Genomic DNA, 72,089 nt, shown 5'->3' with positions numbered 1-72,089 from the left:
AAATCCACAGATAACAGTCCCTAATTTTATTTTCTTCTGTCTTATATCAATGGCTCTTTGATATAATACAGAAATTCTGAATTTTATTTAAATAATATGCTTGAATTTAGAGTAGGAGAGCCAATCCAACTCCAAAGCCTGCTTCAGTTAAATGAATGGGGACTGAAGTATATGAAGAAACAAAGATAAAAGGGTACTATGAAAAACAATACAGAGAGATTTAGACTTTGATACCACACAGTGAGTTATTGTTTGTTTTATGGTCCTAAGGGTAGCTATTCATTCTTCCTCAGGAATCCATATGTCCAGTATTCTTTGCTGAGTTTACCTATAAAGACAAAAAACAAAACACTTCTCTTTCCTTTTAGGAGGTCACTTTACCCATGGTAGAATATGAATTTGTAGATGAGCTGTTATCTTCCTCCTCCTGAGATGTCTTCTGTTCTGATCGAATCTTAATTAATTTTGATGGAACCCAAAGCTTTTCTTCACCTGTGGAAACAAAAGCATAACCCCTTCCCCAACGTAACACATATCCTGGTTTCTAGACTGAGGCCATAACATCCTTAAAACACACTGGTTGGTTCAGTTCAGAAGTCTTCTCTGTAGTCCAGTGTCTTTCTGCTGCAGTTAGTCCTTTTTCATCAGCATTAAGAAAATTCAATGTTAGTAAAGCATTATGTAACCTGTGTTTAGGGGTCTTTGTTCTCCCTGGCTGTTTATGAAGCATTTCTTTTAAGGTTCGGTTAGATCTTTCAATCACTGCTTGTCCTGTGGGATTGTAAGGTATACCAGTTACATGTTTTATATTATAATATTTGAAAAATTGTTCCAATTTACTGGAGACATATGCTGGAGCATTGTCAGTTTTTATTGTTTTAGGTATACCCATAACAGCCATCACCTCTAAGAGGTGTGTAATAACAGAATCAGCTTTTTCAGAGCTGAGGGCAGTAGCCCATTGGAAGCCTGAGAACGTGTCTATGGTATGGTGTACATATTTCGAACTGCCAAATTCTGGGAAGTGAAATACATCCATTTGCAAAAGTTCATTTCTGTGAATACCTTTAGGATTACAGCCTGCTGGTAATGGAGTTTGATTGTAGAATGAGCAACTGGGGCAATTTCTTACTATTTCTTTGGCTTGTTGCCAGGTGATAGAAAAATCCTTCTTTAAACCTTTGCTGTTAACATGGTGTTTCTTATGAAATTTTGAAGCTTCCAACACATTACCTACTAATAAACGATCAATTTCATCATTGCCTTGTGCCAGAGGACCTGGCAGACCTGTATGGGATCTGATGTGTGTTACATATATGTGGGATGAGTCCTGTTTCTGATGGTTTCCTGTAATTATAAAAACAATGAGGTTAATTCTGTACTATCAGGAACAAATTCTGTAGTCTCAATGTGCAAGACAACTCTTTCTGCATACTGAGAATCCGTGACTATATTGAGAGGCTCTGTAAAGTCTTTAAGTACCATGAGAATGGCATATAACTCTGCCTTTTGTACGGAGTTGTAAGGGCTTTGAACTACTTTACTTATATTTCCTGATTTATACCCTGCCTTACCTGATTTGTTTGTATCCGTGTAGAAGGTAAGAACCAGAAATAGGTGTTTGCCTCACAATACGCGGAAGAATCCAAATTGTTTTCTTTATGAATTTCATTCTCTCTGTTTTGGGATAGTTATTACTAATAGTTCCCAAAAAGTCACTGCAAGTTATTTGCCAATACTCATTATCCTTCCATAAGGAAGAAATTTCCTCATTTGTTAAAGGTACAATATTAGGTAATGAGAAGCCTTCCTGCCAGCCTGGTTCCAGAGCTGCATCAGTCCCAAATAAACACACAGGAGGCTATATTAATTATGAAGCTGTTGGACTTGCTTGTTTCTTACTGGCTAGCTCTGACTTAAGTAATTACCCCATAAGTATTCATCTAAGTATTTCTCTTACCGGAGAAGTTTCTGGGCTTCCTACCCCATGGTGTTACATCTCGACTCTCTGTGTTTCTCTACCCAGAGTCCTCCTGGACTTCTAGTCCCGCCTATCTTCCTTCCCTATTGGCCAACAGTGCTTTATTGACATATACACAGGACTTCCCCAACAGACCTGCTTGCACACACCAGAAGAGAACCTTGGTCCCAAGCCCACCAGTAGAGGGAAAGACCCCACCAGTATCCATTGGAAGAAGGGATGGGAAGAAAACAGTATAAGAACACACTCAACAGCAGAAAGATCAATATGACACCACCAGAGTTCAGCAAGACATTAACATTTCAACACAAATACAGCAGAAGAGAATGACCCTAAAAATAACATTATGGAGATGATAGAGACCCTCAAAGAGGTAATGACAAAATCCCTTAAAGAAATGGAAGAAACAAACAAAAAAATCCAAGAAATGGAGGAAATGACAAACCAAAAATTGCAAGAAATAATTCAAACAGTGCAAGGTTTAAAAGCTGAAGTAGAGACAATAAAGAAAATCACAGTCGGAAGGAATGCTGGAAATAGAAAAGCTGGGCAAATGGTCAAGAACTACAAATACAGGCATAACCAACAGAATGCAAGAGACAGAAGAGAGAATCTCAGAAGAGAGATACACTAGGAGGAATAGATTCATCGACCAATGAAAATCTTAAGTAAAACAAATCCCTAATACAAAATATCCAGGAATATGGGACACTGTGAAAAGACCAAACCTAAGAATGATAGATATAGAAGACTGTGAAGAAACCCACCTCGAAGAGGCAGGAAACATATTCAGCAAAATCATAGAAGAATACATTCCCAACCTAAAGAAAGGCATGCCAATGAAAGTATAAGAAACTTACAGAACACCAAATAGAGTGAACCACAAAAGAAGTCCCCTTGCCACATAATAATCAAAACACCAAACATAGAGAACAAAAAAGAAGATTAAGAACAGCAAAGGAAAAAGGCCAAGTAACATATAAAGGCAAACTTATCAGAAATACAACTGACTTCTCCATGGAAACTCTGAAAGCCAGAAGGTCCTGAATAGATGTTCTATAAACACTAAGAGACCACAGATGCCAGCCCAGACTACTATACCCAGCAAAGCTTTCAGTCACTGTAAATGGAGAAAACAAGATATTCTATGACAAAACCAGATTTAAACAATACATATTCACTAATCCAGTCCTACAGAAAGTTCTGGAAGGAAAACTCCAACCCAAGGAAGTTAACTACACCCACAGAAACATAGGCAATAGATAATCCCACTTACCAAATGGCCAAAAGATAAAATGGGGAATACCACCACCAACGATAAATTCAAAACAAACAAGAATTAATGATCAATGGTCATTAATATCCCTCAATATTAGTGGGTTTAACTCACCTATGAAAAGACACAGGCTAACAGAATGAATATGAAGACAGAAGTCGTCCTTCTGCTTCATACAAGAAACACACCTCAACTTCAAAGACAGATGTCACCTCAGAGGTAAGGGTTGGGAAAGGATTTTACCATCAACTGGACCCAAGAAACAAGTAGGTGTAGTAATCCTAATATCTAACAAATTAGAGATTATGAATGTCATTCCAGGTCCATCACAGGAGAAATCTATCAAGATGAAGTCTAAATTCTGAACATCTATGCCCCAAATACAAAGGCATCCACATTCGTAAAAGAAACATTACTAAAACTCAGACCACACATAAAACCTGACACACTAATAGTGGGAGACTTCAACACCCCACTGTCACCACTAGACAGGACCACCAGACAGAAAAGAAGAAGTGAAACTTTCACTATTTGCAAATGATATGATAGTTTACATAAATGACCAGAAAAACTATACACAGAAACTCCTACAGCTGTTAAACACCTTTAGCAAAGTAGCAGGATATAAGATTAACTCAAAAAAATCAGTATCCCTACTATACACAAAGAGTGGACTGAGAAAGAAAACAGAGAAACATCACCCTCTACAATAGCCACAAACAGCATAAATTATCTTGGGGTAACACTAACCAAACAAGTGAAAGACCCATATAACAAGAACTTGGAGTCTTTAAAGAAAGAAACCAAAGAAGATACCAGAAAATAGAAATATCTCCCATGCTGTTGGATAGGTAAGATCTACACAGTAAAAAACAACAATCTTGCCAAAAGCAATCTACAGATTCAATGCAATTCCCATCAAAATCCCAGCACAATTCTTCACAGACCTTGAAAAAACTATACTCCCTTTTATATGGAAAAATAAAAAACCCAGGACAGCCAAAACAACCCTGTACAATAAAAGAACTTCAGGAGACATCACCATCCCTGACTTCAAGGTCTATTAAAGAGCTTTAGTCCTGAAAATGTCTTTGTACTGGCACAAAAATAGACAGGTAGACCAATGGAACCTAATTGAAAACCCTGATATTAACCCACACACCTACAAACACCTGATTTTTGACAAAGAAGCTAAAAATATACAATGGAAAAAGAACGGATCTTCAACAAATGGTGCTGGCCTAACTGGATGCTAGCATGTAGAAGACTGTTATGATGACTCCTCCTACTAGCCTGGTCCCAGTGTTGCATCAGCCCCAAATAACACACAGAGACTCTATTAGTTATAATGCTGTTGGCCAATATATAAGGCTTCTTATTGGCTTGCTCTGTCCTAAGTATTAGCCCATAACTACTAATATATGTAATGCTACAAGGTTTTATCTTACCAAGAACACAAGATTCATGCATCCTCTCCTCCCAGGATCACATGGTGACTTCTTCTTACACCACCATAAAACTGGTTTGGGACTATAAGGCTCGAGACAACTCCAGACTAACTAGCTGAAATGGTGAATCTTCTTTTTACACTCTGGCCAGAGCTTCAGATAAGAACTTCAGTCAAGCATCTCCTGCCATACAGAGACTAGCTACAAATGTTATGACTTCCTCTTGAGACTTTTTGTTGCTCTAATTTTTTTCCTACAGGATCCCATTTCAGCAGAAAGTAATCCTAAGAAAACAAAGTCCCCTTTCCCTACTGTTGGCATTAAGGTACAGTATTCACCTGTATAGGGTTAGTTTTCATTGTTTAGGGTTGGGTAGGGAGGTGATGTCACTCCTTCTGGAGTTCATTCTTTCCTCAGCTAATGGCCTCTTGGGCAAAGAACTGCCCCCACTCAACTGCTGACTTTGAACATGCTGTCCTACTGTGCTTGCAGGAGATAAACTTAGAAGACTGCTGAATCTTGCCAAGTCAGGATAAGACAAATCAGTCAGATATTCCAAGCCTTAGCCAAAGCTGGTTGACCCTACACTGCTATCAGACTTTGGGTGACTCTCTGGGTATAGCCTGCTGTTTCTGTCTTAGCTGAACCTTTTTGATGTTGCTCACTTGCACTTCCTGCCTACCCTACTATCGTAAGACTTCTCGGGTCTTTGATGAGGTTGAAGAATAGACTGTCACAATTATTGTTCTCTCTTCCTAGATCGAAATATTAGGTACAAGACTTAAACTTTCTGGCTTAGGACAACTCTGTAGCAGCCTCTGTTATGCCTTTACCCTAGGATTGGATATATAGTTCTTGCCTTTTGTTCTAGATGCTTCATTCGCGATAGGTCTTAAGTGTGTGTTTTTTTTACTTTTCCTTCTCCTAAAGCATACTTGATATTTGCTATCTTCGTATATAGTTTTGTATCAAGCGTAAATCTTTTTCTTTAGAATAAAAAGGGAAATTGTAGTGAGATATTCACCCCACCCACACCTGTAGTGCTGAACACGCGCGTTTTGGCATGGTCTCAGGTGAGGACTTGACAAGGAGTGAGTTTAGGTCTGGGGTCAGGGCAGGTGGCTCCATCTTGCATCCAGTAGGCTCACAGAAAGCAGCCTTGCAGATTCTTAGAGCGGGAACTGGCAGCATCCATTTGCTTCTTATGTAAGTGACTTCTCCAAGAAATAAATTACATTTAACATACATTTGAAACCTAGTACCATGTATCATTATCCATGACTCCACAGAAGACTGCAGATAGATCCATATCTATCACCATTTACAAAACTTAAGTCCAAATGGATCAAAGACCTCAACATAAATCCAGCCACACTGAACCTCTTAGAAGAGAAAGTGCAAGGTACCCTTGAACGAATTGGTACAGAAGAATGCTTCCTGAAGGTAACACCAGTAGCACAGACACTGAGAGCAACAATAAGTGGGACCTCCTGAAACTGAGAAGTTTCTGTAAGGTGAAGGTCACAGTAAACAAGACAAAACGGCAGCCCACAGAATGGGAAAAGATCTTCACCAACACCACATCTGACAGAGGGCTGATTTCCAAAATACACAAAGAACTCAAGAAGATAGTCTCCAAAACACCAAAGGATCCAATTAAAAAGTGGAATACAGAACTAAATAGAGAATTCTCAATAGAGGAGTCTAAAATGACTGAAAGACACTTAAGAAAGTGCTCAACATCCTTAGCCATCAGGGAAATGCAAATCAAAACAACTCTGAGAGACCATCCTGTCAGATGGCTAAAATCAAAAAACACCAATGACAGTTTATGCTAGAGAGGATGTGGAGAAAGGGGAACAGCCCTCCACTGCTGGTGGGAGTGCCAACTCGTACAGGCACTTTGGAAATCAGTTTGGAAGTTCCTCAGAAAAATGGGAACCAACATACCATGAGATCCAGCTATTCCACTCTTAGGCATATACCCAAAAGATGCACATTCATATAACAAGGACATCTGTTCAACTATGTTCATAGCAGCATTATTTGTAATAGCCAGAACCTGGAAGCAACCTAGATGCCCCTCAACTGAAGAATGGATAAAGAAAATGTGGTACATTTAGACAATGAAGTATTGCTCAGTGGAAAAAAAATTATGGACTCTTGAAATTTGCAGGTAAATACATGGAACTAGGAGAAACCATCCTGAGTGAGGTAACCCAGTCACAAAAAGACAAACATGGTATGTACTCACTCATATATGGATTTTAGACATGGATCAAAGGACTACCAGCCTACAATCCACATTGCCAGAGAAGCTAGGAAACAAGGAGGACCCTAAAAGTGACATATACGGTTCCCAGGAAAGGGGAAAGGGACAAGGTCTCATGAGCTAATTGGGGCCATGAGGGAAAGGGAGAGGAAGTTAGGAGAAAAGAGAAGGGGAGAAGAGGAGGGGAGAGGAGAACACAAGGGAGCAGAAAGATAGAGTCAGGGGAAGAATAGAGGAGAGCAAGAAAAGAGACACCAAAATAGAGGGAGTCATTATAGGTTTAAAGAGAAATCTGGCACTAGGGAAATGTGCAGAGATCAACAGGGATGACTACAACTAACAATCTAAGCAGTAGTGGAGAGGCTACCTTAAATGCTCTTCCCCAATAATGAATTGATGGCTACCTTATATGCCATCCTAGAGCCATTATCCAATAGTCAATAGAAGTAGAAACAGACACCCACAGCTAAACACTGAGCTGTGGAATCCAGTTGCAGAGATGGAGAAGTGATGAGCAAAGGGGTTCAAGACCAGGCTGGACAGACCCACAGAAACAGCTGATCTGAACAAGGGGAAGCTCATGGACCCCAGACTGATATCTGGGAAACCAGCATAGGACGGATCCAGACTCTCTGAACCTGAGTGTCACTTAGGAAATCTGAGAAATCTATGGGACCTCTGGTGCTGGATGAGTATTTATCCCTAGTATACGAATGGACTTTGGGAGCCCATTCAACAAAGAGGGATACTCTCTCAGCCTAGACACATGAGGAAGGGCCTAGGCCCTTCTCCAAATGATATGATAGACTTTGAAGATCTCCCATGGAAAGCCTCACTCTCCCTGGGGAGCAGAAAGGGGATGGGATAGGGGTTCAATGGGGGGCAGGAGATGAAGGGAGGGAGAAAGAACTGGGATTGACATGTAAAACAAGCTTGTTTCTAATTTAAATTTAAAGAAGGAAAAAAGAATGTTTGCATCTCTTGTAGAGGACATGGGTTCAATTCCTAAAACCACATGGTAGCTCTCACCATCTGTAACTCTAGATCTAGGGGATGTGATGCCTTCTTCTGACGTTTGCAGGCACTTGGCATGTGCATGGTATATATACATACAGGCAGGCAGGCAAAACACTCATACAAATAAATAGATCTCCTTTTAAAAAATCCTTTATCTGGTTTCAATTATCTGCATTGTTGAAATTCCCCACCACTCACTACATCCCTCCTCCCAACCATTAAACACCTGGGCCTGTTAATCTGGTGGTGTGATCCATGCTGACTTGTTGAAATTTCACTGTCTCTAAGACAACACAGTGCCTGCATGCCTGAAGTTCACATGACATGCTCCATTTGAGATGCACTTGACAATCAAGTGAGTTTGTGGAAGCCAAAGTGTTGCAATCCTAATCATTTTGCCAAAAATAAGTTAGCTGTTATGTTTTATAACATATGAAGTGTGATAATAAGAAACTTGTGTTTCCATCTCTTCTGTTATTTTTACTGGAATTTTTGACTCCCATAAGAGTTTGAGGGCACATTTGCAGTGGGCTAGCTGGTTTGTTTGGTTTGCTTTGGTTCAGCTCTCTGAAACATTTTTTTTGTAATTATTGACAACTTTGTTCTTAAATCATTTGAAGAGACTTAATGCATAATGCCAGACATATTGTCTGACCTGTAGTTTCTTACGGTTCAAAATAATTCCTTCTTTTTAAATCTGGAATTAAATATTTCTAATCAAGTTTGATGTATAAAAATATAGAAATAGAAGTTCTCAGATATTTTAAAAGTACTATCTAGAATAGTGATTTCTTTTCTTTACAGAAGTTAATGGGAAGACTGATAAGTAGTGGCTGCCCTGACTTGTCATGATAAACATAATTGTTTCTAGGCCCACAGGAGCTTAGAGCTGAGATGAGCTTAATTATCAGCCACCTTCATTTTATATAAGATGTAAGAGAAAGGGGCCTGGTCAGGATTCAGCCTCCTCTGAATCTTGAAGTGGGATGCCCTTCTGATCGCTGTGTTTATGGAGGGTCTAGGGAGGGGTCTGATGGGCCTTCAGCCTTTGGGTGAGGCTACAGTGTGCATGACTGACTACATTGATGTCAACTAAAGGTGTGGAGAGCCTGCAGGTGCTCCAGCAGTTGTGAGTAGAGCTCTCTCCCTGCCACCTAGACCCTGCTTTCTCAGCATCAGCCCTCTGAGGGTTAAGAAGGTGCCTTCCTATTGGTTATCTCCACTAAGTCAAAATGAGCATTTGCCTGGTTCATGGACAGAATGGTGAGGTGATTTCAAGTAATTTCACATTTTGTGATAGCATCCTCTGGGAAGAAACAAAACCTTCACAAATTTGTCTCGTGTTATTTGCACTCCCTGGGGAAAGGGCATGATACCTGACAGCTGGCTTTTTCTGAACACGTAAGTGCCTTCTTTTACTTCCAAATAGCTTCAGCTCAGTGATGTGTGCCTTGCTTGTGCTGGCCCTGTCCAGGTCAGGCAGGCAATGAGAACTGCTTGTAGCTCTGCTGCATTCCATTCAGTAGTTAGGCTAGCACAGAAGGGAAGAGGAGATGACTCAAGTGTCATAGGAGCTGTCCACAAAGTCCTGTCCCCAGGCCTAGTGACACAAGTGAAAGAGGGAAGAACCGAGGTTCTGATGTGTTGGGAGAAAAACATTCTTCCATTCCAGGAGATCAAGACCAACTTCATTGGTCGGGGTTTTTTAACAGAGCTCTTCTACATGGCCTAGATATATGAACAGGCTTCTAGAAATATTCCTTCCAATGAGATGAAGTCACTGTACACGCTGTGAAGTGAAACGCTGTGGGAAAGAAAGACTTTGCTTTTGTCCCTGGGTCTCTGAAGACAGGAATGGCAGGCTAAATGTCCACTTGGGTTGCAGGGTGATGCATCTAAAGAGGTTGTCAGATATTAGCTCCTGGGCTAGTAGTGGGGGACAGACAAATATAGGCTGCTTAGAAGCCACTGAAGGATCATGTCAGACTTCCAGCAGCCTCATCTCTCAGTGAAATAAATGAAACGGGAAAGAAAGTACAGTAAAAGGCAAACAAGCAGGCGATGGGGCTGTTTCCCAGTCCCAGTGAGCAGCACGAAGTACAGTATGAGGAGTTTAATTCCAGGGGGAAGTTAAAATAAAGAGGGCATAGATGTGTGTATACCAGAGAAATTCCTTCATTTGCCATAAAAAGAAGAAAGAGTGAAAGATGCAGAAAATACAGCTGTGTCCCAGAGTGTCACCACAGCCCATAGGTGTACCCTTGATGTGCAGTGGTTTGCCAGTGTGGATGAGGCTCTAGGCTGTACCACAGTTGCACAGGCACAGGGCACAAGCCCAAGCAGAAAAGGTTGTTTCTTGTTTGTAATACAATCCTCTGAGGATGGGCTGTCTCTACGTTGTTTTCTGAATAGTCTTACTCCAGAATGCGAACTATGGGGTAGCTGCTGTATGGCATCTTCTGTTGTCATGGATGGGACCGCATCTTAAAATGTCTTTCTGAAGATGATACTACTCCTCACAGTCCAGGGCAAGTCACATGACCAGTGTTTGGCTCGTGAGGCTGGGATGGCTAATGCTCTTCAGAGAGAAATGCATTTATAAATGATAAAACAGCACTTTTAAAAAATAGAACAGCGTGTATTTACACTGTAATATAGGTATTTATTGAGACATTTGTTTCTCATTTTACAAGTGTGTGCTGCTATCTCAGATTACATTCTGGAATGTATATCTAATTGTGAGTTAAAGTAAGAGTTTTGAACGTGATTCATCCAGACTAGTATAGCAAAGAAGTTTCAAGAAGAGAAAGAAGGTCAGGAAAGGTGCAGTGATTTTGAGGACTGAAGATTCCTGGCTCCCTGTCATTCATCCCTCAAAATGGAGTTGGTTTCCTCGCCCCTTTGCATTTAGGCTGGGCACCTGACCTACTTCCAGCAAGTCAGAGCAGTGACTTGGGGCGAGGTTCTGGCACTTCTAAGTGCAGACCTCAGGGGTCTGGAACCTTCCGTTTCCTCCATCTCAATAGGCAGCTGCCATATTAAAGGTCTAGCTACCCCAGCATTGCCTGGCTGTACACAGAAGAGGGTCCCGAGGCACTGGGCAAGCAGCCATTTAGACCAGAGTGCTGCATCAGTGGCCGGGTTGATACAGGAGCCTCCCAGCCACCTGCTGAGTCCTGCTGGAAATCCTCACCTGCAGAGTCCTGAGACAGAGCGGTATTCTACAGTGACAGATAGCTGAAACAACCTGATGCTGGCTAATAAGGGAAGGAGGTGGAAAGCATCCCATGGCTGGAATTAGCAGTTGGAGGTTCCCCTGGAGAGCACATTGTTGGTGAAATAAGAGAAGGAAGCACCCAGACTGATGGCTGGGAATCCAGCATGGAACTGATCAAGACCCCCTGAACATGGGTATCAGTGAGGAGGCCTAGGCAATCTATTGAGCCTTGGGTAGTAGATCAGTATTTATCCCTGACATACAATGGACTTTGGGTGCCCATCCAACAATGAGAGATGCTCTCTCACCCTGGACTCTTGGGGGAGGGTCTAGGCCCTGCCCTGGATAAAATGACAGACTATGGACACCCCCATGGAGGGCCTCACACTCCCTGGGGAAATGAGGGAGTACTGGAGAGGTTGGTGGGAGGGCACGGGAGGAGGCGAGGAAAATGGAGAGGGACCTGGAATTGACATGTGAAGCAACCTTGTTTCTAATTTAAATTTAAATTTAAAAATAAAAAATTGAAAAAAAAGAGAAGGAAGCAGCAGAATGTGGAACGGTAGATACTGATCTAGAAGCCGACCAATGAGAACAAAAATTCATTTAGGAGATAAGGAACTGGTGGAGGGAACAGATTTGTTAATTTTCCCCTCTTTATTTTCATACATGTGTGTGTTTTGCCTGCATGTGCATCTGTGTTTCACATGTAGAGTTAGTGGAGACCAGAAGAGGCGTTGTGTCTGCTGGGACTGCAGTGACAGCCCCTTGTGAGCCGCCACGTGTGCTGGAGTCAAATCCAGGTCCTCTGAGAGATCAGCTAACACTCCAACCACCGAGCATGTCTCCAGCTCCTCTTACCAAACTGAGACGTTTACTGCTGTTTCTTCAGTACCTGACTTCTTCATGCACAAAAGGGAGGTTTAATGGGAAGTGGGTGGATGTTTTCTCTGCTGGGAGTTCGGGGAGGATCTGGAGGGATTGGAGTGTGTGTGAGAATTTTCGGGGCTGAAGGTAAAGGAAGGTGGCAATGAGACATGGCTAAGGGCAAAAACTGAACTAAAAGCAGGATCAGACTTGTAGGATTGAGATGGGGCCATGGGACAGTCCAGTGCAGGATACGGAATTCTACAGAGGCGGTGCAGTCATTTGACACTTGTCTCCACGTGACCCACTAGTGAGTCCTGGTGTGTGAAAACACAGCCATCAGACACTCAACCACGAATACTCTGCCTTGGGAAAGACTTCCGTGTTAGTAGAAAACAGTAAATCATTCTGGGGAAAGCTTGTATTAAATATACTACAATGCTGGTTCTCCAGTGACTTAACTTTACTCTGACTCCGTATATATATATTTTTTTAAGTTTTATATTTTAATTTACTTTTTGTACCTGAGTATGCAGATGTGTGTGGTTTCGCATGCCAGCACTGCACGCATGTGGAGGTCAAAGGGCAGCCTGGGATCGATACACTCTGCACTGTGTGGGTCTCAGGGATAGAACTTGGGTCATCAGGCTGGGCAGCAGGTGTCTTTACTCATGAGCAGGTTTGCCAGATCCAGTATGAATGTGTTTATGTTGTACATACACATTGTCTACTCTGAACCTCGATGACTCCTTCATTGAAAAAGAGGCACATGGAAAATTTCAACTTTTCAACTTCAGCCATTGTTAGGTATCTGAATATTTTTGCAAATCCCAAAACTGCTTTCAAAGTGGAAAGTTTATGTGGTCTTTCTTTTTTCATCTTTTCTTAACTCAAAAACTATTTAATATGTTTTTCTCAAACTTTGCAAAAGTAATCACCTTTGGGCTGAAACTAAGCATGGAAAATTTCACCACAAAAGGCTATTTTTTTAAAGCTGCAAGAAAATGAAATTGGGCTTATAATAGAACATTCTTCATGTGTGTCAGCACCCAGTGTTCTTTCTAACATTCTTCATCCAGGGTTTCTGAGCTCACAGATGTCAGTATGTGCTGTCAGGTGTGGAAAGCTTCCCCCATCCTTCCCGTGCCTGGTGAGCTGTGCTTGAAAAGACAGGTAGGACAGGAGAAGTGGCCGCTGACTGAGCACACGTAGCGTTTACTAACGATGTGATGCCACTTTCTGGTCCAGGAAGAATTATTTTTATTTCTGAAAATATTTCATACTTTAAGTTTTTAAATTTTCAAAAATTCTAAAGAGTCGTTTCATAACAAAAAAGTAAAAATAGCAATTAGCAAAGAAGTTTCACAGTGTTCTCTCTCCTTCTTCATCAGCTTACTGCAAGCTTCACTGAGATGATGTACTCCTGAATATGCTTGGTTTTCGTTTGCTGCAGGCCTTTTCTTTTAGGTCTCCTATCACCCCCCAAATCATGACACAGAGACTTCTTGATAGTTATGAATGCCGGGCCTTTCTTAGCTCTTATTTTAATCTCTTTATCTTTATCTGTGTTTTGCCTCAGAACTTTTTTACCTTTCTTTCTTTCTGTATATCTTACTTTCCTGCTGTCTCCATGTCTGGCTAGTAGTACCTTTCTGACGTCTGGTCCTTAGTGTCTCCCTCCCTTTCTCACTGTTCTCTTCTCTCTTCTTTCCCAAGCCTAGATTCCTCCTACTGCTAATCTCTCTGCCTGCCGGGTCAACCTGTTCCTCTCCTGTCTAGCTATTGGCCAATCAGCTTTTTATTAGACCAATCAGGTGCCTTAGGCAGCCAACGTGAAACAAACGCAACGTAGCTTTACATAACTAAACAAATGCAGTACATCCTTACATCATTAAAAAAGGCAGCAGAAGTCACATGCTGTATGCAGCTGGCCACTTTTCTGATACAGCAAGGGGTTTCCTAAAACAACATGGAAACTAGCTAGAGCTTCATGTGTCAGCAGTAGAGTTGCTGATTTGCCTGTTACTTTAAAAATGACATACTTGGGCCAACAAAATGGCTCAGCGGGCAAAAGCTGCCAGGCCTGCCTATCTAAGCCTCAGCTCTGGAAACCACATGATAGAAGGAAAGGACTTCCACAAGTTGTTCCCTGACCTCCACACGTGCTCTGTGCCATGCATGGCCACACACATGCACACACACAAATAAATAATTACTCTCACACTAACATATCCCTTATCCCTGTGCTCAGAACAGAGGAAATAATGTAATACCCTCTGTTTATTTTTAGTTAATGGGTAGATAAAATAAAATTTGAGCTCTTTTAACATTCTTACTTTTAGAATATAAAATACTGTTTCAAATGTGCAGTTCCTTGTGGTCATTTATAGAAGTGTTAGTAAGTCTCTTTACCATAATCATTATATTGCTCTGCAGAGAGCCCCATTTCTAAGCTCAGTCAAGGCACAGTGTATCAACATCTTTGTTAGTTAATAGCAGCTTCCCCAGCTTCTCGCCCTGCCTCTTTTCACCCCTCTGCCATATCCAGCCTTCTCTTAGCATTCTTCTCTGCTACTTCATGTTGTTGTAATAGCACTGCCTCCAGATAACTGGAATGGTTGGGACGTATGCCTTCCAATGGCCTGCCTCATCTTTGGCTTTTGAAATCCTAACAAAACCACAAGTAGAGATTGGTGTTATTTGTTCAACTGAGTTAGCACAGGCCTTGTTTGAAAAACAGATAGCCATATTCAAAGTTCACTCTATCGTGAGAGTCATAGCGCTAGAATAGTAAGAGACCCTGGGAGAGGAGTGGGTGGCCTTCGATAAGGCAGAATACAACGTTTGTGAATTCCTTTGCAATCAGATGGCTATAGGTATGAAGAAGCACAGCTTGCACGGTGACACTATAGAAGCTCAGCTTGTGGATTCTTGGTGGATGGAACACTCCATAGAAGCTCAGCTTGTGGATTCTTGGTGGATGGAACACTCCAACTGTCAGGACAGAGACAAAGAGGAAGAGAGCAGAAACAGATGCACAGAACTCCGTGAAACTGTCTTCTGGTGTTCACTCCCTCCAGAAGCTTCTTTCTGTACCTCTTCGTGGAGACAGGAAATGGGAATGTGGCCTCAGAGGAAGGGACAGGCCTCGGCCACAGGTAGCAGCACTGGAGGTTGTTCATACTCGCTTGTCACTCGTAAGGAAAATCTGTGGATGATATGCAGCAGCGACCACAAAAACAGTTCCCTGAAGTGGAAAGAGCCTAGGAGGCACCAAATGAAGGATGTCTCACAAGAATAATACACGGTCACCTTGAGATCGAACATTCCAGGTCAGCTTCCTTGTAGTACACCGGCAAGAAGCAAGATCGTCAAGTTCCAAGAAGGAACACCCAAGGCTGAGTAAGACACCTGAGCTTGGTGGCAGGCCATTGGAAACATAGGGACCTTGTCTTGAGCTTCTAACTTTAGTTCCCCATCAGATTTCCAGAAACTTTTCAACTCTTTGGCACTCCTCTCTAAGTTCCCCCTTTTCTGGAATTTGGCCCTTTGACTATCCTCTGGATGGTGGAGATTTTGGGGGGAGGTAGCTTCTAAACAGTAATTTCCCTGATTTACAAATTTCTCTTGTCACGGAGATTGTGTAGCAAGCACCCAGTGTCCCATCCCCACCTATGCCAGCTGTTGTCTGGCTTTAGGTTCTGGCAGCCTGTGGGATGAAACGTGTGAAGTCCAGATTTTTCATTCTGTTGGACAATTAGGGTTTTCTGGGGTAAGTTTAGAATCTTCACTTTATCCCCAGTATTGTGTCTGATGATTATATTCATGGACTATTTACCCCTTTTCCTGTGGATACTGGTGTACTCGCATACTGAGAATTGTCTCCTTGATTTCTCATTATTCATGATACAATGAAGGGCAAAGATTTCCTTCATTTATTTTATGCCCTGTCCATCTCCTGTTTTTTAATTGCACATGAAGAGAACTAATTTACCTCAACTTTATATTCCAGTTCATATAATGAAACTTTTGATTTCAGCATTCAGGCTGATAGTTTCTGAGGAATTTCTTGTTCTCTGTTCGTTTTGTAGTATCTTTCATTTCATGGACCTCAGGAAAACAGGTGTGTGGAATTTTGTCCTGCATTGTCTCCAATCCAGATTCTCTTTTTCTTGTTTTATGTATCTTGATCTGTTATAACCGAAGCTTCCCTCAACTGTCTGATGCTCCTTTGTCATTTCTTCATCAGGAAGAGTGAGACACTGAAAATGTTACGAGGCTCTGTGTGGAGAGCATTTTGTTAGCTGGTCAGCTTCACTGAAAAATGAAGCAGGAGCCCTGACAGCTTAGTCTGCTACTCCCTGGTGTACCCTGTGTGTGGTTTTGCTTTTATTCTCTAGAGCCACTGTGTTTCCCTGGGAGAGCGAGGATCTCCCACCGTCTTGTCTCAATGCAGTGTCCTAGAAGCAAACAGTCCAAAGGGCTAGTGCTGGCTGAGACAGTGCTGGAATCCGGGGTGGAGCTTTTGCTTCATTCCTGCCTCTCTGTGTCATGTGCCAGATTCAGAAGTTTTTCTCTTTCCTTTATTTTAAAACAAGACCTTACTATGTAGCCTTAGCTTGCCTCGAACTTGCTACGTAGCAGAGGCTGGCTTTGATTTTGTGGCAGTCCTCCTGCCCCAGCTAGGATGACACACTTGTGCCATCACAAATGTGTTCTTCTGTTTCTGGACAGAGTAAATGACCAGGATTTGCTTAGCTTGCAGAGCCTGTGTATGCAGACACTGGATGAGGCAGGTATTCTGGAGGACTGGCCGCCTCTTAACTGATCATTCATTTATTTAGTCCATGAGACTAAAGAGAGACGTGAGGAAACTTGCCTGCTTTAATTCTGTTAGGTTCCCTTCTCGTGTGTGTGTGTGTGTGTGTGTGTGTGTGTGTGTGTGTACGTGTGTGTGTGTGTGTGTGTGTGTGTGTGTGTTATCTTTCTCTAATTCGTTTAACAGAAATTTTCTGGGATTGGAGAAATTTTATGTATTAGTCCTTGAGAATTACATATAGTGTGTTTTGATCATATTGACTCCCTACCCCATAAATCTTGCTAGATCTACCCCATTTCCCTACCCATCCAGATTTTTCTTCTTTAAAACACAAAAATCAAGACTAATATGTGCTACTCAAATATTCTTGAATATGTTGTCTTCCACAGGAACAGTCCACTTTAAAGGGGCTACACTGTCAGAGAAAACTGACTCAACCTCTCCCAAAAGCTAACAATTGCCAGTAGCTCAATGGGTAGGGATGGAATTTGAAGTTTCTGAAGCAGCTGTATCTGCTTCAGTGTGATTTAGAATTTAAGAAATGTACACTTTCCACTACCCACACTCATTGACATAAACTAATGAATGGTGATTTTGAAGACATAAGAATATCCTGCATGGGCCCTCTGCTTGAGGTGAGTGTGAGTTCCACTCAGACCCAACTCCCCCACCCCCTCCTTGGAACTTCCTCATGTAGTGGACCCACCCTGGAGGATGGACCACCCTGAGTCTGGCCACACCTCAGTCTTGGCCCCCCACTCCCTCTGCCCTCAGCCCTCCACTTGAGTCTTGGCCTCCCTATGCCCTCCACTTGAGTGAGGGAGAGGCTAGACTATACAGAGTTGTCAACACTGAAGTTTTGGTCCACCTATGCCTCCCAGGAGATGAGAGGAGAAGGAGAGACCCCACCTACACGCACTTGAAGAAGAGATGGGAAGACGACAGTATAAGAACACACTCAACAACAGAAAGACTAAAATGACACCATCAGAATCTAGGGACTCTACATCAGGAAGACATGAACATCCCAACACAGATGATGTAGAAGAGAAGGACCTCAAAAACAACTTTATGAAGATGATAGAAACCCTCAAAGAGGAAATTATAAAATCCCTTAAAGAGATGTAGGAAAAAACAAACCAAAAAATTCAAGAAATAAGCAAATCTCTTAAAGAATGCAATAAACCTCAAGAAAAAACAACCAAATAAGTGAAGGAAACAATTCAAACAGTTCAAGGCTTGAAAAGCTAAAATAGAAACAATAAACAAAACAGAATTAGGGAATGCTGGAAAGAGAAAAGCTGGGTAAATGATAAGAAACTACAGTAGCCCTACTATATATAGATGATAAATGGGCTGAGAAAGAAATCAGAGAAACATCACTCTTTACAATAGCCACAAACAACATAAAATATCTTGGGGTAAAGCTAACTAAACAAGTGAAAGACATGTATAGCAAAAGCATTGAGTCTTTAAAGAAAGAAACTAAAGAAGATATCAGAAAATGGAAAGATCTGCCATGCTCTTGAATAGGTAGGATCAACACAGTAAAAATGGCAATCTTGCCAAAAGCAATCTACAGATTCAATGCAATTCCCATCAAAATCCCAGCACAATTCTTCCCAGACCTTGAAAGAACAATAACCAACTTTATATGGAAAAACAAAAGACACAGGAGAGCCAAAACAACCCTATACAATAAAGGAACTTCCAGAGACATCACCATCCCTGACTTATAGAGCTATAGTAATGAAAACAGCTTGATACTGGCACAAAAGTAGACAGATAGACCAATGGAATTGAATTGAAAACCATGCTATTAACCCACACACCTACGAACACCTGATTTTTGACAAGGAACCTAAAGTTATACAATGGAAAAAAAAGAAAGTATCTTCAACAAATGGTGCTGGCATAATTGGATGCTGACATGTAGAAGTTGCAGATAGATTCTTATCTATTGCCATATACAAAACTTAAATACAAATGGATCAAAGACCTCAACATAAATCCAGCCACACTGAACCTCTTAGAATAGAAAGTGGATGGGGGAGATGGTGGGGGGGGTGCAGGAGGAGGGGAGGGAGAGGGAACTGGGATTGACATGTGAAGCAAGCTATTTAAAATTAAAGTAATAAAAAAAGAGGAAAAAAAAGAGAACGTGGGAGGCACCCTTGAACAAACGTACAGGAAACCATTTCTTGAACCTAACACCAGTAACACAGATACTGAGGTTGACAATTAATACATGGAATCTCCTGAAACTGAGAAGCTTCTGTATGGCAAAGGACACAGACAACAAGACAAAAAGGTAGCCCACAGAATGGGAAAAGATATTCCCCAGTGTTGGAGAAGTCCTGTGCATTTGTCAATAAAGCACTGTCTGGACAATAGGGAATCTAGATAGGTGGGACTAGGAGTCCAGGAGGACAGGAAAGTGACTGCTGAACTCAGTCTTACAGGGTTCCTACTTCATGGAAGAGTCTAAAAGACTTTCTACAGGACACAGAGAAATAACTGACAGACTGCCAATGCAGATGAACAGTTTGAAATTTCCTGCTTTCCTGAGAAATCTTCTGGATGCATTGTGGCCTATGGGCTGAAGATGGATGCCCCGACAATACAGAGGAACTTTGGGTGAATGTCCAGACAGTAAGATGTCTCTGTCAATCCTAGTGTTTATATATTATCCCTCTGTGGTCTTTGATGGAGTTGAAGATAGATAGTTATAATTATAGTTTTCCTTAGTTATGATAAAAGATAAGCTACATATAGGACTTTGGACTCACAAGAATGAGATAGATGATATTTTCTTTAAATCTTGCTAAAATATTATAACTATGTTCTTGATAACTGTTCTGTTATATATAATTTGACTATGCTAAAGTTAAGACCTTTCTTTTTGTTTAAACAGAAAAGAGGAGATGTTGGGGAAGTCCTGTGCATTTGTCAATAAAGCACCCACTGGCCAATAGGGAATCTAGATAGGTGGGACTAGGAGTCCAGGAGGACTCTGGGAAGGAGAAACACAAGGGGTTGAGATGTAACACCATGGGGTAGGAAGCTCGGAACTATTCTCCGGTAAGAGAAATACTACATTAACAATTATGGGGTAATTACTTAAGTCAGAGCTAGCCAGTAAGAAACAAGCAAGGCCAACAGCTTCATAATTAATATAGTCTCCTGTGTGTTTATTTGGGACTGATGCGGCTCTGGAACCAGGCTGGCGGGAAGGCTTCTCTCAAGGAAAAAGCTTCTCTTTACACACCAACCCCACATCTGACAGAGGGTTGATCTCCAAAATACACAAAGAACTCAAAAAGATAGTCACCAAAACACCAAACAATCTAATTAAAAAGTGGGGTGCAGAACTAAATAGAGAATTCTCAATAGAGGAATCTAAAATGGCCAAAATACACTTAAGAAAGTGCTAAATATCCTTAGCCATCAGGTAAATGCAAATCAAAACAACGCTGAGACACCATTTTACTCCTGTCAGAATGGCTAAAATCAAAAACACCAATGATATTTATGCTGGAGAGGATGTGGAGAAAGTGGAACACTACTCCACTGATGGTGGGAGTGCAAACTCATACAGCTACTTTGGAAATCATTATGGCAGTTTCTCAGGAAAATGAGAATCAGTCTACCACAGATCCAGTAATTCCACTCTTGGACATATACCCAAAGAATGCACATTCATACAACAAGGACATATGTTCAAACATGTACATAGCAACATTATTTGTAATAGCCAGAACCTGGAAGCAACCTAGATGCCCCTCAACTGAAGCGTGGATGGAGAAAATGTGGTACATTTACACAATGAAGTATTACTCAGCAGAAAAAAAAAGCAATGAAATCTTGAAATTCGCAGGCAAATGGATGGAACTAGAAGAAACCATCCTGAGTGAGGTAACCCAGTCACAGAAAGACAAACATGGTATGTACTCACTCAAATATGGATATTAGACATAGAGCAAAGGACTACCAGCCTATAATCCACACTGCCAGAGAAACTAGGAAACAAGGAGACCAAGGACCCTGAGAGAGAAACACAAGGTCCCCCGAAGAAGGGGAAAGGAACAAAAATCCCTGAGCAAATTGGGAGCGGGTCGGGGGGAAAGTAGGAAAAAGAGAAGGGGAGAAGAGGAGGAGGAAGGAGAACAAGAGGGATTAGGAAGACTGAGACAGGAGATGAGAAATAGAGATCAACAAAAGAGATACCTTAACAGAGGGCCAGTATAGGTTTAAAGAGAAATCTAGCACTAGGGAATTATTCAGAGATTCACAAGAATGACTCCAACTAAGAATCTAGGAAGTATTGTAGAGACTGCCTTTGATGTCCTTCCCCTATAATGAGAAGGATGACTACCATGATTGCCATCCTAGAGACTTCACCCAGTAGTTGATTGAAGCAGAAGCAGGCACCCACAGCTAAGCACTGAACCATACTCTCAGAATCCAGTTGCAGAGAAGGAGGAGGGATGAGCAAAGGAGCCAAGACTGTTCTGGGGAAACCCACAGAAACAGTTGACCTGACCTAATGAGAGCACAGAGACTCCAGTCATAAAACTGGGGAACCAGCATTGGACTGAACCAAGCCCTCTGAATGTGGATGCCAGCTAGGAGGCCAGGGCAGTCTATGGGACCTCTAACAGTGGAGCCAGTGTTTATTCCTAGTGCACAAATGTACTTTGGGGGCCCATTCCCTATGGAGGAATACTATTGCAGCCCAGAATCAGGGAAACTATTCTCTGATAGTTCCTATTTAGCCTAGGCCCTCCCCCAATTATGTGACAGACTTTGATGATCCCCCGTGGAAGGTCTCACTAACCTTGGGGAGTGGGTGGGTGGTGGGTTGCCGGAAGGTTGGTGGGGGGCATGGGAGGATGGGAGGGTGAGGGAATGGGGGGATTAATATGTAAAATGAGATTGCTTCCATAAAAAAAAATCCTACATGTGAGAGCATTTCAGAGGTTTTAACCTTGCCAGGCTGCACAAATTGTCAGGGTTTATTGCTACAGATGTGTCTTTTATTCACTGAATTGTAAATTGTTTGTTTCATGGCCTCATTATTGTTTCATAGGGATTTTTCAAAGGAGAAAAAGAAAATATTTTTTCTAAGAATAAAGTCTGGAAATGACTACTTGCTAGTGGCATTTGATCTCTGGGTACTGCTCTTAACAACGTACTTTTCATGTAGTAACTGTTTTCTACCTGTGGAAACTGCAATCCAGAGAAGGCTTTGAAGAAGTTGTGTGATGTTGAAGATAAAGGTGCTTTTTCTCTTTAAAAAGACAGATGGGGTTAACTGAGAATAGCACAGTTACTTAGAGTCACATCAAACGGAGATGAACACTTTGTATTCACTTATAACATGAATTAAATCAATTAGAAATACTGGCCATGTTTAATGAACAGCTAGCCAGGGTCTCTAAATTGTCTTAACTTTGCCGTTTGTGGCTAAAAGTCGGATTGGTAACTGTGTATAGTTTCCCCTTACAGTGCTTTGTTTTTGTTTTTGCTTTGTTTTATACCCCTGGGCATTTTTGACAGGCAAACTAGTGACCTGTGTCTGTTGTAGACTATGCATTCTTGAACTAAGAAGTAGGCACCTCCAGGACACCAGGAATGCTGTCCAGTCCTTTCAGAGCACGTGAGGGCCTCCCCAGAGTCAGGTGACCTTTCTATGAGTTCTGCAGGGACTGTGAGAAAAGGCCAGGGAGCCATGGAAGGAACTCAGCTGGATTGTGTGGACCTGAAGATGAGGCACCCCTGGTATAAGAGCTGCCACAGGAAGTTGGTGTGTTAGAGACAGCGAGGAAAGGGAACAACCATTACTGTGCCAAATAGGTTCCCTAATGAGCAATAGCAAGGGTGTAATGGTGCTCTCTTGACCGTGTCAAAGTACTATTATCCTGGTTTCCCTTCGTCCCAACATGCAGGCATCACTGTTACTCTGGAGGGACAATGGATGTAACCTAACCAAATGGTGAGCTGTATGACAGGCTTTTAAGAGTTACTCCACTTTTATGTTAAATTCTATGTCATGTTTGATATACAGATACCATGAAAAACAACTAAATGTTACTTAGTGACATGTTGCACAAAAGCCACACCTGAGCATCATGCTCTTTCCCCACAGCCACATCTCAGAACGTTTCTTGACTTCTGTTCTGAAGAATGATTAATAATATACATCAAGGAAAACAAACACCAGTATACTGCCACTGAGCCAAAATGTAGCCAGTATACAAATTCCTATGCATACTTATTTTTCATAATGTTCAAGAAAACTTGATGATCAGAACTTGACCCTGAGCTGGGCATGGTGGTACATGCTTTAATCCTAGCACTGCAGAGGCAGAGGCAGGGTGATCTCTGTGAATTGAAGGCCAGCCAATGGGGTACATAGTTCTAGACCATCCAGGGCTGCATAGTGAAACCCTGTCTCAAAATTAAGGAAGAAAACTCAGAGTGCAGTCAGATGGCTCAGTGGGTATGAGCACTTGCCACTAAGCCTCATGGATGACTCAAGTTTGGCCCCCAGAACCTACATGGTAGGAGAGAACCCACTACCAGGAGTTGTTCTCTGACCTACATGTGTGTACATACCTACATACATGTGAACACACACACACATGCACACACACCAAAATTAAATGTAAAAACATTTTTTGAAGTTGACTCAGGTAGGTATCAGATGAAACTGTTTCCATAGAGAAGACTGAGCTGGCCAATGGGGAAATGCTTTCTGTAATTAGGCAGTAACATAAGACAATGGCTTTTGTCATATCAGAGATTTGGAAAGCTGCTCTGCACAGCTGTGTTAGAAAATTACATCCACTTCCTTGGACTGGGTGGATTTTTTTTGCAAGTGGGTTTCCATATGAAGAATAAAAGAAATCTCAACATTAGCTTTTCCTACCAAACGTAAACTAAAAATGTCACTGAAATTATCTTATGATGTCTGGGGGAAAGTATGCTTCAATTGAGCAGTAGTTGGTTAATTGTTCTCCATGGGCAGAAGAGGGAGCCTGTGGCATCTACCGAGTACTGGTGGTGACAAACGGTCTCCGGTCTTCTCGTGTTTTTGCTAGGCAATGGGGCATTCAGAGCAAATATTAGAACTTCCTTCTTATTTTGATCCACTCCCATGATTTCAGAGTGCACTTCAATTCTCAGTTTGTTTGGATATAGATCAACCAAATACAACCCCGTGGTTGCTCGTGTGTGTTTAGTTTCCCTTGCTGCATGCAGTTTTGTTTTAACATGGGTCACAGTAAAGGACCATTTGTAAAAATAATGGATGCTTCCTGTTTCTGCCAGCTGATTTGATCAGCCCAGAGTTCCCTAAGGATTGTGGGTTACACAACTAGTGTGGAATCTGTGTGATACTTTCAGTTTGGTAGTGACTGAATTAACCATTTGTAGTCTTGAATCTCTGAGGACAACGTAGTGAACACAGGCATCTGATTTGAAGTCAGTGAACTTGAAACTGAAATGAACAATGAGTTTCCAAACAAGACTCAATTATCAGATATCTTGGAAAACAGATTGCTTTCATTAATTGATTTCACTGGTTATCTATAGGGAAAGTTAAGAATAATCATTTCCAGTATCACCACTTGAAACATTTGCGGTGTGTGCTGTCACATTTACCTGTGTTCAGAATACAGTGGGGTGTGCTTTGGTTCTACTCTCCTAAAGGAAGAGCAATGGTGTGAATGCAGGTAGGTGGAATTCTGCATGCTTACTTTTTACAGATGTATTTCCTTGTTAATTATGTGTGTATGCGCCTGTGTGGTCATGTGAGCACAGGTGCCTGCTGAGGTCAGAGGAGGGCGCCAGATCCCCTGGAGCTGGAATTACAGGCAGTTGTGAGTCACCTGATGTGGGTGCTGGAAATGAAATTCAGGTCTCTCTGGAGAGCAGCAAGTGCTTATTGACTGCCAATCCATCTCTCTACCCTTCTCAGTTTTTACTGAAGTTACTTGTTTTCTGATTATTGATTTGTTGAGTTCCTCATGTGCTTTGGAGATTTATCACTCGTTAGACACATGATGTGTAAATATTTTCTCCTGTTCTAGATTATCTATCCACTTATCAGTTGTCCTCCTTACTACACGGAGCTCTTGAGTTGGATATAATCCTAGTACTTTGTTTTTTGCTATGATTGCCTGTGCCTTTAGAATCATATCTGAGAACTCCTTGACCAGACCAACTTTGTGGAGATGTACCCCCAATTTTTCTTCTAATAGTTTTGTGGTCAAATCTTCAATCCTTCTGTTAGTTTCCAGTGAGATGATGATTTAATTTCATTACTCTACATATGGGTATGCAGTTGTCCCAATTCCAGGTAGTAAAGAGTCTATCCTTCCCACAGTGTGTGTTTTTGACATCTGTCTTTTAAATTAAATCAAGCATGTGGAAGGTTCCTTGTTTTTTAGTTTTCATTGTACATGATGTTGAATTGCATAATGACATTCTCATACAAGTATATATTGGACATCGGCCATGCTTTGTGCAATTGGCCTAATTATCCTCTATGCCACTATCATCCTGTTTTGATTACTGCAGTCTTGTAGTGTATTTTGAAGTCAGTTGATGTGATGCCTCCATCTTTGTTCTTTTTCTTAAAGATTGGTTTGGATATTTGGTGTCTTCTGTGGCTCTGTACACAGTTCAGCTTTTTTTAACTGTGAAAAACACTTTTGTAACCTTGGTGGCAATTACAATACATCTGCAGAAGGCCCTAGGTAGTGTGGACATCTTCATAGTAGTCTTCTAATTCATGGACATGGGATAACCTATAATCATTCATGTCTTCAGTTTCTTCAGTATTTCATACACCTGAATGAATATACATGTTTAGGGATAAATCACTTCTTTTAAAAATTTTTATTTGTAATTAAATACATGTGATGGGGTAGGGGAGGAGTTGTACATGATTGCAATACCAGCAGTGACCAGAAGACAAAGATGGTGATAGATCTCTTGAGGGTGGAGTTGGAGTTGGTTGTCATTCACCTGACATGGGCACTGGGAGATGAACTCTGGTTCTCTGGAAGAGCAGTACATGGTTTAAACTGTTAAACCTTGTCTCCAGCCCTATTGATTAAACTCATTCTTAAATTTTAAAAAAATGGAATTGTTTTCCTGGTATCTTTTAGGGAAAAGTTTGTTGCTGGCCTATAGAAACATTATCAATCTTCTTTAGGTGTTGATTTTCTTATCCTGCAGCTTTAACTAAAGTAATGTTTTATTCAGTTCAGATTTTCAGCGTGTCATTAGGATATCCCATAAGCATCTTACTGTCCACATTAGTAAACTCCATTCTTCTAATATAGACCTTATGTTTCTTGAACCTAATTGCTTTAGTAAGGATCCTGAGTACTGTTGTCTTCTTCCCAATGGGGAAAGTTTCCAAATCCCTGTCATGGACTGTGATGCGAGCACCAGGGATATCATATACGGCTGTAGCTGAGACACATTCCTTCTACACCTAATTCATTGATAAATTTCATTAGGAAAGGATATTATATTGCTGTCAGATGATTTTTCCGAATTGTTGCCACGACTGTGTAGTTTTTGGTTTCCATTCTTGGAGTGTGGCCTGCTGCATTTATAGACTCCCATCACCTGTATTATTGTCTATTAAGATGTGATGAGTAAGAAAGATAAAGCAATACTGAGAAAGCTGAAAGGGGGCTGGGAGAAGGGAGTTGTGTTCCTTGGGTCCATACCTAAAATAGTGACCGTAACCTTGGATGAAAATGTACTCTAACTAAATTATGAGATTAACTAGAGGAAAATTCCAACCATATCCTGTACAGAAATGTATAAAAGAAAAGAATAGGAAAAGTCTTATCTTGTAACTCTTGCCAGGAGAAAGCTGTTTTAGCTGTGTAATACTATACAAAACAAGCCCCAAGAGAAAAAAAAATAACTGAAAACGAAGTGCCTTGCTTTAAAGTAATAAAAGTTTGCTCTTTCAGGCACTACAGGCAATATAAGAAATATGAGTGGTGACATCATTACTAGTAGTACAGAGAGGGAAGTATAATAACAGGATGCTGTAAATAACCTCAGGCAAGTAAATGTGGAGCTTCAAATGAAATGGACTCAAGCCTGGGGGCAGGGAATTTAGGGAAGCAAATTCAAGAAGAAATATCCTGGATAAGCTTGAGTGAACTAGTAAATAAGTGGAATAAATCAATAGTCCATCCTTTTTGAGAGAATAAAAACCCAGATCCAGATAGTTTCACTGATGACATCTATTGAATACTCAGAGCATAAATAATTCTGTTATTTTGCTAACCCTTCTAGAAAGTGGGGAAGGGCCTGTGTTTTCAACTCAGAAAAGTTTATATACTAATGAGCATAGACACAAATGAGAAAAGTGACAGACCAGTCTTACTTACCAGCATACAAAAGTCTACCAAAGAATTACTGAATAATACCGACTGTCCAAGAAAAACCTGTGTGGCCATAACTGTTGCCGACCTTGCTTCCTGACTACATTGTCAGCAACACTGAGACTTCTGTTTCTACATCTTTGTGTTGCTCCATCAGCTGCTACTAAGCAGCCTACTCCTTGGCCTGGAGGGGAGCTCTTCTTGCAAGATGGGGAAGGGAGGATGCTCTCCCTGGGAAACCTCAACAAAACATAGAAGAAGACCTAGCTTCCTCAATATGAGTGACAACTACGCACAAACCCACCCATTCGAATCTGCTAAGTCTCCTTATGTCTAACACAGCACCTCTGTTGCTTCCAGGAATGACGTTAGAATTACCTAAAAGGTAGAACTCAGAATTGGGAGGTGGAAAGTTATTGGTTAATATAACACCACCATTCTGAGTCCAGAAAGACTTTTTATTAGTTTTACCCCTCAGACAACTGAAGTATGCTTTTTGTGTTGAAGTAACACAAGAAATGCCTACTTACAGGGTTAGAAGATGTACAAAACATACTTTCTGGGTGAGTTCAGAATCTCTTGTGGCTGAAAAGCTGCATGTTGTCTAAGAAGCATGTTGCAGCACTTACAATGCACTGCTACCAAAACAGCAGTACAAGTTGTCTGAAAAATCACCCCACACACCAAAGCATTTTCACTCAGCATCCAGGCGGTACAGGAACTTCAGGAACAATACTTTCTTACTGGACAGAGGAGGAAACCCAGAGAAGTTGAAATTATTGTGACCAAAATGGAAACAAAATATCTCAACTATTATGGAAGAAAAATCTACAGGAAATAGCTGAATACTTAGCTGAGAGATAGGACCAAGATAAAACAAGATCTGACTAGAAAGAAAAAACCCTCCTCAGTTTTCACTCTCAAATCCCTGTTCCATATTAGTGAGAAACACAAAGGGAGAATTCCAGGGGACACCTGAGGAAATTCAGCCTTTGGGCAATGTCATGAAACAGGTGACCTTGAGAAAGGCCCTCAGCAGGAGATGAAAAAGAGACAGAAGCACAACCACAGGAAAAGTGCATTGGTTTCACTCAGAAAGAGACAGAAATACAGGAAAACAATGGTCAAACATTCGATGACATCTGAAATCAGAGAACAAACCCACAACTGATATAATGCAGCCAAAGGCTTGGGACTACATTGTAAAGAAGATAACAGCCAGCATATCTAATGTAGTATAAAGAAACATTTTGAATGGGAAAACAAATTCTGGATTAGCAGTTAGAGAAGACTTTCTTTTAAAAAAAACAAAGCAGTAACTGGAAAAGAGAAGACTGGGTGAGCACTGTGGCTTCTTGAGTAAAGGCTGGGACCCTCACCTGACTACCAGAGTGAGATCCCCGATGGTGGAAGGAAATGGCAGATGCCTTCCCACATGTTGTAATCCACATATGTGCACTTTGTGTGCACGTGCATGCCCACACACATACACAGTAACTAAATGTTAAAATGTAAGTTTTAAAAGAGGAAACCAAACCCAATGTAGAAATGGTCAAAACTTGATTAGTCTTTAAAAAGACACATCATGGGCAGTACATATCTGAAAATCAGCATCACTAATCACCAGGGACATACAAATCAAAGGCACACAGTTGTAACCCTGAGGATATGTCAGGATGACTATTGTCATGGCACACTGTCCTCTAGGCATGATTTGGCCATTGCCCTGTTGAGCAGTATGAAGCTGTAATTCCTGGAAGGACACTGAAACAGAAGTGAGCTCGGTAACTTTCCCTCATATGGCAGAGGAGGGGCTCACACAGCCCTACTCCCTCCCCAGGAATGTTAGCCATAACAGTTGCTGGAAAGACAGTTTTCCCTAATGGTGTAGCACCCATAAGTTGCTGACAGTCCTGAAAATGACTCCAGGTAACCTCACTGGGTGGAATCATTTCTTTGTTTTTGTCATCTAGGCCCTATATGCATGAGTAGATGTTGATTCCTGTTTCTTTGGGAAAAAGTTCTCTCAACAGGTATATAAAAAGCAGGAGGGATCTGGGGAGACGACTCAACAGCCAGAGCACTTCCCATGGATGCTTGAAGACCAAGTTCAGATGCCTGGATCCCATGTAAAGCCAAGCAGGCTTGATGGCCACCAAATTTCAGAGTGAAAGATGGTTGCATACAAGGTGTGACAGCTTATCAGAGTGTACAGTCACAAGTTGAAACCTTGGTGAGAGCCAGCAACGAGGAGGGAGAAACTGCATAGTGGTTGACTAAATGCTGAAGACTGAGAAGAGAACTCTGAAGCTTAAACATTTCAGGAGGGCCAGACATGCATGAACTCTATAATTTTGAGATTTTTCTCCCAAGAGCTCACCCCGCTCTCATTAGATATTGTAGAATTATCCCCCTGTACTTCTGGCAGAAAGAATCGACAAAGATTCACTGTGAATTACACAACCATATTCGCAGCAGCTAATTATCCTTGGTACACTGTATCTAGCTAGCAAGAAAAAATATTACAAGACAAGCTGAGTAGCAAAAGGCACAACTTGAGAAGTGGAACAAGCAACAGACCTATATATGCGGGTATAAGAATATTAGCAGGCCAAGAAGTTTGAACAGCTATGATGAAGACATTAAAAGTTCTAATAGAACAAGCGGCCAACATAAACAGATATGGGACTCCTATGAGGTGTGGGGATGTTGCCCATCCAAACTCCTGAAACAGAAATGAAGATCACATTTTGAGTAACTTGAACATGGTGAGTAGAGGATTTCTGAGCTTGAAGATATCTCAATAGAAACCTCTAAAGTCAAAAAGCAAAGAGAACCAGGAAAATTAGTATCAGGAGACTGTAGGACTCTACAAAAGATGTGAGAAGAGCAACAGGAATACTGAAGGAGAGAAAGCAACAGAAAGTAACTGTAAAGGATAACAACTAAGTTCATGTCAGACACCACACAAGAGACCCAGGGACCTGAGAAGACACCACACTGGATTAACACCTCCATAAGTCATGCTACAGTCCTGCATTAGTTTCCAAACTACAGGAGGTAAAAATAATGAAATCCTGAGAGACAAGGAGTAAAACCAAGCTCTTTATTTATAGAGAAGGGAAGGCAGGAATCATTTCCAACTTCTCAGAAGTCACGTTAACAGAAAGAGACAAAATGTGATATATTTAGTGTAGAGACGAAGAAAAACACTAACCTGGAATTCTCTACCCTGTGAGATTGTCCTTCAGAGGCTAAGGAGAAGTAACAGCCGATCAGAGGAAAACAGCTGAGGAGAGTTGTCCACACCAATGTTACTTTCTTCAGACAGAAAACACTGGATCAGAAAGCAAGATCTGAATAAAGATTGAAAACAACTCAAATGTCCATCAGTTAAAATGAATAATGTTTGCATATTCATAGAGTGAAAATTAGCAAAGATGAGGTCACCAAAGATGAAGCTTATAAACATGAGGTTGGATAAGAGAAGCAAAACTGAAGTGTGCTGTTACCTACAATTCATTAACTAAGAGCATCTCAGGTGTGAAGGACAGTGAGCACTGAAGTGACAGGAAAAGAACGGCCCTCATGAGGTGATGGATGCTGACATGAAGCCTCGTGACTGGAGACACCCAGGCAGACTGTGCTTTGCATCTTCTCCTGCTTCCTGATTGGTGTATAATGACTCGCTGTGTTGCATGTTTGTGTTTGACAGGCCTCACTGTATGTGTGTGTGTGTGTGTGTTTAACTTAAATGTTGAAGACTAAAGCCAGGCCTGGTGCCCAGCCTGACATCCTCAGTTCATAGTGGAAGGAGTGAATTGACTCCCCCATGTTGCCTCTGATTTCCAGATGTACACGCTGACATACATTTGTTCAACCATGTGTGTGTACAAGTACACACATGTGTGGATGCATAGACACACAAACACACATTTAAGAAATGTTCGCCGGGCATTGGTGGCGCACGCCTTTAATCCCAGGACTCGGAAGGCAGAGGCAGGCGGATCTCTGTGAGTTCGAGGCCAGCCTGGTCTACAAGAGCTAGTTCCAGGACAGCCTCTAAAGCCACAGAGAAACCCTGTTTCGAAAAAAAAAAAAAAAAAGAAATGTTCAACTGTATTTAAAAATTAAGGGGATAGTTCTGGAGAGATAGCTCAGTGGTTAAGAGCACCTGTTGCTCTTTAAGAAGACCTGCATTTGATCCCTAGGACCCACATAATGGATTTCGACTATCTGTAATTCTAGTCCCAGGGGGACTCACTAGCCTCTTCCGGCTTCTGCATACACATGGCGCACAGGCATGCATGCAAGGAAAACACCCATACATATAATATAAAATAAAGGTCAAGAACCTTAAATGGATAGATAGCCTCTGTTCTCATTTTCCTATTCTATGATCTTTTAATATTATAGAGATATCCCATTTATATTTTTGTTAATATATTGTACTTAATTATTTTGGCTTTTCTAATCTCCTATAGAGATCATATTCAGTTCAATAATAACTGTGTGGTGAATATTGCTTAACTTAAAATGGTTTGAGGTGTGCTCATTGTCAGCCACAGAAGTATTTGCATATATTTCTCTTTCTTATTGAGCTATATTGATGATTTTACCCTTCAACACTCTGCAATGAAATTAAGAGAAACACATATTGCAATATACCAGGTACAATGCATTGTTGGGAACATATGTTATCCTGTTGAGTATCCTTGGCTGTCAACATTAGGAATAAAGAGCTTTAGTAAAGGTGACTATTTCCAAGTGTAATCAATAAAGGTAAGCTGATAGCAATGGAGCCTTGCATGTAGCCCTGCTCTCTGGGGTGTCCAGACCATAGATGGAAATCTGTTCCATCCTGCCAAGAGTTCAGAGAGCTCAACTCACTCCTATTGTCCTTAAGACATTAGTTTAATGACTTTAGGATGCCCTGGCCTCAATGGTAAATAGCTCCTATCTAAATAACAATAGACTTGGGCCCAGGGGGGCTGACTCTCACCCTGAAGGCTAGGTAATACTTGCTGTTATGAAGTGCCTGAAGGCCAAGTAGTACCTGCAACTACCTAGTGTCTTTAGCATTAGGAAAAGCAGTTCCTATTTGTCCTTTATACATGATAATAGAAATCTTCTGCCATTGTCTCCAACTTTGCTTGATTACTTAAGGTAGTGTGTGAGTAAACTGAGGCACATTCAGTATGGACTGAAACTGCCCTCCTTACCGCTACTCTGTGTCTCTGACTATTAAATTTTTAGATAGCCTTTCTCTCATCTATACAACCCCACTCAGGAACAGACCCAGGGCTGCTCAGCTTGTCCCAACTGCAGCCCCACAAACACCAGTCCATGACACTTGGGTACCATCAACGTCAAGTCTGTGTGTTAGTTCTTGCTGCAGTAATCCTTTAAGGGAATGGTGAATTACTATCATGTCCTAGGAAGTGTCTACCATTCCTCCTCCTTCCAGCAGTTAGCCACAGTGCCTCCAGGAATTACCTCAGGGCCTCTCCAGAGCAGTCATGGGGTAAGAATACAGTCGACTTCAGTTTGGTCTGATCAGGTCTCTAGTGTTCTAGGCCTGGTCACTGTCAGGACAGTGTAGGAAGAACAGCCAACCTGGGGGCTATTGTGTAAGAAAACCTCTCATCCAAGCGTCTTTCTCTCTGGTAGGTCATCCATACCTTCCTGCTGTTTCCCACTATTGAGCGGATGGCGGAGACGCCCAACGGCAGACTTGCTACTCCAATTTTATGCTGGTTTCAGTATGTGCTCTATGCTGCCAGCTACTTAGTCTTTAAACCATGTCCTGAAATAATAAGGTCCTTCATAACCACAAAAGCCCTTCAAAGACTGAACTTTACCTGTGAAATTCCTGTGAAGAACGCTCTTCAGCCGTTCTGCCTGGGTAAGCATGATTTTAAATGGTGTGTGTCTGCTGTTGTCTAGGGAATGTTTACAGAATAGTCTTGGACAGTTCATGCACATCAGGCAGTTATGTGTTTGTATGAAAATCGGATAGACAAACCTCAGGGAGCTTCAGTGTTCCCTTCTGGTTCTGGACTGTGGCTACAGCATGAGGAGATATACCAAGCATAGTGCACAGCATGGGTGGAGTCCTCCCAGGAATCCAGAGGTGCCCAGTGGTTCAGTGTCTGCAACAATGGCCCCAGAGAGTGGACAGGAAACACGCTGATGTTGATCTTTTAAGTCAGGTTAGAAGAGTTTAAATTATGGCCGTGAATAGCACTATGCTAATACATTTAGTACTGGCTGCGTTGCTATACATACTTTCAGAACATGCCAGTGATTAGATTTGCTAATCTGTGCTTTTGCAGAGTAATGATTCACTGGAATTATTAAATGACTTAAGTATTTATTTACTTTCTATGTATATGGGTGTTTTGCCTGCATATATGTCTGTGTACCATGCTGACTGGTGACCAGAAGAGGGCTTCAGTTCAGGACATGGACATAAGAAATGTTTGTCTTTCGATTATTTATATAAAGTCTAAGTACAAGAATTAAATGACAGCTGTGTGCCAAGTGGATATGTAATACAAATACAATCACTCAGTTTTTAGTTTAAGCAAGTGCTTACATAAAGGTATATCCTGGTATTTTCTACACAACAGTCATAAATGTCCTCTTGGAGAAGCATCCCCCTGGAATCACTAGAAAGGAAGGAATCTCCCTTGCAGTTGCAGTGGTTGGTCCTCCAGCAGCCTGGGTTGTAAGACAGTGCGCCCACAGTGCACATTCCCCTTCATGAGGCTAACTAGAACCACCCAGTTGCATTGTTTCAGGCTTTCCCCCACCTCATCTTCAAAACAGACTCTAAAGCCCAGAAAGAACATTGGTCATCTCTTCAAATGACCTACTTGCAAGCAGATGTATTCGTGTACACAGCCCTCTTGCTGCTGGTGCCTGTTTCATGTGGTCTCCCAATATCTCTGTCCTGGGTCTGGACTAACAATACCCAAGTGCTCAGTATCTCAGTGGTCTCAGTTTTTCCTAGTCGAGATAACTTTGGTTACAGGGAAAGTAAGCAAGAACTACTTCTCATCTTTTCCAGTCCTCGGCTCAACTCAGCCTGGATACTTACTCCAACCTTGTAACCCTGAGCTGATTATTACCAGTGTCTCAAGCATCCCAGCCAGCTCATCCCCTTTCTCCCTGGCTCTCAGCACCCACTGCCTCCTTTGCCACAATCATTACAGAAGCTGCCCTTGTCCAGCCACCTGGTTACGCCTTTGGTGACTTCCTGAAAGGGCAATACATTGAGATGGCCTTGACTGAGGCTGGTAGTGGGCCCTGCCACGTCTCAGGCCCTGTTTATCAAGGTAAGCAGTATTCATAGCGGCCACCTCAGTGGCATGATTAAGAAGAGTTAGCAAATGATCAGTGAGACGTCATCCTCAGGACTCCTTTTGGTCCAGCTCCATCCTCCCTCTGTGGGCCTGCTGGATGTCTGATGGCCCTTCAGAGGATGACCTGTAACTCACTGCTTGGACTTCAGGCCGCTTTGCAGTGTTTGTGCATTATGTAATGTCTGTGCTCCAGGAGAAATCTTATGGAAACAAATGGAGGAAGTTTGCTAGTCCAAGTGGTAGATTATAAATCCTGCCCTGTCTAGATAGGGTGTCCTCCAGTGTCCTTTAGTTTGTGCACACATTTGTTGTTATAGGCTCTGAAACTTCATAGACCAAAATATTCCCTCATTTCAGGTGTCCCATGCCTTGGCAGAGACAGTACACCAAGCCTTCTACTCCATCTTCACACCCCCCCATGACATTAGAGAAATGTCACTTCCCATCTAGAGAGTGGCCCTAACTCAGCTAGCAGACAGCATAGGCATTACCTCTGCATCCACCAGGGCAATTAGATTGTGACTAGATTGTCTGAAATGTTTTTAAAGACTATACATGGATTTCCTCCCTTAATTTCAACTCTGGAAATTTGCTACAGGACCCTCCAGTTCCCCCATCTTCCTTCAGCTCAGCATCTATGCCCGGCAGCCCTGCTATACCCTGTGAATCCTGACAGTCTCAGGAATATCAGAACATTGCAGGGAGGGGCCTTCCATGGAAAGGTTCTTTCTAGTCCGTGATGCTTGTACTTCCTTTCAGGGAAACAACCAATGCGTACAGATGAAGACTAATGCCTCCCTTCTCCCCTGCTAGAGTTAAGCACCATATCCCCTTTGCTCTGACCAAAAATACCCAGAAAATTCAGCAGTCTCAGCTTTGATCTTTATATATTGGAATGAGATAGACTGTAGTTAACAGGAAGTTCAATCCCAGTGACCACAGCGGATAGGAAGCAGTTTTTCTCACTCACCAAGTAAGAACTGCAAATACTCCAGGTAAAAATAAGCTCACCCTTCTCTGTCTCTGTCAGAGAGCAGGGACTTCCAGCATGCTCATTCTCCTGTCCTGGGAGGGCTTTTCTCGTGTTCAGATCCCATGACCACGTGACAGCCCCTACACCCTCCTCTCTAACTTTGACAGAAAGAAGGGGAAGAAGGGGGGGGACAAACGACTGACTGCTGACTAGAAAGAAAAGTGTCTCCCACAGTCTTCTTCCTGTGGATTAGAAGCGGCATCCCTCCACGCCAGGAAGTTGAGTGCCGTTGATTTTAACTTTTATTTTCAGGAGAATTAACGGAAATGGAGACATTCCTGTTGGTCTTAGGATAGTTACATCTCACCTGTCACATCCCCACCCAGAACTAATCCTGAGAGCGGTCTTTCATGCAGCTAGCCACCTTCATGAAGCCTCATGAAGCCAGTTAACACCACTCCCCTCAACCACAGGTCATCCATCCCAGGGTGATAGTCTCAACTAGGGCCACCAGTTCAATCAAGCGAAACCTCTTGAAAACTAACTTCAATGCACCTGTCTGTAGCAGAGCCCTTCTGTACCCATCATTATGATAGTTTATATTTTTGATTATGGTTTTGTTTTTGTTTTTCGAGATAGTGTTTCTCTGTGGCTTTCAAGGATGTCCTGGAACTAGCTCTTATAGACCAGGCTGGTCTCGAATTCACAGAGATTCAGCTGGGATTAAAGGCCTGCACCACCACCGCTGATAGTAACTTCTTACTCTTTGGTTTATATCAATCCTAATAACTCCCCAGTCACCCTTCTCCTAAGGAGGAGGAGTGCATATGAACTCTTTTCTGCCCACCCAGATCCTATGAGAAACACTAGAGGAATTCTCCCATGTTACCATGAGTGACTTTGAGCATATTGGATCTATTTACCCTTTTAAAGATGCTCAGAGTAACTGGAGGAGTACGGCAGTCACAAGAGACCATGTAGAACAGTAGCGCTGATGGTGATGGCCATGCTTGGCAAAGACACTTGCGTGTTTTTGCTATAGGAAACAGGGACTGTCAAGTAGTCAATGCTAGCCCCAAACTCCCAGTCTTCTACCTCAGTCTCCTAAGTGCTGGAGTGGCAGTTCTGCACTGAACTGGAAAGATCACATTCTGCAGAACAGTATATATGCCATCATACACTAAATGCTCTACCCTCACAGTTCACCCACCCTAAATACGCTATGTCCGTTTTCAGTAACTCCTTTGCTTCAGGACCAACGTTTATCCTGCAGAATGACGGCAAACCCAACAATTCTAGGACATAGTACCATAAACCCAGGAGCAGCATGAGAGCACAGACCTCCAAAGAGCTGCACAGCTGATGCCCACCCCACATTCTGCCTCAGAAGGTTCTTCCTGGATCTCTTTAGGAGCTTGCGTTTGTTTTTTTTTTTAATTTATTGTGGCGTTTACTCCCCTTGCATCATCCCTGGGAGTTACAAGCTTATGGCAGATGTCAACAGAAACACACACTCTCTAATCTGTGAGTTCATCCCACCTGTGTACCTGCTTAGCTTATCATGGGCTTCAGCCTCCGTGTTTGGTCTCCATAGTGATATCAGATCCCAGACCACTTTAAATAAAGGATCAGGCTCTTCCTCCCCACCCCTCCAAACATACCTAGCCAGGCGACCGTCTCCCTCAGCCCCTTCCCATTTGTCACTTAGCCCTTCTTTTTATATACCTGCTATAAGCAACACACATGATAGACTCATAGAGGAAGAACACCCATGCCTGTAAGTTAACAATGGAGCAGGAGAGGCAGCTGTGGTGATGTTAGTGTGTGGCAGTGGCTGCTGTCAGAAGAACAGATACGGGATTAGAGTGGCACTTAGAGAAAAGCAGATCTGGGTCATTTTCACAACAGAGGTGACTGAGGCTGGCCGGGTGGATGGCATCAGGACAGGCCACAGGAGTTACAGAACAGAGGTGACTGAGGCTGGCCGGGTGGATGGCATCAGGACAGGCCACAGGAGTTACAGAACAGAGGTGACTGAGGCTGGCCAGAAGGATGGCATCAGGACAGGCCACAGGTTATACATAAGGCAGCCTTTGTGGCAGACTGTGAGCATTTGGAACACCCAGTGACGCTGTGCTATGAGGTCAGTGCCCTATTGCTCCTCAGCCATCAGGCCTCTCTCAGCTTCCCTGAATCCTCCAGCCTCTCTCTCCTGGACATCCATGGCGACACATGAAGGTGGAATGTTTCAGAAGGCGGTGGTAGCAAAGAAAACAGAGCATCAGGTCCTTGTGAACCATTGTGCACCTGTATTTAGACTTTAAAGAAGCCTAGGTAAACAAATGTCTTCATTTCCATTCTCCTTGCACTAGACATTTCCTTCTCAACAGTGCTGGAACTCTGATATCTGCTGGGTTGCCAGGCATGCTGTTGACAGTCATTGCCAAGAGCGCTGTGTTTTCCCCTTCGGAATTTACATTTCTTTTTGGTATTATTACTTCTGACCACTGTATTGCACTGGGGGCATTGCTGAGGAATGACAAAGGTCACTTACACAGAGCTGTTACTAGAGATGAAATGAGACGTCTTGCTTAAAATAAAGGAAAAAAGTAAACTTAGGTGGAAAATGACAGGAAAAAAGTAAAAATAAAAATAGGTTGGAGTATATTTCAACAAAAACATGATTTTCAGAATTGTGAGCATCTCAAATTGCTCTGATTTTTCCATTTCTAGTCCATACCCATTCGGTGTTTGTTCATCTGCCCCCTTCTTGTTGACTTCTAGAAATTTTAAAACGTGTCCAGATGCCAGTACTTTTCCATATGGTACACATCTCCTTCATTCTATATACACTCTCTTAATGCCCAGAATAGCCAGCTTCTCTCCTCTTCTGAAGACATACATGTCCACGTCCCAGATCTCCTGTGTAATGTGCCCGTTGCTGAGTGTAGCATGGCTGAGCTAGCCACAGTGGAGAGTCTGACTTCATGACTTGGTGCTCCAAAGGCCACCCTGAGTCCTCTGGCTACTGTGTTCATCAAGAGGCTCTTCCCTGGGCTGGCAGAAACAGTTATGGTATCTAGATTAAGGATTGTTCCTGCAGCCCCTTCTGGAGGTTCATTCCCTCAATTCTATTTGTCACATGAAATCAAGGTGAAAATCAAGGATGACCCCTTGTAGATCCCTGGAGCTTCGGTCACTGTAGCCGTGTCCTCTCCAGGGATTTACTCTACCAAAGTCACTGGATTCACCTTCCCAGATGTTGTCTCTTTGATGCAGAATGAAGTTAGAATTGTTTCAGTCATGTATGGTAGATGATAGACATGCAAATAGTTGCCTTTGAAAGGAGAGATTATGGCTCCTGGTAATGGGGGACAAGTCACACCAGACAGGTTCACACAAGGATGCACCCCATTAAGTCAGGAGGCAGAAGGGTCAGGTGGCCCACACTCTGATGTGGATTCCATGGAAGGCTGGGATGAGACAGGCTGGGCACCTGGGTGGGGAGATCTAGGATTGGCTGTTATAATTTCTGGAGTCTCAGGGTGGTCTCCTGTCTGGTACCTAGCCCTGGAGTGATTTCAAGGGGGGAAGGGTAGGATGCTGGGTTGCTCTGTCAGAGCTACAAGAGAGTACATAGCTGGGGTTTGAGACTTTGGTGGGTGGCCTGCATAGGAAGGTTGTGGTCAGTGGAGTCTCTGTCCCTGACCTACAAAGTTGATTACTGGGAATGGGAGCTTTGATTTGATACCCCCATCTTGATGACACTCCAGCCTGTGAGGACGGTAGGAAGACCCCCTGGAAATGTTGTATGATGACTGACAAAGCTCTCTGTGGGCCGTGAGAAGGCCTAACCAATACATGGCAGCCATGGAGGGGTCTCCCAAGATCCCACATGTGTGACTTGAATTCTGCTTCTCTATCACTAAACGTGTGACTCGGTGCCTTGTGTTTGGTATTTTGATAATAAAACCAGGGAGCCAAGAAATATCTCAACTGTAGCCAACATCAGTAAAAATGATTTCTGAATGTAGCAAAGTCTTCCTCATGGAATCTGAGGTGTGTCATGTTTCTAGATGCTTCCAGAGACAAAAGTGTAATCTCTTAATGAAGTCTTCTGAACATAAAAGTAGCAGCCAAGGTGTTTAAATTGCTTGTTTCCAAATATCTCATTTGGGAAAATCTCGAGTGGATTTTCATTTCAATTGGAAATAACTTCACCTAGCTCCCCAACTTCTGAATTGAATAAGAAGGACTTCATTTACTCTCTTGCCAAAAACAATGGAAAAAACAAATAAAATGTGAAAGCAACATTTTAAGGCAGTGGATGTTGAACAGTGAAGCAGAGATTCTGAGAAAAGAGAAACCAGTGAAGTGAGTTTTACAATCATCTCCTTTTAATGGTTGATGTTTCCAGGCTGTCAGGCAGGGATGAAGAATACCAGTGGAGCTCTTTCACTGCCCAAAGGGTATTGGTCATGTTCTTATCCCCTAGGATGCATTGGTATCTTGGGGCCTTGCTGGCCAGGGTAGGCTGCCCCTCCCAGGGTTGACTAAACTCTGAGACAGTCCTCTGTAAACACACCTTGCCTTTGCAAGCCTGCCAGGGAGCTCATTGTGTCTTTTGGACCCACAGTGTCTAATGTGAAAAAGCACTTGGCCTCTAGAAAAAGGAGTCATATGGATTTGCTAAAATTAAGTTATTTGTGTTTCTTCCGTGTATTCTATGTGTTTAACTGTTAGTCTGTTCGTTTGTTTTTTAATGAAGCTAATGCTGCTTACCTTGGGAGCCAAGAAATGATCCATGTGCAGAAGAGAGATGATGAAATCATAAAGGAACATTTACCTAAGGTAACCACTTTGAGGCTGCAGGTATGCCAGTTGATGGGTAGAAATACTTACTGAGGAGATGAGGTTAGAGTTGGTCAAGAACTGAAGACTTTGAGCCTCTGTAGATTCAGACAGAGTTCTGTTACACTTGAAAGTAACATGGAGTAATTAGAGCTGGTTACAGCTACATCAGTATATTTTGACACTTTTTTTGTTGAATTGACTTTTTAAAATCAGTGTGTCCTATTTCAACAGTGTATTAAACTGGGAAGTCTCAGCAGCGTCTGTAGAATAAATGAGTTATGTGGAAATGTGATGGGGGACGTCATTCTGTATATATGCTTGTCTTATTGGTTGATGAGTAAAGCACTGCTGGCCAATAGGGAAGCAAGATAGGTGAGACTAGGAGAGGTGGAGTATTCTGGGAAACAGAGGCACAGTCAGTCACCATGTAGGATGCCAGAAGGGAAAGTCATCCGGACCCTTTCTCCCGTAAGAGAAGACAACGTGGAAATACTCAGATTAGCATTTATGGCTTAATAATTAAGTCAGAGCTAGCCAACAAAAAACCATAGCAAATGGCCAACAGCTTCATAATTAATATAGTGTCCTGTGTGTTCATTTGGGACTGATGCAGCTCTGGGACCAGGCTGGTAGGAAGAATCTCGTTACAGAAATGTAACAATTAAAACAGAGGAAAAGAGCTAACATTACATATGACTACTGAACAGGAAGCCTTTCTTTCTCATTCTCCAACACATAGGGCTCTCTTGTTCTCACATAAACAGTAGCTTTCTGATATATCAGGAGGTATGTGTTACCTGCAAACAGGATACTCAAACAAATACATTTGGAAGTGCTGGTCTCCAAAGCTATAAAGCCACCATATGCCCAAATGTGCTAATATATGTATAAATATGACACTTCTGGGACATCATCTGTCTGTGTCATCCTGAAGAGGGTAGATCTGCTCTGTTTCTTTTAAATATTTATCTGTTTTTATGTGCATTGGTGTTTGCCCTGCATGTATATCTGTGTGATGGTGTTGGATCCCCTCAAAATGCAGTTACAGACAGTTGTAAACTGGCATGTAGGTACTGGTTTTGAACCAGAGCCATCCAGAAGAGCAGCCAGTGATCTTAACCTCAGCTCCATCTCTCCAGATACAATCTGTACTTTTTTTTTATTCTGTTGCTTTGGTTCAATCAAACCTAGGGTCCTGCACATGCTGAGGAAACATGGCCTGCTGCTGAACTTTGGCCACGGCCCAGCGCTGCTCTGTTAAACTTCAACACCCACACACCAGAATTGCTATGTATGGTTAGTGTGAATTGAGACTTTTCATTAGTATAAATGCATACTGACTCTCATGACATTAGTACCGTGTGCTCAGGATACAGATCAGTAGTGGAGTGCTTGCCTGGTATTGTACAAGACCTGAGTTCAACTTCAGCACAAGCAGAAAAACATTAGTATCTTAAAAGAAAAAATGTTTCATTAATATATTGACCACATGTTGAAATATTTTAGATACATTGTAGTACATGTATTTTAAATACACCTAAGCTAATTTTACTTATTCCTGCATACTCTTTAACACTGTTGCTGGAAATTTCATTAAGTACATATATGCCTTGGTTCATGTTTCTGTAGACACCACTGTACAGCTGAACTTTACAGTTAGTGTGGAACACTGACATCTGCTGGGTGTGGTGGAATGATCCCTGGTGGATGAGTGACTCTGACAGGGCTGGAAGTCAAAACCTAGAGGCGGCACTGCATTGAGAACCTCTTCTTAAACTGTGACACACTAACCTGAAGCTTGTCCACAGTGCTGATTCCTAGTTGTTTAACCCCGCAATACAGTCTTCTGAAAGCAAGCATTATGTAATATTGGCTTAGAAAATATTTTATTGTATTAAAATATTTATTTCAATAGTCGCTGGGGAAATGCCAGTATCTGTTTGCTTTATGTTATCATATCATCTTCCTATGTCATCATTTTTCCTAATCAGCAGTTGTCGAGTGAGAAATTCTGAATTAAGATAAACTGTTCCTAGCTGACTGGAGAAGGTTGGGCAAGGAGGACCCACTACTCTCCAAGACTGTGCAGTACTTCCAGCCTTCAGGGTATGAAGTGACCATAGAACAGCAGTTTACTTGTAGTTAAGTTATGAGTCAGTCTGTTTCCAAACTGCATTTTAGTTCTTCAGGTTGGAAGTTTGTAACAACAATTCAAGTCCTGCTTTATAGCAGGATTGCCAGACCCTTGCTTCCAAAATTCACACTTGGGGAATGACTGGACCTGACATGTTAGAGCTGGTCCTACCACCTGGAGAAGTCAGCTGCTGCAAAATCCTGCTCGGTCCAGATCCTGTTCGTACACTGTGCTGAGAAGGAGGTCAAAGAAGGCGCTAACTTATCCCTGTGCTAAGTTAAACCCAGGTAGTCATTCCCAGGTGAGGTGTGCTCATGCATTGTGGCAGGACTGGACGTTTTGACACTTTCTCAGGGGAAACCTGGGAGTGTGCTGGTACACAGTCAACCCTTGAAGGTTAATATTAGCACAGGCTCCGGAGAAGCTCTCCAACTCCAGGGAATAATTGTGTTTCGACGACGACGACGACGACATCAAATGCATGGTAGAATTTAAGGCATGTCCGGTGCTGTTCACCATGCTGCGGTGCAGCTCCAGTTCTGTCTCACAGTAACTCCTTACGTGGGTTCACTGAAATGCCTTCTGCCAACCAAAGAGCAGCTCTCCACTCAGATAGGGTTGGCTCTGTTCCTCAGCATTCCTGAGCTAGCACAGAGACACAGGAAGTGATGGCAGCTTCATGTGATGTAGTGAAATAAGAGGAAGTATGCTGCAACTTAGTTTTGATAACAGTGACTTAACATAATGTGTCCCCGTCAGCTTAGGAAAACAAGGGAAGTTAACTGGACACATAGTTCTAGGAAGGTGGACATTGCCTCCCCTCTTCTGGAGATCGTTTCTTCCAGTGGTTCTTAGCCTTCCTAGAGCTGTGACCCCTTACAGTACTCATGTTGAAGTGACCCCAACCATAAAACTATTTTCATAACTACTTCATATCTGTAAATATCTGTGTTGTGGATGGTCTTAGGTGACCTCTGTGAAATGGTCCTTTGACCCCCAAAGGTGTGGGGACCCACAGGTTGAGAACTGCTTTTAGTCAAAGCTGGAAGTTCCTGAGACTGCAAATGCCTCTGTTTTCAAAGCTGTACTCAAGGATGCCCTCTCCCCATTTCCACCCAGGCAGAGGAACGCAGAACCTTTCTGCTTATTCACACCACCCAGTATGAAGTTTCTGACCCATCACTGATGCAAAAACTTTCACATCAGAGGTCACACTGTCTCTTCACCTGGCTCAATCCCACTTTTCCTTAAACCTGGCTCCCACTGTCAGCTCCAGGAAGTTTCCCCAGCTGCAATCATCCCTGTAGCTCTCACGGCTCCCTGTTTAGAGTTAGAATATCACAGTTGTCACACACAGTGTGTAAATGAACAGCCTTTGACTTGTCCATCCCACGGAGGAACTGTCATTTTCATCTGAGGGTCCGCCACAATTCATAGTGTCTGGTGAACCAGCAGTGAATGCGTGCTAGATAGGTTGGTGGAAAGACAGGTCAGTCAGGATGCTCCTATAGACTATGGATTATGTTGAAATACAGTCAGCAAAATACTTTAAAAATTAATTTGTGATACAGTTCTGTGTGCATCTTTATTGACGCATTGGAGAGCAAGAGGGAGTAACAGGTACTGGGGAGATTGTGCAGCAGTTTGCAACGAATGCTGTGCTTACAGAGAACCCAAGTTCAGATCATATATCCATGTCAACAACTCACACCCGCTGTACTCCAAGTCCGGGGGGATCTGACACCTCACGCCTCTATGGGCACCTCCACTCATGTGTATACACACGCACAGACACGTGTGCACACACACACATGTAATTAAAACTTAAATAAAATTAAAGATATAGTAGAGTTGCTACTGTGAGTTTGTAGAAATGAGTGTAATTTTGTGTTTAGTCATCTACAGTAATTTTACTACAATTTGAGTACATATGTATTAACAACATTGTGGCTTATTGTCTATTTACAATTGAATGAAATATTAAATTTTAGCTAGAAGTAAATAACAAGGTTATCCCAATCACTGGATCTAGGTGGGCTTGTAGACTCCAAGGTAAAAGCCCCACATTAGGAAAAGAGAGGCTGGGCTGCATGAAGCATTGGTGTGGACACTGAATAAGTCATAAGCAAGGGACAGCATCAAGAGCAGCCATTCTCAATCTGTGGTTCACACACATTTGTGGGTAGAACCACCCCTTCACAGGAGTAGCCTGAGACCTTTGGAAAAACAGATATTTACATTAAGATTCTTAACAGCAAAATTACAGTTATATAGTGGCAGTCAAAACAATTCTATGGTTGGGGTTCACCACAAAATGAGGGACTGTATTAAAGGGTCACAGCACTAGGGAGGCTAAGAACCACTGATCTAGACCGATATAACAAATATTTAGCAACCACAAGATACAGCCGCTGACCAATCAGAGCACATAGCACCTGCCAACAGCTCATTCTGATATCCCAGTATCTTCACTTGAGAGATAATTGGGGGAAATGTTAGAATATTTGGAAACATTTCATTTTTCGGTGGCGTGTCTGTTAAGGGTTTTAGAAGACTGGATGCAGTGGGGTTGGGAAGAAAGGATTCAGGAGGAGGAACCAAAGACCCTTAGTTCAGGTGGGGCATTAGCAGATGGGTGAGGGAGTCTGAGACTGTGGGTTGCCGTTGGTCTAGATTTGGTGTAAGGGAGGATGGGGAAGTAGCCCAGGCTGTGGGAGGTGGTTGCTGCTTGTGTGTGAGACACCTATGGCATATCCATGCCCAGATGTCTGCTGTGAATCCTAGAAGGAGGAGTCTGGGCTCAGTTTTGGTTTTGGCAAGATAGGCCTGTAGTTGGAGCTGTGACCACGCATAGTGGCCACCTACGGAAGTCTGTAATATAAAGAAAGAAGCCATCTGAGGGTTAACGCTTGGCCATTCAAGTTGAAGGTTGGGGAAAGAGGAGCCAGTGAGCATAATGGGAGTAGAGGCAGGAAGGGGCACGAGGTGAGCTGTGGACTAGAGTAGCCAAGGGAAGGAACAAACTGTACATTTCACCTCTCTGCTTGTGTGGGAGCCTCCGGGGTCTGCTGTGCTTTATCAGTCAGGTACCTGGTGTGTCTGGAGTAACGTGAAGGTCTGCGTCCCCTATTCTGTCAGGAGATACAGGTCCCCTCCAAAGAAAAGTGAATTAGTGTTTGGTTATAAACTTGAAGTTTTCATTTAAAACTCACTTAGGAGGGAAATCCTACACTGCCGTGACCATCCTTGGCCCAGGCTTTGGAAACAGCTGTTGTGTGCTGCTTCTGGACTAAGTCTGAGCATCACTCTGGTCCGCAGGAGCCTTCAGTTGTTCACACAGGGAGCACATTGGCTGCAGCCCTGGGAAGGAGGTGGGCAGCTGTGGCAGGGCAGGTGGTGCTGATGCTGCCCCAGACCAGGGCTACCATGTGTCTTTAAGAAGGGACAGAATGCCCTCAGGGAAGGAGCTGTCTGCCCTGTTTCCATCCTCTGCTTAGCCTGTCCTAGGCAGAGGTGCCAGCTGCCTGTGGGAACGGCCCTCGTTCAGTGCTGACATTTGCAGAAGGGCCATGCAAATCCTTCGGACATGCACGCGTCCCGCTTGGCGGAGCATAGGAAAGAGCTCCCTGACCAGCTCACCAGGCAGGGCTGCCTTTCCGCCAAGCCCTGCTCTGAAACGGATCGTGTTAGTTCTGCCTGTTTAACTTGAGGCCTGTCCAGAATGTCGAGATCATCCTGGAAGTGGATAGGCTTGTTTTTAACTCCGTCATTTTGATCTCAAGAGTTTCACTGAAGGGGGGTTGCATTGGTGCGCTCTTCAGTTCTCCCGTGGAGCCTGACTGAAAGGAGGTCAGCGTTGGAGAGCAGAGTCCTCAGTGCCAGGACCCAGGTTCAAACTTCAGCTCTGCCGATTGCTTCGTGGTGTGACGCCTTTCCCCATCAATAAAATCGCTTCATATTAATATACATTCTCAGGCAGTTGTGCTAAGATAGATGGTGGTTATAATTCCTATCTTACAAATCAGACCTCACCAAGAGTTCCCAGCGTATCTTAAGCATTCAATAAGCTCTCATTGTTACTGGTGTAAAATTAGCCACAGCCTAGATAGGTCTCTGAGCACTTTGTTCAAGACTGACTACTTTCCCTCCCCATATGCAATCCTTTCTGCAAGCTTCTTTCTGTAATGAGAGGTGTTGCTGATGTTGAGTGTGTGGCTGAGGCCCTGGAATGTCCAGTCCTGCTGATATCACAGGCACTGCTCATCACAAGACACCTAAGGGAGCTGTTCTTTGGGATCCATGATGGGGGAAACGGTGTGGCTGAATTTTTCCCAGGTCTGGGCTTAATACTCACGTGCAAGGGTTCGATGAGCTGGAAACTCTTTTCTCAGTTTAGTTTGATGACTCAAGCCCCTTAGCCACTCTTCAGAGGCCTATGACCCAGGGAGCAGCAGAAACACAGGAGGATAACCGGCTTCCAGTGCCTCCTATGCAGCTACCTTGGCAAAGGAAAGTGTAATGCCAGATTCCACTGCCCTTCAGCTCCAAATAAACACATGGACACTATATTAATTATAAAACTGTTGGTCAATAGCTAGGGCTTCTTACTGGCTAGCTCTATCTTCATTATTAACCCGTAACTACTAATCTTTGTATTTCTACTTGACCTTATTTTACCAGAGAACGCCTGGCACGTCCTATCTTCCTTCTCTCTACATGGCATCTCTTCCTGGTGGCCTCCCTGCCTTCTTCTACACAGAATCTCCTCGTCTCATAGCCTCACCTATGCTTCCTGCCTGTCTAGCAGCCAATCAGTGTTTTATTCATCAACCAATATGAGAAACGTATATATACAGAAGGACATCCCCCATCATACCCTGCTCAGCTTCTCACTGCAGCCCCATGTAGTTTAGATGAAGCTAATTGCTAGATGGCTTCGTACAAACTTCTACAAGGGAGAAAAGGAAGTCTGGCCTTTTTGCGTGCTAGCCATGCCTACCTTTAGATGCACAGCTGCTCAGCCAGCCGAGGGTGCATCTGGCAGGGCCATGACAGGCCCTGCTCCCTTGGCACCTCCAATCCCACTGCTCCTCTGGCACCAATAAAGGGAAGCAGTGTTCTGTGAGTGTAGGAAGTATTGTGTTTTCTCCTCTGTCCTCCAGAGATCTTCAGCCTCATTCCGTCAAGAACGGCCAGGCAGCCAGAGATAAAGAGAAGGAAGGGAACAAGGTAAGCTGCAGCCGAATGCCCTGACCCATCTCTGCCTCCCCCGGTGTAGCCTCGCTCAGGATGTGTGTACATAAAGACTAAAGCATTGTGACCGCTCCGTGTGTCCATGGGGTGGGGGTGGGGGGCGGACTTGAATAACCCAGAGGAGATGCTGTCGATTCCCTTTAGCTTCGCAGGGTTAAGACCTAAGTGCCTTGGTCCCTGTAAGGGAGGTAGGGTCGAGCTTGTGGCGTTCAGATTCGGTAGAGAACCTCAGAGCTGGTACCATGTTCCCCAGAGAGCTGGAAGATGGGGATACAGGGCAATGAGGTCCAGCTGCAAAAGAGGGAAGTGCCTTAGTTGGATCTAGACAATTCCCCCAGAACAATGTGTTGAGGGCTTGGTTCCAGTTTGGTGCTATTAGGTGATGATATGTTTATGATGAATAAACCTTCCTGTCCATAAGGCAAGAATTTGGGTATAAAGAACAGGTGACTAACATGAAGCCATTCATACAAGGGTATTGATTTGATCCCCCAGGGAAGAAACTGATGTTCCACATTTGAACTCTTGCCTCTTCCCTTAAACAAAAGCCCTGCTACAATGCACTTTCTCCAGAGAAGGGAAAGACACAGGGGGGCGGGCAGGAGCAGCATCTTTTTCCTGGCTCTCTAAAGGTTGGCCAGAGGAGAGGCAGCTCCTGATGGAGTGTCTCATTGTCTCTTCTGTCACTCCAACCAGGGCAGGCTAGATCCCCGCCCTGCACAGGTCACAGATCTGATTACCATAGCACAGGATAAAGGACTGTATATGAGAGGCCCTGTTCACAGACAGAAACAAAAACAAAAAGTTAGGGGTGAAGGCATGAGAAGAGGCAGAGTTTCTGTGTGGAGGACAAGCTGTAGCAGTTTACAGGGATATTTTAGGGGCTGTTGAGGAGAAATCTATCTGTGAGCAGACACTTCAGTGGCATGGTCCCTGTAGAAAATACAGTAGGAACAGCAAAGTGGCAGGCATGGACAATCAAAACTCAGGAAAAAAGCAAAATGTGTTCAATAGGAAAAATGGGTTATTTACTTACCATAACAACAATTTCGAAATACAATTTTCCATTTCACCTGTGAGTGCTTTTTAATAAACTCTCGTGAATATCTTTTTTAAAAGGTGCTGAGGAGAAATAAGCCACGGGAAAGGTCTCTTTTCTTCTAAACCTTTGATTGTAGCATCCTTCTGACAGCCTGGAACTCTCGCTTAGCAACTGTGGCACCCATGCAGCTCCGTCAGCCCATGGCATGCCACACCTGTGCTGAAACACACAGGTTGTGAGAAGGGTTTAGATGAAGGAGGTTAGTCGGCTCTCTCCTGGTCAGCATTTAACACAGCTGTGATTTTTCTTATCCAGTTTAAGATCTCCCCGACTTCAGGCTCTCTATCGCCATAACTAAAGTCTCCGTGTGGTTGACTGTAAACAGTCTGATAAAGAGCTTTGTCGGGGAATGTAGCTCCTGGCTGCACGACCCAGCTTTACAGCTTGCCTGGCGATTGAACCTGGCACGGTGCTTTCACTAGGGTTGACGGCTTCCTTCTCTGTGGAACAGGGATGAAAGCTCCATCTTCAGTATTCTTGCTTGAGCACAGCGAGGGTGTGTGGAGAATGCACAACACAGAACCCGGCACAAGGTTCCCATCGTTCCCATCAGTTCCCATCAGTTCCCATCAGCTCATGGGCTTCCACTGAGTTCATTGTCTCTGACTGGGTAGAAGTAACAAGCACACTTAACCCAGTGTGTAGAGGTCTAGTCGGCCCATGCTTTCTGCTTCACACGTCCTCTGCTTTCACATACCCCGTACGTTTCCATTGTCCTGTTCGGGGTTACAGATGCAGAGCCCTCTGGTCACATCTATTGCCCTTAAGGAGTGACCTAGGGAGCAGGAAGTATGTCAAGCTGGCGTTTGTAAAGGCATTGGATAGCCACACGTTTTGTAAGCCAAGATTTTCACACAGAGCCCTTCGGTGTATGTACCTCCAAGAACTTTTAAAATAAAGCAAAACAGAACCTTTCTAACCCTGACTCCAGCATTAATGGTGGACTTAGCCAAGTGGGGTCCACCCCCAGCAGTTACAGCTGGAACTGAGAAGTAAACTCAACTGCAGAGAGAAAAGCAGTCCTTACTGTTAATGCCATACTGCACTCATACCATTCTTGTTCAGATTCCTAGCACATGTCAGTCAGTGTTCAGTGTGTGCTCTAATTACTTGGACATGATGTCTCCTGGTATCCTGAGGGAGCTTCAGGGTCCCTAAAGCCATGCCGAGGCCACTGTTCACCAAACGCCTTCATGCACGAGGCAGCTGATGACATCTCCGGGTGCTAAGGGTTCATCAAACCAGGCTGTTCATTGGAAACATTTGGAGTTTTTATCACCTCACTGAGAAGCGCAGGACAAGATTGTCAGAGAAATTGTTCTCGAAGTGTCACCAACTCCAGGGACAGTCTTGTCGGGACAGCTTTGTGAGCCGAGACCTTCTCAGCGGCGTTGCTTCCCTCTGATTGGCTCTTCAGTAGTAGTTTTCACAAGAATCACCACCACAGCATGTACGAGTCGGAGGACCCTGGACTGCTGCGGCATCCTCAGACAGCAGGACAGCAGAGCAGAGCATAACAAACAAACCCCCGCCTGGGGTGTCTAGCTTTCCCACAGCTGGCTCCTGCTCTATGGAAATGCTGGACAATCTGACAGAGTGACTGGCTGTTTCCTGAATTGTTTCTCAGATTCCCGGTGACAAGTGTGGAAATCTGGAGACAGCCTAAAGTAATTAGCTGTTATTGGCAGGTATTAGTCCCCGAAGATAGTTTGTGCTTACAGCAGATTTTTCAAAAGGAACGTGGCACCAGAGAAATTGCTGAGAGATCCTGGGAAATGATGTTTTTCTACGTGTGGTGTCTCCTCTTTCCTCTTCACTAAGACTGGTTCCCGATACAAAGGAAGTGCTCAAGTCACATTTTCTAAGCATGTCAGTGAGTAGTCAACTTGCTGTGTTAGAGAAAAAACCTGTGACTATTTCAGAATACTTAGGGGCCAGAGCTGGCTGGGCCTAACTTTTTAGTTTTGTAAGAACTTCCCTAAAATATAGTCTTTGGTTCTTAAACATTATCACTATGGTATTTTACTATGAAGGTCTAATAACCTGTTTTGTCCCCAGAATCCCCACAAAGTACACTGCCATCCAGATATGCTCTGTGCCACGTACAAAACACACACAAATAAATGTTAAAATAGTTTAATTAGCACTGTGAAGCATTCTGGATATCATTTTACCTTTGTTGTGTTTTTTGTAAAGAATAGACTACAGAACATTTTTCAGTGGAGCACAGCAGCATCTGTATCTAGCATCTGTATGATACACACATCTGTTTCACATACATACATAGATAAATCTCCAGAAAAGATCTTAGTAAAGCCTCAAAGGAGGCTCTGTTGCCAATCAGCCTGGTTGGTGTGGCCCAAGGAATCAGTGTGAAGGGTTCCCGCTGAATTGGGCAGGCTCTCCTGTCACACTGAGACGCCTTAAAGTGCACCAGAGTCTCTTAGAATGCAGATCACATTTCATCAGCTACATCGAGAAGCAGAGACAATCTGACTTCTTGGCATTCTTATCTCCATGCATTCATTCAGCAAACAAAAGGGCTGTATGAAAACAGTGTGTGGCCATTAGTCTTGCGGTGACTTCCTCTACGTAACTGTCTCACTCGCCTTCACATCCTTCTTTCCTATGTCCACCCCAGCCTCAGGACACATGATGTGTCTTTTAAGGAGTTAGAGGAATCTGCCAAACAAAGTCTACAGGTAGGTTTCTTGCACTCGCACTCCTTAAGGCATCCCATGGTCTCTAAGGGCTCTGGAAGTGACCTTAGGACAGAGGGCAGAGCTGGGCACAGGTATTGCTCTCCACACCCTGCAGTTCACTGGTGTATGTTGATATTGGGAGCAGAGGATGAAATGCTGTTTCTTGTCTTTCAGCTGACATTTTACTATGGTAAAACAGACCGCTGGTGTCCAGTAAAGTACTATGAAGACATGAAGAAAGATTTTCCAGAAGGCGATATCCGACTCTGTGAGAAAAGAATAGCACATGCTTTTGTCCTCGGCTTTAACCAGGAGGTGGCTACCATAGTTGCTGACTGGATAAATAATAAGCTGCCCAAAATATAAACGCTGGCTCAGGGGAAACGCACCTACAGCCAGTACATGGGGGTGAATGTCTAATCTTAAAGCTTGAAAAGGAAAGGTGAGATCCTCTTGGCTAACAGACCACCAGCTCCCAGATTCCTGTGCTTACACTAAAGTGAACACAGTCTATGACTCTTTCCACGTCTTCCCTAACTCAGGAAACACAGTCATCTCCCCAATGATTCCTCTGTTTACAAGAAGCCCAACAGCACTGTGCGGTGCAGTTTGCCCAACATGATCCGTACAAGCTGCAGAAATTCTAAATATAGGTGATTCCCATTGAGTTACTGCTTTAGAATTGCTTGTCCTGGATGCAATTATGAAACACATACTAGAAAATGAAAAGCCACCCATGAATGTGAAGTGTGTGTCAGGTGTGTGAAATGTTAAGACAGACAAGCACACCCTCCTCTTCCAGGTCCCAGGAGCAATGAGCAGGGGACACTGGCAGAGAACTTGACTTTCCATTCAGATACTGGGGAAAATCAGTCCAGACTTTGTGCAGATCGTGGCTGAGGTCATCAGCATGTCTTCCTGATCCTCCCACAGTAACTAGGAATCAAGGTTGCCTGACATGTATCAACTAACTACACACAGTTGCTGAAGGATCCTGACTCTGACCTGGCCCCAGATGGCTAGCAGACTCCTCCTGAACCTTAAAATGCCAGTTCCCTGCAGGCTTCCCTAGAGCAAGTAGGGAGGGATGGACTGTCCACATCAGATGTGTAAGGCAGTGGAGTCGCTCATGGGTGTGATTCTTCCAATGGAGCTCCATGGACAGGAAGCAGTGAACCACTAACACCATTCATGATGCCGTTCACTACCCTATGGTCCTTCTGATTTGAAAATCTCCTAGGACATAATTTTTACAAAGGCTATAAATTGTTTAGTAAAACTTTAACATAAACTCATTCCCCACTTGCCTAAACTTTGTTGATTTGGAAGAAATTTATGAGTGAACAGAAGTAATCCATTAAATTTTGCATTTCTTCACCTCTGAAAACATACTCCTGGCTGAGAAGGGGAGGTACTGCTATGCTGCCTGCTCTTAATTGACTCAATCCTAGAATTTCAGACCCAGTATTCCCCATGGTCTGTAGTGACAGTGACCGTTGATGCACAATTGTAAATGTTCCATTTTCTTCAAGAGAAAAGCTCTCATAGAAGTATCATTCCTCATGGTCCTTCCTCTCAAAAACCTAAGATGCTGGTGAAAGCTTTGGTTTGAAGTACCACCAGCTCGGTGGTGAGTGATGGATGAATTCCCATCCTCTGCATGGCTTCTGTATTGGAGCTCTAACTTCTCAGAGGGGAAAAGCCAAACTCCAGACAGTGAGTGTCTTAGTCCATGTAGAAGACCGTTAGCTACACAGTGAGGTTCCATGCTGCACACAAGTCCTCGCTGGCATCTGCACACAGAGGTCTTCTGGAGAACTGACCTGGGAAGCCAGGAGTCATGCTCTGAGCCCCTTGCGTATAGGACAGGTCCAGTCAGTGGTAAGAAATCAATGCATAGGAACAAGTCCTGGTGAGTCAGTGCTACTGGAACAAAATGGCCTTCAGGATTGCCTCAAGAATGATTCTCCGTTACTCTGTTTTCCAGACTTCTTAAAAGACCCAGTGCCTCATTCCTATTCCTCCTCTAAACAACTAATGATATTTATAATAAATGTTTTGCCTGTGGTTACCACTGTGTCTGGTCTGATCTCCGTGTGCTGTGGGTAAGGATACAGTATAAGCAGTACACTATTAAAGGTAAACAGTACTTTGTCACTGCACCTTTGAAGGAGGGAAATTGGGTTTTAGAAGAGTGACTCCTTAAGGATTATAGAGGAGCTGGAAAGAGGGCTCAGTGTTTAAGAGCACCAGCTGCTCTTCCAGAGGACCAGGGACCTACCACCCTCATGTCAGCTCACAACAGTCTGTACCTCCTGTCTCAGTGGATCTGACACCCTCTTCTGGTCTCTCTGGGTACCAGGTATGCACTTTGAGACCATCTTGAACTACTTGGCAAGACCATGTCCCAAACATAGAAGGAGGAAGAGAAGAGCACAGAAGACAAAAATTTATACCTAGTGGATGAGATCTGTTTCCCAGTAGTTGTGCCTGTGTGTTCCAGTTAGCTATGTGATGGTCCCTATGGTCTTCAGTTGGAACCTTGTTCCAGGTCCATGGTGACTCCTTAGCCATGAAAGAAGGTCCAGAGGCAGCTCAAGAGGGCTCATGACTGGACCCTTTCCCTTGGACAGTTTTGATCTTCCCTCATACTTACATTAAAACTGTAACAATTCAGAGCAAAAGAGCATGCAAAATAACATGGCCCCAGACTGTGTATTGAATGTTTTTATTACAAAAAATGATAATTTGGGCAGTGTCTAAAGATGGGAGTGTTAATTTTCAGACATCAATGATATTACTACGGAAACATAGGAGAATGACTGAGAACACACTGACATATTTAAGGAATGAGGTATATCATGCCAGTTCAAACACAAGTGGTGTACGAGAAAATACTTTGCTCTGTATCTATCAGTATTGTGGAGCTTTGAAATAATTTGGGGATGTACAAATTACAGCATTTTCTATGCACCATCTACCTCTCATTATTTCTTCTGTAAACAATAGATTCTTTCTGTATAGTATAGGGAGAACTGAACTTAAATCCCATATCTTTTATTCATAGCATCATGATGCTACGTAAGATTTCATCCCTCGTAAGCCTCCTAACTTCTCACCTGTGAAACAATACAGATGATAGTAGCACATGTCTGTTGGGTTCTATTGTATGTTGTTTTTTGCTTAGGCAGGTGGCAGATGTTTTGTTTGTTATAAAGCAATAAGGTCATGCATGTAGGAGCCAACATCTTGTCTGCCTTAAGGCCAGCCTGCTATAAGAGACACCTAAAGAGAGAATATGGTAAACTCCTTCAGTCTCACCAATGCACTGGAGGTGTCTATGCTGGTTCAGCAGCCTAGGTTGTAAGGATGCTTGTGGTCTCCAGGCTCCTGGACCTGGCTCCAGTGCAGGAGTGAAACGCTGGCCTAACTCAGCTTTCTGGACTTGGACCATGCATCCCCCATACTCACAGCCTAGGATGCTCTTACAAAGGCTTACAAAGGATGCAGGAAACAGTGTTTCTCAGAAAACATGATGCATCACTGTCCCTGCTCTCCCACTGGGCACAAAGGGGAGGATATACTTGGGCTCCTCCACCTGGGCATGGGGCTTAAGGGGAGGTCAAAGGTTAGAGCCAAGCATGCTCTGTGAACAAACACTTCTCCAAGGATGTGAACAAAGCTCTCCTGGTGAGGACAGAAAGACTCCTACGTGTGTCCTTGTGCTTTCTCACAGGTTGTGACTCCTGTCTGGGCCCCACACAGATGGCGGTAAGGGATCACACTGGTCTAGGCAGGGAGCAGCTGTGGACAATTAGTAGGTCTCCACCACCTCCAGACCAAGACTGTTGTCAGTGAACATGATACCTGCTGAAGCTCCAGGTGGCACCCTGGCAGCATGGCAAGGGCCATGGAGAACACGGTGTTGCTATAGTTCTGTGAAGAGGGAGTTTCTAGGGGAGAGTGGGAGGGACTTCCTTTACTCATAAAGAACAGGCCCAATTGGACCAGTCTGGCATAAAGAACAGGTCCAGGTAAGGTATGGCTTGAGCTGTCCCAGTTTCACATACAGGCTTCCCAGTCCTTGGAGGCTCTGACTTACCCAGTGTTCAAATAACCTAGGTGCAAAGTGCCCTGCCTCACTCAAGATTTCATAGCTGCTGGGGCTGGAAAGATGCTCAAGGAATAAGCGCTCAGACCACTCCTAGGCGACATGAGTTCAGTTCTAAGCACCCTTGGGATGCTCACAACCATCTACAACTCCAGATCCAGGGAGATCTGATGCCTCTGGGCTCCATGGGAACCTGCACTCAGATGCACACACACACACACACACACACACACACACACACAAATACATATAATTAAAATAAACTTTAAAAACATTTTTTAGCCAGCAGGTTACAGGAGTTGAGCTGCCACTGCTCTAAAGATAAGGCTTTGTCCCCTTCTTCTTTCTACTACACCATGCTGCCTCCTGGAGGCCACAGAGGGCAGACCCTGCAGGAGTGGAAGGATGGGAAAGGGAATCACATAAAGGGTAGTGAGACCCCCACCCCAGACACACACACACAAACACACACACACACACACACACACACACACACACACGCAAGCAGAAGTAAAAGGAGATGCTTGGTCATGAGTGAGACTTGTAGAACTGAAAGCTGTAACTGCCCAGTTTTCTCAGGATTATTTTGGGAGGAGGAAAGCCCACATGCTGGTGTCTATCAAGGATGCACTCTGCCAAGCCTTCTAGGCACAGGTGCCCTGTTCCTGACACAGTCACTCCTCTGCATGTGTGTTTGCTCTTAATCCCTGAGAATCACCGCTTCCAGTTCCCGTCATGTCTAGGCCCTGAGACTTGTCCCGAAATACCAACTGCTTCTGCCTCCTGGGCACCCATTTAACTCTCCCTTGCCAGCCCCCTGGAGAGCTGCGATGACACTATTGGACCTGTCAGCATCATGACTGCAGGGACAGCAGCTCCTTCCGACCCCTACTGTCATCCCTCCTTGTCCTTTAAAGGAGAGTTCTAGAAGGTGGGCTGGAGTTGGAATCATCTCTGTGCCTGCCAGAGATAGGTCCTGCCACTAGACTTCAGTATGAGCTGGGTTGTCTAAATTAGCTTAAGCTTTTTTTCTATATCTAGCAGGCAACCTCTCACAGAATGCAGGTTCCCAGTGGGTCAGACTATCAGGAAGTCCCATCTGAGGACCTCTGCATCCTCAATTTAGGCATGACAGTGAGAGTATTGGACAGAGACATGTCTGCATTTCCCAATCAGAGTACATTCAAAGACAGATGTGCACTTCCTGACACCAAGGAACTACCAAACAAGGCCACTACCCCTTGTGGCCCATTTCATCTGGTCTGACTACAATGGTTACTTCTCTTCTTCTATAATTATAAAACCTTTGAGGCTTAGGTATTAGCAACTACCAAATACGTGACTTATTAACTACTGAGCTCTAACCCTGCAGAGTACCCCAAGTGGGAATTACAGGAACAATACACAAGACAATGGACAGGCTGAGGAGAGCCTACTCATTTTGTATTACATTCCTCAAACATTCTGATGAAGGGGCTCATGCTGACCTCCCCACGGTGGGGTGGATTTCCTTCCTGGGTATGTCTATGGGAAAATCCCTCCTCTCTGGGATGGGAATGTGACCCCTGACTGGGCGCCCATTACAGCCACAGGGTGTGGGTGCACCTGCATGGTCTCTCTCCCTCACAGAGGGACTAGAATCCCACCTCTGCAAATCCACCCAGCTCAGGCTCTGAGCACATCTGGGCTTCCTGGTACTGGCCATCACTGTGCACCTGCATGTGATTAGGACTCGGCAGACACCCACAGTCCCACTGAAGTCAGCACTGGTGACATATCCCTGAGGAAAAGACTCCCCAGATCTCTGGTCTTTCTGACCAAATGAGTGCGGGTTCCAAGGATATGTGAGCTCCGCACATCTGTGACCACAGCAGTCCCCATCCTCAGTGGAGGAGCAGCAGGACACCTTCACCCCAGCCTGCTCGGAAATGAACAGCACCAAGGGCAACCTGTGCACAGCAGAGCCTGGGAGGGAACAGAAGTCCAGCTTGGCCTCCTCAGAATCAGTCACTGACGAGCCTTTTAGACCTTTCACAACTGTGTGTTGGGGAAGTTGGATACAATTTCAAATCCCCTGACTTTCTCCCCACAAATGCCCCTTCTCTTGTGTATGAGTGAGCCCCTGCACAGCATGCTGGAGTGGGCCATGTGGTCAATGAAAACCAGTGAAATTTTAACCTAGGAATGTAACGAACATGAGAAGACTTTACACCTCTGTGGAAGGATCCTAGAACTTACACATTTATTGCACCTGCCAGAGCATTTAACTGAGAAGACAGATTTTTCATTTAATAATGAAGTTACGAGCACAAAGAGAGACTGGAGATATATCTTTGATAGGGGAGAAACATGACAACAGAGACTTTCATTAGCACGCTGCAGGAACATTGTGTCCAAACTGAGCAGGTGCTGCAATCACTGTCACAAAGGTGGCCACACTGCTGAAGCTTCGTATCCCCAGTGGTCACATTGGTCACATGTACTTTGTGAGAGCCAGGTCCTGTCACAACTGCATCTCTTGTTGATCAGAAACAACAGATGCAGTAGCCTTCTTCCGATGTGGAAGAAGGCGGTGGACCAGCCAGGTGCACACTACATTCTGTCGGGATGGGAGCCAAGGAGGGGCTGTCTGGAGGACCAAGCCAGAATGGTCTGGCAGACTTGCTCTAAGGCTTGATTCTCTGGAATATGCCATTGGTCTCAGAGAAGCCACTCTGTGGTCTTTATCCCTTGACACTTCAGAGGCTAGCCCATGCATTCTGTGGTGACATAGGTCTTCCTCATAGCCTGGAGTTTATCCCATACAATTATATTTTGAACAACTGTCCACTCCTCATGTCCCAGAGAGAAAAAACCTTTTCTCCCTGGACCCAGACCTACTCAGTGACCTTACGTAAGGCATGGCTGTGCATAGTGTCCTCTGCAAGGTGGTCACAAGGACTTAGGGTACAACAGCCCTATGCTTGGGTCTCCTTACCATTTATGCCACATAGCAACCCTGGTATCTTAGACCACGCTCAGCATAGACTAGCAGGGTCAGGCCTACCATGTAGCTTCCTGTTTGACACACTCTCCAAAGCGGAGCAGAACTAGACTAACACAGAAAGGCTAAACAACGGAGGTCAAAACTTCCATCTCCAAACACCAGTCAGAAGCATCTTTATGGATAAAACATTTAATCAGTTTATCTGTACAAAATATCAAAGTGGTGTATGTTGAGCACGCAAGCTATTTAACAAATATATACTGCTATGTAACGGATGAGAAAATAGTTTCTGTTTTACAGGTCATTTACATTTCAATATGTACAACCTACCTAAATTTGGGAGTACATATACACACAGAGTCATGCCTGTCCTCTAGGGATTCCCTGCTGGCTGGCTTTGTCACAGCAGCATTGCGCAATGCCATCAATGGCTGCCCAACTGGCCAGGCTGGGCAGCAGGCAGATGGCCAACTGCAGCCTGCAAGCCTTGCAGCTCTGCTCCGGCCAAACCCAAGCTGGAAGACCGCCAACAAGGAGATTTCAGTTTTCAAAATGTCTCCCGCCCAGCGCCTGCCCCATCTTCTTAGGAAGCCAAGCTGAGGACCAGTAGGTGTCATTGCAAAATGAAAGCAACTTCCCCTAAATCTAATTAATTCTGTCTTTAGCTGCTGAGGGAGCAGCGTGGACTTGAGCCTTGGTGGCATTACCATCGCGTCACATTTTTCCATTTCCTTAAAATTACAGTGTCAGAATCAGATTAAAATGACTTTTTAAGCTCCGGGCCACTCACTGTGTGCTGCATTCCACTGCCCACCCAGGGCCTGCTTACACAGCACCATACCATAAGCAGGTTCAGGACTCAGCAATGGCCTTCACAGTGCTGGGACTGGAAAGATCTGCCTCTTAATTTATACATAAAACAGAACAAAAATCATTGCAGGGCCACTTACATCATCTGCTAAAAGGGAAAGTCACAGATAGTATGTTAAACCTTGTTTTTGTTTTTAATGCATGAACTATTCTTTTGGAGTGGAAAAACTTACATCTTAAACACCAGATTATGACAAATCAAACAACCAAAGATAAAAGCTGTTTGTCCCACCGTGGAATGTGAAATGCAAAATTAATGTTCATGTTCACACTGTGGTTTATCTGAGGTGGAGAACGCCACAGAAACCGCTCTCTGTAGGGTCTCAGTTCCCAGCTTGGAGCATTAGTTTCCCAGCCAGGAGGCACGTTGCACGCTGGACTTCCTCACCAAACTGGATCTTCCTAGACAGAGTGCAGATTGTGTAGACTCTGACAGGCTGGCTTCAATAGTGGGGCCTGTTCCTCAAGCCATCCCGGAATCCTCAAAGCAAATTGTTACTGTACCCTGGGAGGCATCAGGGACCTCACTCCTGTGTCAGGGAAAGGGCCCCAGAACATCATGTCCCTGCCTAGCAGGCTTCACACAGGAAAACCATAGACAATGGCTGCCTATAGTCCACATGAGCTGTCTGAAAGGAGCCAGGCCGTCAGGGGGTCTGAAAGTACTGACTTTGGAAGCATGGACAGCTTATATGCAATTTCTCTGAGCAAGCAGCTTGCAGGCATAGATAGAGCCACAGGCACTGCCACACGGGAGCGGACATTGTGGCTGTTGGTGGATCAGTTCACATTTACTTCTAATTCAGCCGGGCTTCTGCAACAGCTTTCCCAGAGCTCTTGATTTTGTCCACAATGTGCTCATAACCAGAAGAGCAAGACATAGTTCTGGATACTGACAGCCACAAGTCTGGGGGCATTGCACGCAAAACATGGCTTCTCACCCTATCTCTAGACATTGGAATTATGTGGATGGTAGATTCCTGGACTGCTCAGACGAAGCACTACATGACCACAAAAGACAACTACATACCCATCTCCTGCCTGGCCACATCCCCAGCCACCACCATCCAAAGGGTAGAAAAACAGAAATGCAGAAGCAAAATGCCTGGCCTCATCCTGAAGGCCTATTGCACAGCGCCTGGATTTGGCCCTGGGACTTTTCTGATACCCTTGTTTATTCTAACATTCCCTGAAAAGGATAAGAAGTGCCTGGACTACAATATCAGTCTTCCCTCCGAGTGAAGAGTTTCTACTTTAGAAAGTTCTCCTGGTGAACGCAATGTGCTTCTCACACCTTCACAGCGAACACAGAAATGGGTCTCAGGGAGTTTCTGTAGCTGCCACAGCCCTCTTGCATTGACAGGGATGCATGTGAAATCCACCAGTCCTGTATGTGCTTCACAGGTGCTGAGGAGGCCTGCAAGGTCAGCACTGAGAGGGAGGAATGAACCTTCGCTTACTGGCCAGGCCTGCTGCTAGGAGTATTGGATATCAGCAGCAGCCAGAGCAGTCTTGAAATTCAGGCTGGTTTTTCAGTGACCTTATACCCTACCATGCCCAAGGAAGCACTATCTCCACTTCTGCCTGACTGAAGGTCAGCAGTTCTCAGCCTATAGGTCACAACCCCTTTGGGGGTCGAGTGACCCTTTTATGGGGTCGCCTAAGACCAGCAGAAAACAGAATATTTACATTACGACTCATATCAAGTAGCAAAACCACAGTTATGAAATATCAACAAAAATAATTTTACGTTTGGGGGGAGGGTCACCACAACATGAGGAACGGTATTAAAGGAGCAAGGCATTAGGAAGGGTGGGAACCACTGTGCTAGAGTCGAGTTGTAAGCTGACTGCAAGCACAGCATTGGCGGGACTCGGTTAAAGTGGATGTGCGCACATCAGAAGCCGAGCATCCAGGGTACCCGAATGATCCCCAGAGCTCACAGCCCTGGGCTTTGCCTACTGCTTCAAAGGGCCAACTTCCATTGGTAGCCGGGGGATGTGACCGTCTTCAGAACAGGGTTCCCTCACCACTGACTCACTAGGGGTACCCATTTGTGCTGTTCTGAGCTCTTCTTAACACTGCCACCATCTTCCAGGTTGTAGAAAAGAGGACAAGAAGGCTTCTGAGCCATGACACCAAATCACTCTGCTGGTAAGCTTTAGACCCTTGCCACAGACCTATGCCATAAAGAGGAAGGCAGGGGGTGGGGGGGCTGTTTTGATCAGACTTTCTTCTGTTGTCACCAGAGAGAACTCACAGCAGATACCGAGCCCTTGTCCAGAACTCAGTCATCAGGCAGGCTCAGTCAGGATGTGGCCGACTATGAACACAAACACATCTTGAGCCAGGGTAGCTGCACTCTCCAACCAGAGGACCCGGGACAGTTCTTAGTTGGTGGGGAAACCAAACCCTATGCCTCAGGTTTGGCCTCTCCTGTGCCTGCCTGACCCCAGGTAAAAACTGAAGCAACATTTGTGAAGCCCCAGAAGAGGCTGGCATTGAGATAAGATGACAAATATGCATACACATTGACTGAAAAAAGCCACAGCTGGACAGTGGTGGTGCACACCTTTAATCCCAGGACTGGGAAAGCAGAGGCAGGCCAATCTCTGAGTCTGAAGCCAACCTGGTCTACAAAGCGAGTTCCATGAAAGCCAGGACTACATAGAGAAACCTTGCTCAGAAAAGACAAGGGAGATTGGGTCACAGAACTCTGGTGATGCGGCTGTGACTAGGGTTATTCACTTTGCCTTGGAATGTCCAAACAGTTTTCTAGAAGAATCCTGAACCTTAGAACAGGATCAGTTCTCATTTAAGAGACAAAAGCTGTAGGCAGGGAGATTAACTACCCCTGATTGACTTGCCTCAGGTATCTCTCAAGAGACGACCTGTGGATCCAATACACTCAAGTGACCTCCTACAAGGCAGGCCCAGGTTAAACTATGAAGAGAGCTGACCCCTTAGTGTACAGAAGCCATGAGACTCCTCACCCTATGGAAATCTAGTCATCTCTCACCCATTCCCCAAATTTTACACCTTCTCTCTTTCCCACTCCAGACACACCTAAGAGGGAAATGCAGGCCCATGGCTCCCAGAAAGAAAGTTACTTTCAGAGCCTCCTTCCTCCCAACCCAACTGATGCTGAGTGTACTGAGAGGACCTCTGCTTCCCTGTACCCCAAGAGAACACTCTGGAGAAGCAGCAAGGTCCATGACAGTGTGTTGTCGACAGACTCCAGCAAGGGAAGAGCTGGCCTCTGGAGGCACAAGATGCTCTCTTGGGAAGAACGTGACTGGACACCCTGCTTTAAGGAGGAGTGTGATCTACAGCCTCGTTTGTGTTGGCCCTGATGGGGAGTAACTGGTGGGATGGGGGCCTGTAGGACTGGCTGTCTCCTGCCCCATCCGTGGCGTGCCAGGGTTCTCTTCAGGACTCAAACCCAGTATGTATCCCTGGGGACACCATGATGGTTGTCAGGGAAGAGCAGCGTGGGACAGAGATCCAGTAGCCTTTGGCATCACTCCCACACAATGCACAGCTTGTTACTCCCCTGCCACTCGAGCATAAAAATGCCAGGGAAGTAGACAAGGGCCAAGCACAGCTCACAGCTTCCCCGCAATCAGATTAAGAAGCTACCCACGCTCTCTGCAAGGGCCAGTCCAGCTGCTTGGTAACCCCAAATCCCACAAGGCCAGAGTCTAGGAATCCTGAAAATGCCTTCCTGCCAAAGGAGGGGTTTACCTTAATCCATAAATTATGGCTTCAAGCAGCACACCAGACCAAGCTTGGTGTCTGGCAGGCCCCTGGGCCCAGCTGGCCTGCCCCTGCTTCCTGAGCAGGGAGTTAGCTCACTCGAAGCAGTGGTTCAAATTATCTCAAGTAGTAGTGCACTCTTCCCCTAACTAAGCAGAGAATTCTCTTTACCTCAGCAGGAATACTTTGGTGACCTCAGACTGGGGAGAAAGGGACTCCTGACAGCCATGGTCCCTGATCAACCAGAACAGTGTTGACTGTATCTTCCAGCCACGGGATTTCAGTCCTGGTCACCCAGCACTCCTGGATGACAGGCAAAGGAAGAGTGTTCCCAACTGTGCAGACAGTGGCCTTTCTCTGCCTCTTGGCAAAGCTAGTTTAACTACATCCCATCTGTCCCACATGAGGTGGCCCTTTTGTGGTAGAAAATAGACCATCTGGAGCAGAACTGGAAGAGGAGCACTTTTGCCAGGGATGATTCCACAAAGGTCTAAGGGAAACCTGGGAGATGGTCCTTTCATTCAGTAAACAAAGAACACCTGAGGCTTCAGAGGACAAAGGTGACCAGTCTAAAGGCAACACCCTTCTGTGATTTGGTCTCAATGCAGGGAAATAACAGCTCTCAAGCATCACTTGGGACACTTCTTGTAAGAAAGAGGTCATCAACTTAAAATGTGGGGGTGGACTGGACATTTCTCTACATACAATGCCCAGGCTAAATCAAGATATCTTTACACAAAAGTTGTTTGGCCTAGTCACAAAGAAAGAAAGAAAGAAAGAAAGAAAGAAAGAAAGAAAGAAGTATCAAAAATGTTTGCTTCTATCTAAGAGCAGTAAATACCCTATGTCTTTCTCAAAACTAATAGTCAGCTGTAGTTTTCATTAACTTTTTGAAACTTTCTAATACAACTTTTGTGCCATTTTTATTATCCATGATGACCTCAGACCAATCACTATTAAAATCATCATTTAAAAAAGAAGAGGGAGACTTTCCCTTGCAGAATCCAGAAATCTGCATGGATACCTCTGCCCAGTCACACACACACACACACACACACACACACACACACACACACACACACACACACACACACACACAAAGATGGAATTCTATCAAGAGTAGCCACTTTGTAATTTAAAAAGAAAAAAACCAAACTGAAATTGCTGCATTTTCTGGTTACAGCTATTCACAGCCATACAAGTTCACATTCTAAAGGAAGAATAATCTTCATCTTAAGAATAAATTATACATGGGTTATTTCCCCTGGGGGGAAATTTTACAAAATGAAAAGAACTCAGCTGGAGCTCTTAAATAAATTAGCTGGATCTAAATCTTCATCTTTATTGTCTCTGGGGAGAGTAGTATAACCACTAAGGACTAAAATACCTATAAACTATCCTGGACCTTGGCATCCAAGACACGGGCAGAGTTAATACCTTTACCACAGCCTAAAGGAGAACACACAGCATAATGTTAACACTGTCCTGGAAGCCCTCCAACAGGTGCAGCCCAGGTTATTTCTCTTTCCCAGCCATTGACAAGAAGTCCCAAAGGAAGGACAGACACCAAGAAATCAAACTAAAAACCTGTGTGAGCAGACATTCTGGAGATGGGAGACAGGCTAGCACCCTCTCATTCCACACCAAGGCCACCGCTACTGGTCTAGGAGCAAGGACCGACTTCCTGCTGCACTGCAGGTCCAGGCTGTGCCTTTAGGTCCAACAGAAGCATCTGTGTGTGTCTTCACGTCCAGTCACTGTCACACTGCCAAAGAATGTCAGTGAAAGGCACACACAGGCCAGCACAGATCTGAAGGCAAAGCGTAAGTACACATTGCCTTTGGAGGGGGCTATGCCTGCCTGGCCAAGGGCCTTCAATCCCCCACAGGAGCTGACCCCAGGACACTCAAGCCCCGAGAGCCTCCTTTGCAGCCTCTTAGGAACCCTCTTGGCACACAGCAGCTGCCTCCGCTACCCATGTACAGCCATGGCTCTAACTTCCTCCTGTTACTGCCTTCTAGATGCGTCTAAACCTGGCACATCCTATCCTATTCTGCACACACCCAAGAGAAAAATATTCTTTCTACTTTCCAGGTCATTCCTAATTGGAATTGATCTTCTTTAGGTCGGTATTGACATTTGTGACACAACACATTCTTTTGGATAAAGCTTCCTTACTTAGGGGGATGGGTGCTCTGCTCCCCTCCCCTCACCCCCACCCCCCCGCAGTTCCTTAGTTTTTGAAGACTCCCAATACACACCTCCAGAAAATCTGGGCATTATAGCTCTGCAGTGGGACTCAGTGTCCAGTGCCAGGAATCCAGCCACCCAGTCTCTAACTCAAAGAAAATCCAATGCTAACCCATTTCTGCTTGGATTTAGTGCCAATTACCGCAACATAAACTCAGTCATACTTCTAAGAGACTGCTGTTTGTATCGATGTTAGCAAATAAGCATGGCTGTGACATCCAGTCGTAGCATCTACACAAGACTTTCAGCGCCTGCTGTCCACGGTAAAATGTGTGCGTGAGTGAAGGAGTGCGTAAATGTGAGTGTGGACTGTGTGCTCTCCTCTGCGCAGGCAGAGGCCATCGTACACAGTCCCTCTGGCCTGGTGACAGGCCAGGCTGAGGCTGTTCTTCCTTCAGCTGGGGTCCTGGGCGGCGAGGCCCTCCCAAGACCACATGCTACCTGCAGCCGCAGGCCTCCACCACCATGTCCTCGTACTGCTTGTAGACCACGTTGTTGGCTGCATCAATGTAGAGGATGCTGATGGGACTGAGGCGTGCGGGCACGCAGCAGGAGGCTGGCGCTGCGTCAGGTGCCATGGAGTTGAGCAGCGTCTGAATGATGGCATGGTTGGTAGGCTCGAGGTGCGAACGCAGGGGAAAGTCACAAACGCCCTCGCAGTGATAGGCCTCATAGTCTAATGGCGCGATGATCCAGTCGTCCCAGCCCAGCTCCTTAAAGTCCACGTGCAGAGGCTTGCGGCTGCAGCGGCTCCGACCCCTGCGCCCATGGCCCTTGCCGCCGCCTCCACCGCTGCCCTGTGCTCCCCGAGTCCCCGCCAGAGCCGTCCGCCGCCGCCTGCGTCCACCCGGGGTTGCTTTCCGAGAGCGTGTGCCTGGTCCTGGATCGGGAGGCGGCTCGGCCGCAGCCCGGAGCGCGCGGGCCTGGGCGCGGATCTCCCGAAACAGACTCTCTTTCCTCTGTGTACGGGAAGAGATCACCAACAGCGCACGCTCCTCCGCAGCGGTGCCGCCGCCCGGCCAGCCGAAGCCCAGTCGTCTTAGGGCCAGCGGGCTGCTGCCGGAGCCATCCACCGCGCGCAGAACCAGGCAGAACTTGCGGGAGGAGAGCGGATTGCGCCGGTGGCTCTGCACCGCGTCCGTCACGTCAAACGCTTCCCAGTGAGCCACTTTAAGGGGCTCGGCAGACCGCGAGTGCAGCAGGTAAGATGTGCGGGTCGCGTCAGGGCAGGAAGACAGCTGCAGCAGCGGAGGGAGGGTCGCACTGTCCAGGTCTGGCTCCGGAGACCTCCGGCGTAGCACACGCAGCTGGGCACTCACCACCTCGTCGGCCTCTGGGAGGCCGGATACATCGAATAGAAAGTTCTGGCCGGGCTCGGCCCCCGATTCCTCTGCAGGGCAAGGACAGAAACAGAGGCAAGTGAGAGTACAGGCTCTACACACAGCCATGGGGGCAGCTTGGTTTGACTTGGCTGGCCTGGACACAAACATAGCTCTGGAAGGCCCATAGGAGCAGGCCAACGTCCCCACATCTGGGCTCCAGAAAGAATGCTGCTAATCTGGCCCAGGCAAGGGGATCCTTTCTTGTCTCCTACACCTGAAGCTTTGGTTCCTCTGCCATCAGCGATGACAACAGATTTAAACATCTAATAGCTGAACTGTGGAGCCAAGAGCGCACCACCACACCCTGGACCAAACCTTAAGGCCTCTTTATTCTGCTGCCTGCACCAGCGCCTTGCCTTTCCCTAAACGGTAGGTCGGGTTTTTGGTCAGGTGCATATTTTCCTGAGGCTTTGTATGACAATTGCCCCTTACTGATGGGCTGAGCACCCCCAGAGAGAGCTGCAAGTTCGCCCTGGCTGTAGGTAAACGAAAAATTCTCGTTCCCTAAAAACATTTTCCCGTTTGGTGTCCTCTCTTTTCCCAACCCAGGCTACTAGACAAACTGGGCCCTGAGAATAGTCCAGAAACGAAACGCGGCCGCACCGCGACACAGACCTCCTCACCTCCAGCCCACCCAACCCCTTTAGCAAAATGGAAATGAAGACTCAGGTTAGCGACAGGTTCTCCCAAGTCCTCCCAGAGCTTTCATTGTTAGTCGCCCTCCTCAACCCAATTCTTGGCTCCTCCTGGTGTTCCACAGCCACCAAGGAGAAGGGAAAAGGCTGTGGGTACAAAGAACCTTCCTGGAAAAGCTGTGATGGTGGCCTCCGGTGTGCTGCTTAATCTTTCCCCCTGTGTGATTTATTTTAGGCCTGAAGTTTTATTTCTGAACACGGGCACTTTTTCTTTAGGGGTGGACTCAGGCAAAAAAAAAAGTTTAAATTCCACCAACGAGCAGATAAGGCATAGCCTTTGAAGGGGTCATATGGTTTCGTTTTGCCCCTTCCCGGAGAGACCATGCAGACTCCCCCACCTTCAGGATTTGTTCACCAACCGTGGACGCCAGGCCTTCATGCCTTGTCTGCAGTCTAGGTGTATTGCTCAAGCAATTCTGTTCTACTGAAGCTGGTGGTAGCCAACTAGACAGAGGTGGTGGGCTGTCTCCCCAGGCCCAGTTTTCTCTGGAGCCTCCACCTCAACTGGCCTCTCCAGGGAGGGAGGAAAGATGGCCAGCCCCGGTCTTGCTGGCCAAGCAGAGCTCCACTGTAAGGACTCAGCTGGTTCTATAACACAGTGCACCCAGCCAGCCCTAACCCAGTCTGATGCTTCTGCTACTCCGGGGCCCTTCCCAAGCTCTCAGCCCCTGCAGGGACAGGTCTAGAGTTTTCTCTGATTCTGTGTCCCGGGGTTGGAGCTTCCCATGACTCGGTATGGAGTGCTGTGGCAGACCTTCTGAAGATGCACTGGTCCCCTAAGGGCCATTTGAGCTCAGGATTTCTGTGTACGGACAAGAAAGCCGTCTGCTCCTAGGTACTGTGTGTGTTTCTGAGATGGGTGATTACTGCATGGTGGCCTCTGCCTGCTTTCCCACGCTGGTAGCAATGACTTGCAGACTGCCCGTGGCTGCCCAACTTTACTTTCCTGGCCCATTTGCCTTCCTTTCCCTCCTGATTTCCAAGCTAGATCTTTGGCTGGGTAGAATTAAGGCCCAAATTACTTGTATTTCCGCCTGAAATTAGTTACATTTTCCCTATCTGTCTACTTTAATGACTTCAATGGAGATTAATAAAAGCCAGATGACACACAGCCACTACCCTGCAACCCCACCCACACCATACCTTTGGAGGCTCCAGAACAGGGTAAGATGGGAATCTTGAGCTCCAGGCATCCCTGTCCTCCCCACACAACCAAAGTCCTGGACTCTGGCCGCCAGGGCCTAGCTGCCACAGAGCACGGGCGCTCAAACTCACTTCCCACACACAAGCCACCATTCACCAGTGCCGCCTGCTGGGGGGGGGGGTGTCCTGATACAGAGGGAGGCCATTTACTTTTTTCAGTACCTGTTTCTCTACCCTCATTTCTTCTTAACTCCTTCAATTTGTGTGTTCTCCCCTGGAGACAGGGAGCTCCTGCCACCACTAGTCCCTCTTGGTGGGAACTCCATGGTCCCCAGTCCTGTCCTTTCTTCTCCGTGGGCTCCAGGCCCGAGGCCATTCTAGACCCTTCCCCAAACAGCGACTCTTGAACTCTGCTCTCCAGCTTGAGGGAGACCTGACAGTTCCAAAGAGGGACCCCCATCCCCTCAGCCCTCGGAAACCAAGCCTTGACTAGCACTACAGTGCCAGACTTAGCGGGTTCGGATGCTTTGACTTCGGAGACGAAGTTTCTAACACCTGAAGATGGGATTCATGGGGCCAAGGCTCACAAGGCAATAGAGCAGAAGTTTGTCTCCCCCAGCTCGGAGCAGGCAGGGTGTGCTTGCACAGAGTATACGCAAAGTACCTTGAGTCGCTTGGTCTATGAAGCCGGTGATCGTGTCGGCTTGGCGGTGCCCCGAGGTCTCCGTAGCCAGAGCCCTCCCAGCCAGGCTCCGGTAAAGTGACATCATGAAGTGGTGTGGCACCACTGAGCCGTTCCTGAAGCCAGAGCCCGCAGCGCGACGCACAGCGCGGGGTCCGGGAACTGTGGCGGCCTGGAGAGCTAAAGGGCCCGGAGCCCGGACGAGGGATCGCCCGCCGCCGCCGCCGCCACCGCCACCAGGGTTCCAGGCTGGTCCTGCCCCCGCCGCTCGGAGCACCGCGGCAGCTTCCAGCCCGTCGCGGGGACGGCAGGCGCTCAGCAGCCAGAGACACAGCGCGGCGGCAGCGCTCAGGTCCATGGGCTCCGTGGGCCGATCGGCCTCGCGACACGGGCTCCGTGGCTCCGGGAAGTCCCCCGACGCCTTTTGAACATAGTGTTTAATAATGGGGGGAAGTGTGCGCAGCAAGCCGCTGCCCCCCTCCTCTCCTACCCCACCCCCGCCCAGCGCCCGGAGCAGCGCCCCCTGCTGAACGTTCGACCTGCAGCTCTGAGCCCCCCCAACTCAGGCCTAGCGCTCAAAGCAGGGCAAGAGCCGCCTCTCCCCTCGCTGCAACGCCGGGTCCCTGTCCTTGCCAAGTGAGGGCCACTCGCCCAAGGCTCCCGCCACAGCACAGTGCCCCGCCTCCCCTCCCTGTGGCACTGCAACCCCCTTCTCCCCGCCCCAAGACCTGAGCGCTCTCCCTGGCTGGAGCATGAGGCGTCGCACAATCCCGCTCAGCTTCCTCCCCACTCCTCTTCCGAAAAGCACCACTCTCCCAGCTAGTTTGTGAGTGCTACGGTAGCCAGACCCAGGCCAAGGCAAGACCGGGCCCCTCCCACCCAGCTTTCTCGCCTTGAGCCCCCTTGGTGGACGGCTCACTAGGAAGTCACAGGGAGCAGCTTCAGGGGATGTTTACTGTGCATGCTTGGTTGGCATCATCTCGGAGCCACGGTCCTCTGAGGATCCAAGTGGGAGGCCAGATCTATGGCGAAGGACGAGTGAATGGAGGGACAGGGCAGAAAGAGACAGAGGGATACGGAGCGACTGCAGGAAAGGAAAAGATTTGGGCAGGGATCTTGGGCCAGGGAAGGAGCCAAAACTCTTAAAGGGCTTGATGAATTAGGAAGGCAGCTAGGCAGAGACTAGCCAACTCCCATGCAGAGGAAGGGCTCAGTGTTTGAATGTGCAACCAATGTGGCGACCTCTCTCTCTACGGTCTGGGGGGCAGGTGAGCGACCACAATTCTTCAAGGTCGGACAGGAGGGGTGGGCGGGACAACATGCTACTGGTACTTTCCCGCATAGCTACAAGCCTGAAGGTGAGCAGCAGATCCCTGGAGTAGCGCTCTGGTGCCACTATGGTTATAGTATCCTTCAAGCATGGTTGGAAAAGGTTTCCCTATCTTCCCTATCAGTAGGGGTTACCAGAGCATTAAGACATTTTATTTGGCTAACCATGGTTCTAAAGAGAAGACTGCGCAGGCGAGGGAGATCTCCAGCCTTTTCAGACAAAACCCGGAGAGATAATGTCCAGAAAAAGATGACCAACTGTCAGGTGGCTTTGAGGGTCTGGAATACACACCTGCCCCTTTACCTTAAAATTGTATTGGATACCAAATCGAACATCTAAACCGGACTTAAGAGTTTGCAGGTCGAGATGCTCTCTAAAAGCTGCTTCAGGATCGACTATGGCCCAGGCTCTGGAGTCGGAGTGGTGAACCAGGCCACACACACACACACACACACACACACACACACACACACACACACACACACACACACACACGCGCGCGCGTGCGTGCGCGCATGCACGCAGGCATGCGCGCAGGCACACACGTGCGTATACACACAGACACACCCCTGATTTTTCCCAAGCAATTCCTCCTCCATCAGGACCACCTGGGAGACAGGGGCAGAGCTCAGTCTGGGACCTCAGGGATGCTTATGAACTAGAAGGAATGCCCTGACCAGGGTCAATACTTGCAGAGTTACAGGGGCTGTACAAAGCCCTAGCTCGGCCTGTAGCAGGCACCTGTGCACCTGGACCAAGGTTTGAGCTGCCTGCTGCTCAGCCTCCCTGCTCTTGCCTAGATGGTGGACAGCTGCAGTGACAACCTGCCTTTGGTGCCCAGGTTGGAGAGCAGATGAAAAAGCCCTGACTATGGCTTTCCTTCTTTGGGTGCCCTGGGAAGTGGCTCTGGTAGCACAGAGCTTCCTACAGTAACTCCCTTCCCACCAAGCTGCACAGTGGCCAACCAGTCAGGGGTCTCTTCGCTCAGAGAGACACTGGATCCCACCTCCTGCCACTGTACACAGAGGCCAGCCAGAGGGACACTCTCTTTGCTCAGGGGGACACTGGATCCTGGTTCCTTGCTGGCCTTACTTCTACAGTAGGTACTCATGTCCAGACCTTGTGTTTCACAAGTCAATTCCATGTTGGAAAACACTGAGAGGCCTGGGCCATCATTTTCC

At 45.1% G+C, this 72,089-nt stretch overlaps 1 protein-coding gene and 1 long non-coding RNA gene across 2 annotated transcripts; one reads left to right on the top strand and one right to left on the bottom strand.

The window, feature by feature from the left end:
* Positions 1–40,375: 40,375 nt before the first annotated feature.
* On the top strand, positions 40,376–53,774 carry LOC121133817. The gene is made up of 2 exons (XR_005870813.1): positions 40,376–40,509; positions 51,878–53,774. It is a non-coding gene; the product is annotated as an uncharacterized LOC121133817 (long non-coding RNA).
* Positions 53,775–65,843: 12,069 nt separating this feature from the next.
* Positions 65,844–69,981, bottom strand: Gdf7 (growth differentiation factor 7). Its single transcript, XM_005079083.4, has 2 exons — positions 69,561–69,981; positions 65,844–67,066 (listed from the first exon to the last, which is right to left on the bottom strand). Exons 1-2 carry the CDS (start codon positions 69,934–69,936, stop codon positions 66,114–66,116), a joined length of 1,329 nt encoding a protein of 442 aa, XP_005079140.1. The 5' UTR covers positions 69,937–69,981; the 3' UTR covers positions 65,844–66,113.
* Between the last annotated feature and the right edge of the window lie 2,108 nt (positions 69,982–72,089).

Source organism: Mesocricetus auratus, unplaced genomic scaffold, assembly GCF_017639785.1.
Source record: "Mesocricetus auratus isolate SY011 unplaced genomic scaffold, BCM_Maur_2.0 Super-Scaffold_100024, whole genome shotgun sequence".
Lineage (NCBI taxonomy): Eukaryota > Metazoa > Chordata > Mammalia > Rodentia > Cricetidae > Mesocricetus > Mesocricetus auratus.
This window is presented reverse-complemented; position numbering and strand designations above follow the sequence as displayed.

Bases quoted from the DNA above. Each gene is read 5' to 3' on its own strand.
- Gdf7 (XM_005079083.4), bottom strand. From the start codon at position 69,936: ATGGACCTGAGCGCTGCCGCCGCGCTGTGTCTCTGGCTGCTGAGCGCC. The intron at 67,067-69,560 runs GTACTTTGCGTA...CTTGCCCTGCAG, and splicing joins CATAGACCAAGCGACTCAAG to AGGAATCGGGGGCCGAGCCC.